Raw genomic sequence first — 72,089 nt, forward strand, 5'->3', positions numbered from 1 at the left:
CCTAGGGGGAGCTCATAGTTCCGGGTAGAAGTACTCTTTGCTCAGGTTATTTTTCGTAGCTTAACCAGGTAGAACCTTTTCGCCTAGGGGGATCTATTTTCATTTCAATAATACAGGGAACCAACCCCTGGTTATATTTTTTTTCGTAATACAGGGTGCCATCCCCTAGTTACATTTTCTTAATAGTATCAGGGTACACCAATCCCTAGTCGCTTTTCTAATATAGGGTCTTCACTCCCTAGTTTCTTTTATTTTAGACATAGGGTCTCTATTCCATAGTCTATGTTGTTTTTCGGGATACACCATTCCCAACCTTTTATTGCTTTCAATAAAGAACTAGTTTAGAACTTTGTCACAATAACTCACAAAATTTTCCTAGTGCAAACTGGGGCAGAAATATTTTGCTCGTTTGTTTGTTTTGGTGTCTGAGTAGGTTTTACCTCGAGGCACATGGTTCGAGATGGCCAAAAGAAGAAGTCTCAATTCAGAATAAAAGAAAATAAAAAAATAGGTTAATCCAAAATGCAAAAGCAGTTGAAAAGATGTGGAATGCTCAAGACATGACTGAAGCCACGAGCATTGGAGTCCTGTTTTGATTAGAAGAAGTTATAGAACAATGAACTAGCACCTACAGTTAGCAAGCATCAAGGTTTAGCTCAGAGTCTGCATGAAGAACCAGTCAAGACTCAAGATCAAGTTTCAGAAGACTCATAGATATGAATCTTGTAACTCATAGCTGATAGGCTTGTTTAGTTTCTTTTTTATTATAGCAGGACCGCGGACCGGAGCCTCGACAGAACCTCATCGACTCCTTAACTCATCATTCCACCATTCTCCTTGAACTAAACGTGACCTGACTCTCCTATAACCCGAGATATGTAGGCTGCCCAAAACAAGGACTCGGTTACACCCTATCTTTTATTTTTTTTCATTTTGAATAACAGTTTGGTCAAAAATTAGTTACATGGCTCACCTAGTCTTTGTCTGAAAACTATTCATGTTTCCAAGCAAAGAGGAGTAGTTGTGAGCACCTAATTTTTGACTATATTTGAATTTTTACCACCTTCTACTATGTAAATATTTTTAAAAATTTAATATATATTTTTTTAGCTTTGTTACATTTTGTTAATATATGGTAAGAATTAAAAATAATTTAAAAGGTCAAATTATTACTATTAGTATTACTTTTATTTTTTATCTTTATTTTAAAATAAAATAAATTAAAAAGAAAACAGAAAAATTAAAAAATAAATTTGATTTTTGAATGGGAATAAAATAATAGGAAAATTAAAAGAATGGAATAAAAAATTAAAAGTAAAAGTAGGTGGAAATTGATTTTTAAAAAAAGTAAAAGAAAGTGCAAAATTAAAAAAATAAAAGTAAAAGAATGTGAAAATTTTAAAAAATGAAAAGTAAAAGAAAGATGAAATTAAAAAATAAAAGTAAAGGTAGCTGAAATTGTTTTTAAAAAAAGTAAAAGAAAGTGGAAATTTAAAATAGAAAAGTAAAATAAGTGGAAATTAAAAAAAGAAAAGTAAAATAAGTGGAAAATAAAAAAAGTAAAGTACAAAAAGTGGAAAATTAAAAAAAATAAAAGTAAAAGAAAGTGGGGAATTATTAATTTTTTTTTAAAAAAGAAAAATGGAAAGTGAGAATTCTTTTTAATTAAAAAATAATAAAATAAAAAATAAAAAATTACAAAATCTGAAAATAAATCCGATTTTTTTTATAAATAGAAGATAAATGTGAGGGAGAAGGAGAAAAAAAGAAGGGATGGGGGAATTGAGAGAAATTATTTTTTCTTCTTCTACACTAAGGGAGTTTCTACTCGTGTCATTCTTTCTTCGTCTTTCTTTCAAACAATCCAGCAAGTCATCACCCAAAACCCAACAAAAATACTTCATATCATCTCTTTTTACACGCCAAAAAGTGGAATCAATAGTCGAGGTCGAGAATTCCGTTGGAGCTCCGTTCACTAGGTTTGATGTTATTCGTCGCTTATGCTTGTTCGACGTTCGTTTGAGTTATTGTACATGTTCTTGGAGACTCATTTAGTTGGAAATTTTGCATTAAAAGTTTATTCTTCCCTATGTTCTTTTTATCTTATTTCATGTGATTTTATTTATTTACCTTTAAACTTTATAAATAATAATATAAGTTAGTCCTTAAATGCTATATGCTTAATCATATTTTTGAAAATGTGGTATTCAAACTTGCTTTAAAGTTGAGAAGATTTGGACCCTAATGAGTTTGGGCTTCAATTGTTGGGTTGTAGGGTATTTGTATATGATGGTTTATTTATTCAAATATCTAAAATCATACACTTCTTCCACAAGTAATTCCATAATTCATGGCCTTCACAATAATCTCAAACTTAGGAAAGAAACAAATCATGAATACGCTAGAATGCTTTAGGCGTACTCATAATTAATTGAATCATCGTGATTATGTATACGTTCGCGTGGCATAATTACGATTCCCAAAACTAAAATCAAGGTATGCGTGCACGTACACGTGACATGATTTTAGCACAATAAACAAGACGGATTCACACACGTGATTTATTTCAAAGATAACTCCATATTTTAATATAAAAGCGGACAGATAAAATATGAAAATCAATAAATCACAGTTTATCTAAAATTAATTCAAGCCAAGTTGTAGTCAATAAAGCGACCGTGCTAGAACTACGGGACTCGGGGAATGCCTTACACCTTCTCCCCGGTCAATAAAATTCCTTACCCGAATTTTATTTTCGCAGATCAATAATAATAGAGTCAAACCTTCCTTTGACTAGGGATTCAAATAAAAGGTGACTTGGAACATCCAAAAAATCAATTCCAAGTGCCGACTCTGTAAATAAAATAATCCTTATTCAAATTTGTCACTTTAATTGAAAAAATTTTTTAACCCACAATAATCCATAGCACATATATCTTTTATGGGATAAAAAAGGGTGTAACACTTGTGGAGCGGGCCGAACGCCTTGGCAGTATAGATGCATCTATGGATCGTGCCGCACGTCCCTCGGCAGTGTACACGACAACCTCGACAGAAATCGTGCCTAATAATAATAATTACACGATACCTTGACATTCTATTGCAGCTTGTGAAACTAATTGATAAATTGGAAATTATTGAATTTGAAAGAATTATTTATTCCCGCTTGTTAAGAAAATTATTGTTATTCACATAAATCATGTTTATTTAAATATTTTTATTTTAATAATATTGACCCTTAGTGAGTGTCAAAGTCGACCTCTCGTCACTATTTCTTCGAGATTAGACTTGATACTTATTGGGTACACGTTACGTACTAATTGCTACACTTGCTGTACTTTTTGTGCAGGATCCGAGATAGGAGTTTTAGGTGGTCCTACCGGAGCGCATCCACGTTACCCCGAGGCCTAGTGGTGAGCTGCCTTTCTGAGTCGTTCTGCAGCAACTAGTGCCTCTTCTTGAATTTGTATTCTGCCTCTTCTTGGTTTTATTTAATCAGAATCGTTGGTATTTTTCTTAAATCTTGCAAGTAAAAAGAGTTTAATTACTCGAAAATTTATTAAAAGATGAAATATATGTTTAATTTACTAGTTTGCTTGTCTGACCGTGAGGTTGGGTGCCATCACGACCTATAGGTGAAATTGGGTTGTGACACTTTTAGCCATGGCCGACTAGTATGCTTGTGTCCCAAGGTAACGTATATATTTTTATAATGAATTATCAACCCAAAATTGGTGTAACAAAGTGGAAAATTTATAATTGATGTGGGCAGCTTATTTTTAAGTCATTTTACGACGTTTTATGCAACTTAATTCTAAAACTATATATTTTAAATAAAAACATGAAAGAAAGGGAAAATGAAAGTAAATAAAATAGCCTTGAAAGAGACTAAAGTTCAGTTTGATTGTTTTGCACCGATCCAAATAATATTCCTTATTCTAAAACTTTTTTTAATTATGTATTTATCACTTTCATGCAACTGAGCCTACTAAAATATTGTGCTAAGCTGGTTTGATTGCTACACATATATCTAAACTACGTGTTTTTTTTATATAAAAAAAAAGGAAAAATCGATTTTGTAAATGTTATTTAAAAATTTATTTTAAAAAGGGAGGAAAGGTAATCCAAAATAACAAATAAACCAAATACATAGTCAAATTTATGGATGCGTAAAACTGTAAGACTGTAACAAATAAAACCAAACTTTGCTTATTTAATTTTCTTGCTTTTTCGATTTAAGAAAAAATATATATATGTGAAATGATAGTTTAGAGGAAATTCAAGAAAAGATATTTCTTTCGAAATGAAGGAAAACAAATTAAAAAGAAGACAAAATGGTTTTCGTTTTCCTTTTCCCCCTTTTCCCACCTTTTCCATTGACGTAATAGCTTACATGAACATTACCAGTTTCACAACTAGATTACAGCTTCTGATATTGACAACTCGTTCTAATTATACATAAAACCAAAAGAAAATTAGAAGCAAAAGATTTGAATTCAATTGTCTAAAGTGAGAAACAGCTGTGTCATTGTTAAGTCTATGATCTTGACTGAGAGGCGAATGCAGTGTTACGGTATCGGGTTTTAATTTAATATTTTAGACAAAAAAATAAATTTATTGATAAAAATTCATTAAAATTGTAATAGATATATAATCGATATGAACTCATAATTCTAAGATACTTGAGATAATTGTTAGGAATTACTATAAAAGGTTAAATCCATAGAGCTTAAATCTTGAATCCGTATTTATATATCTTGAATTATTATTCGAGTTAGCGAAGCATTGTAATAGCATATTTGGAGATTAAGATATCAAATTATGTCTTTCTAAAGTCCAATCTTTCTTCATCAAGACCAACTTGGAGTACGGTCGAACGCTTCATGATAATCAAATACTTCAAGAAGAAGATCCAAATAATGCTCGACTTTCATGGAGATCAAATATATTCCAGGGAGGTCTGCATCATACTACTTTCAAGAAATACGTTGATCCAGACCTCGAATCACGGAGAAAAATTTAAAGAAAAAAATCAAGGAATAAATAGAATTGTACGCATAAAGATTGGGCAATAATATTATTATTATTTGTTTTTTTCAAAATGCTACTATGCGTTTTCTAACCTAATCTAAGACAACATCGATGTTATACATCCATCACTGCCTAAAGGAATTCTTTGAATTTGCTGTTTTTAGCTTCTTTCTATTAAGAAATAGTAAGCTATAGAACCTTTGATGTATGAGCAACAAAAAATAAATATTGTGCCAAAGAGAGCCAGACAAAACCATTTTTTTTAAAATCATAAGAGTATCTAGTATATAACAATTAGAAAGTTTTGCCAAATACATGCATAATATACATATTAATCATTTTACCTAATTACCAAATAGTAATTAGGTAATTAGGTAACTAGCCCAAAGAATCTTAATAAACTTAATAATGGTAGCCTTAAATAATACTAGGTAATTAGGTAACTAGCCCAAAGAGTATCAATCATAATGTTGCAATTATCTCTTGTCTCAATTAGATGAATCTCAATTATTGTTCAGTCTGAAGTATATAAAAGATTTTTCCTACTTGTCTTGTTTTGCACTCAATCCTAGTTTTTGTGTAAGAGCAGCGTGATAAATTAAATTAGTGGGTTAAAGCCAATTTTTAATAAGAAGATGAATTTATACAATAAAATATTAGTATATAATTTTATCTCAATTTATTTATGATGATGTCGTTGAAGCCATCTTGCACCCATCCTCACAAAGACTAAACCCTAAATTTCTAAATCCTGGGGTCGTTTGGTATGAGGGATAAGGTGAGATTAAATTTATATCGTGTTTGGTTGGCGGTATAAATTTATGCTGGGATAAATTTATACCTCCAACCAAACAAGGTATAAATTTAATTCCAGACTTAATCCAGGATATCTCATCTTATCCCACCTTATCCCATCAAATGTGAGATTATTTTATCCCATCTCTCATGTGGTATAAATTAGTCCCGGGATAATTTAGTCTGCATACCAAACGACCCCCCTTTTGGCAGGAGGTATAAGAATAATGCTAAATATGGTGTATTAGCAATGCTGGATTAGTTATGCTGAGATTATTTCTTATCCACTGTTTGGTTTGGTGTATTAAAGCATTGTATAATTTCTTAAATAAAAATTAGTTGTTTACAAAAATACCCTCTACATTCTTTAACTTTGTACACTTTGAAGGATTTACGGGGTAGTTGTGTCTTTGACTATGCTTATGCAAGTATTAAAAATCATTGCATTAGTAATACCATGGTTTGCTATGTATTAGTAATATATAGGATAATACCAAATATGATTTATAAGTAATACAAGTATTAGTTACACATAGGTTGAAAAAATATACCAAACAAAAGATTAGTAATGCACAAGGTTAATGCTTGCATTGTTTTTTTCTAATACCTCCTACCAAATGACTCCTAATATTCAAAGAAATATTCAAGGTTAACACAATATTTTTTAATTTATTATTGCCTAGTAATTTCAAATCTTTACCGCTGAGTAGAATATCAAAAATTGTTCCATACATTTTGAATAGTTTAAATCCATATTTTGAAGGAAAAAAGATTGACTTGGGGCGTGTTTTTAAAATTTTCATTGTCTAGTTATTTCAAATTTTTAACACTATATAGAATTTCAGAATTTTCATATAAATAGTTCAAACTATAATAGGGGAAAGGCTGCCAAAGAGAAAATTAATTAACATGAACAATATTATTAGGTGCCTGCCCTAAAAATTATATCTAACGTGCGAGCTACAGTTGTCACAACATTTAAATATCTATCGAACTACTATAATAGCTGAAAAAGGAATTATCAATTAAAACATTTTGAAGGAAATCAGTTAGATCAACTGAGACCCTTCAAATCAGAGGCGAATCCAAGATTTAAATTCTATGAGTTCAATATTTAAGATTTTTAGCATTGAATCTATTATATTTTTAAAGTCATGGATTCATATCTATTATTTCTTATAATTTTAATGAATTTTTACACATAAATTTATGTTTTACCTCGAAAATTATAGATTCAATTGAACCCGTAATTATAACACTATATCAGCCACTGCTTCAAATAACCAAGGCCAGCTCAAACCCAAGCTTTTTGGTTCAGAAAAATTGTAAAAGAGGATGAAATTAATAAAGAGTTTGACCAAAAATGTTAGTATGGTTTTTATTATTCTTCTCATTTATTATGTGTAGTTGAGTAAGTGTTACTTATACTATCAAGGTCGGTGGCATGAGAAAGTTGATCAATGATTAAAGAATATCGTTTCTATGCTAATGATTATTTATAATTGAGATTTATTTATAATTACCTTATAATACGATCGTGTTAAATATTTTCTACACTGTCAATATGACTAACTTACTCTTTCTAGAATATCCTAAGTATGGTTTTATTATGGTTAATTAATATGTAAAGTTATAGGATTTGTGCATATACCAAGTTCGAATTAATATACTTTGTTAGCTGACTACGGACTACTGATTTATAATTTTGTATTTGTATATTCTATTATTTCTTTCTAGCTCGCTGACTCGTTGTTCACTAATTAAAGGATACTATCATAGGTTAAAGCTTAGTGATAGGGCCAGGACTTTCAGGAATGAGATCAAAATATAAAAAAATATTCCTACGAAAATCTATGAGTGAATCAATATATATATATATATATATATATCTTAATCTTAATCATTCAGATCTCAGATATTAAGTGGGTTTATTTTTAAAGTCTGAATCTTAATTATTCAGATCTTACTAATTAAGAGCCCGTTTGGCTTAGCTGATTTAGGCCTCATTTATTTTTTTTAAGATTAAGACGTCTGAATCTGAATACACGTCTGAATATCAAAATGTGTATTAAGATTAAGACATCCGAATCTGAATACACATCTCAATGTCAAGATGTGTATTAAGATCTGAATACTAAATGATTAACACTGTTTGATTTTTAACATCTGAATGTATAAAATTTACGTTTATTTGAAAATTAATAAACATAAAATTCAAATAAAATACTAATTAATCTAATATTACATCACTAAAATATATAGCTTTTTAAAATATGATAGTTGCTGGTGGTGATGGCTAACGGTAGTGCTTGTGAATGCCGACTAAAAGCGGTGGTTGGTAGTAGTTTAGGGTAGTGGTAGCTATTATAATTGAGGATGGTGGTGGTGGGTGGTGATAGTTAATAATGGCGGGTGGTGGTGGTGGTAGTTGTGATTGAGGAAGATGGTGGTGGGTGGTGGTAGTTTATAATAATGGGCAGTGCCAGCTGTGGTTGTTGATGGTGATGGGGTGGTTAGTTGTGGTAGTTGAGATGGATGAGTGTTGGTTGTCATTAATGATGGTGGTAGGATTGGTGGGGATGGCGGGTGGTGGTAGTCGACAATGGTGGTGGCTATGATTGAGGATGATGGTGGTGGTGGGTGGCATAGTGATAGTTGCTAATGGTAGGCGGTGGCGGCAGTTAATAATGAATATGGATGATAACATCTTAATGAAATTAAGTCTCTGTTATAGATCTTAATAATACAGACATATTCAGACTCATTAAGTGGTTGTGAAGTAAAAAAAAATAAATACACTTAACGATTAAAATCTGAATAATTAAGATTCAGACTTTGAAAACAAACGCACTTAATGTCTATGATCTGAATGATTAAGATTCAGACCTCCATTAAGTGCAAACAAATGAGACCTTAGACATTATTTTCAATCATTAATACTCATAAATTTTATCAGAACACTATCTCTTTTTTTTTAATATATATTACTTTTAAAAATATTTTTTACTCAATAAGCAAAAATAAAAAACTAAAAAATATTTGACTTTCATTATGACCACAAATTTCCTTCAAGGTTTAGACCTCTTAAAGGGTGACCACAGACAGAAAGTCAGAAATGGCAACAGAAATAGAGAAGGCAAATACAATGGGCACAACTGCACAAGTCAAACACATCATTCCTTAATTGCAAACTCGTGTTAAAATACAGAATTAAATGCCGTACTAATAAGTGCAAATTGTGCAATATGGAATTCTATAGTTTCTGTTGTCTTGTCCAACAATGATTGTTCTGGCAATTTTGTTCTTCAGCTAGTTAATCAGGGCGAGTCGTCTTTGTGTGATCTATATGTTACGGGTTTGAGCCGTGGAAGCAATCACTAATACTTACATTAGGGTAGGTTGTCTATATCACACCCCTTAGGGTACGGTCTTTCCCGAACCCTATGTGAATGCGAGACGCTTTGTGCACCGAACTGCCCTATAACTATGGGCGAGTTAGAGTACTGGTCATAGTAAATTCTCCCTTTATTTTTTGGATTACCTTATTAGGCTTTATATAAAAGCAACCTATTTAAGTCAATTTTTATCTAATAATATAAACTATTTAACATTATCGTTGGACAAAACTTGTGTATCTAGTCGAATACCATGACAAGTACACTACCTTCCTAGCCACTTTCTAGTTTCCATCAGTATTCAAAAGTCAACTATCCAAATCAATCTTGAATATAACTATTCTTTTCCAAAGAAAATCTTCTCTATTTACCTCCACATTTAGTGCTCTATATTTGGTCCCACTACCCATACATGCATATCCTTCGAACCCACTCCATTTTTTTAATAATAATGATGTCTCGGTCAGTTTGTACGCACCTCTATTTTTTTGGGTATTTACTATTTCCACTGGTCTAGATAACATATAATTAAGGGGAAGCCTTGGAGCAACGGTTAAATTGTCTCTGTGTAACATATATGTCACGAGTTCAAGTTGTGGAATCAGTCACTAATACTTGCATCAGGATATGCGGCCTACATAACGCCCCTTGGGGTGCGGTCCTTCCTTGAATAAACGATTAAGTTGTCTCAGTGTGACCTATATATCATGGGTTCGAGCCGTGGAATCAGCCACTAATGCTTGTATCAGGATATTCTGCTTACAGCACATCCCTTGGGATGCGACTTTTTTTTAAATCCTATATGAATGTGGGATGATTTGTATAACAGGCTACCCTTTAGGTACCGAATAACTTTGTCCATTAAAATTTTGACAAAAAAATAAATAAAAAATTTACCTAATATTTTCTTATACTTTTAAAGTTTATATCAACTTCATCGACTGTTTGGCCACACCATTTGGAGCATTCTTTTAACATCCATTTGCTACTCAATAAAACCTGTTTTTGTGATGTAAATCCCACTTACAATTTTTATTCATATTTATGTGACTAACATTTATGCACGTATGCTTAGTTTTGTATTACGTCCGACCTATTAGTCTACATCTGTTTCAATCCTATAAATTTTATTATTCAAATTCAAATTGTTAATCACCAATTTGACTTACTATTGTTTATTTTAATCCTTTTGCATTTTTGTCTCAATAAGGTCATTCACATATTTCTTAGCTGTGGGGTCTTGAAAATCATGTCCATGAAGTCATGATTAACTAACTATCTTAAATTCTATCAATAAGTCGGTCACGTTTCTTACAAGTTGCAAGTTTTAATCCGTGTTTAGCTTATTCTTAATCAGAACTTATCAAATCAATTCAAGGATTTGAATTTTTTAAAGGGATTTTTACCCTCTTATACGTTATTTGAAACCTTATTTTCCTCCCTACTCAAATTTTAATTTAATTATATGGTCATATACAATTTATCAATTATATACAAATAAGATTTAAATGAGTATCCCTTTATACTATGAATTGAATACGGAATATCAGTTATTTCCTTATCCCTTTATACTTGCCCACTCTCACTCTCTGTCTCTCTCTCACTATCTCTCTCTCTCTGTCTCTCTACCAAATTTTTCTTCATTTGATGTTCTTTTGTTTTTTATGCTTTCTAGTTGTATAGAGTTTTAATGAAATTCATCAGTGGATTTCAATCGTTTTAACTTAGCAATTTCTTTTCATGTTGCACAATTGGTGTTCAAATTGAAATTGCCAATCAATAAATTTTGAAGGTGTTTCACTCTCCACCATTGACAACCATTAAAAAGTTTTAAAGCTTTGAAATCGAATTTGGGTTTTCAAAAACCATTATTTGTTTGGATTGAGTGTTATTGCAAACAATTAGAAATATTGTTTGGAGTTTATATCTCAATTTTGAGGGTGTTTGGTGAAGATTAGACTTGATTTTGGCTGAATTTCAGATTAAAACTCGAAGAAGAAGAACACATGACATACAATATACTTACAAAATTGTAGTAAAGTTGTATTATAATTCTATGTAAATTATATTCTGTTGTAGTTATATATATATATTTTTATTTGAATGTTGTATGAAAGTTGAAAAATAGTTGTATAATATATGAATTGTTGTATGAAAGTTGAAAAATAGTTGTATAATGTATGAATCGTTGTATAAAATTTATATTTAAGTTATCATTACTATCTTTTTACATAAAGATGTTGATATGTATCAAAATAGTATTAAGAGAGTAAGTTTTGATTGGAAATTTTAGAGAGGAAGAAGCACACACCGCATACAAAATATATACAAATCAGATACAAAATATACAAAAGACATATTGTATAAAAATTATATTTAAGTTGTATGATATTGTAGTTATATTTAACTAGGTAGAAATAATGTATGAAAGTTGTAGATAAGTTGTAAATAAGTTGTATAATATATAATTAGTTGTATGAAATTTGTTTTTACTATATATGTTGTTGTAGATATTCAAATTTGCATTAAATTTGTACGAAATTTATTTTTAATTTGTATGTTGATGTACCATATCGACACATGTACATTGATTCATATTTGTTTCAACGAAAAAACTTGAATATTGATAGGAACTGAATGATTTGGGTGGAATGAAGCAAGAAGAAAGGGAGTTAGTTCATAGGTTTCCGGTGGATGTCGATACATGAGTATATTTTGACACATGAGTTTTATTTACAAATAACTTGCCTTGAATTTGTAGCTATTTGCAAGATTCCATATATAATTCTCGTTAGATAGAAAGTGTGAAAGTATAAGGAAAAATATTTGGGAATCAGGAAGATGTAGTGAAACAGATAAATAATGCCTTGAATCTCATTATCAAATGGTTAGTGCTCAATGTGGATGTTCTTTCGTAAAGGAATAACTACAAATACTAGTAGAAAAACAGTTAACACTCTTGTACTTGCAAAAGAAGAAGCGGTCGGTGGTATAATCAAGGAAAATAATGGGTCACTCCTGATTGCCGTTGCTTTTGGACATCTATGTGTTCTTCAATTTCAAGGTATTAATGTTTACATCAAACATAAAATTGACTAGTCACTCCTATTTTCTTACTACATGGTAAAATATATATATAGCGTGGCTTCACTACCCACATAATTTGACACTCAATTTAGGGAGTTTTGAGTGCAGAGAGGCAGGAGAGAGGAGAGAAAAAAAAGGAAAAGAGAGTAACTGAATCCCCTAATTTAAGGCACTAATAATGGATTATATATAAATTGTAAGCAAATCTTAGTTAGGGCGGGTAATATACAAAATTAGGACAATTTTGGTAAATAAGTTTTAAATATTGTATAGGAAGGTAGAAATGACACCCGATAGCCATTCTAGAAGACCGCATTTTACGAATTAGCCAATGGGTGTTGAATTTCAATTTTTCAGTTCAAATTTTCAAGACTAAGTACTGACTTATCCCTAAATAGTAGCTCTAAAAATGATTGTTTATGTACTTTCCTTAGAAAGAAGGTCGCGTGGGGTAGCATTCAATGGCTGAGCTATGAATTTATATAAGGGTATTCAAGAAAATACTAGAATGTCATTGTTCAGATTCAACTTATGATCTAAAGCATAGTTTAAAACCTTTTACCAGTATACTAGAATTTTTCCTTATGTCAAGAAGATTAAGCAGTATATATAATTTTTTACTTTTACCCTATTTGCACAACAACTGAACCCCTTCTCTAGCTCTGCCTCTGGGTGCGTACAGGGGTGGATCCACATAGTGTCAACCGGATTCAGTTGAACCTGCTTCGTTGAAAAATTATACCGTGCATATAAATAAATTATATTTAAAACAAAGAAATTGTTTATAGAAATTATAAGTTGAACCTGCTTGTTGCAATTGCGCTCTCTTGGTCCAATATATATTTTAGCCTGTAGCGGAAAGAGTTACGTACCGTAAGGCAAAGACAAATTTTCTCTTCTGAATTTAAACTCTCATGTCCTCTCCAATTTTAATTCTTTATAGTTTAATTTGCTTTAAAAAATTAAACCTATTTACACAGTGAATTTTTATTCTTTCTTAAAATTTTATTAAAATGCAAGTATATTTTTTCAAATTATTTATTTGTTAGTTTAAATAATTTTAGTCTATGTTGAAATGTCTATTTGTTTTATACTAATTTTTTGGATTTGGTATATAACTCTTTTTCACTAATTATTGGAACTAATTTAGTATTTATAAATTTTGTTATTCTCTTTTGTTTAGAAATAACAATTTCTAACATAATAACAAGAAAAATTCTAGATTTTATATGAATATCTTAAAGCTAGTAATATTTTTTAAATTGAATTTCTTGAAGTAAAATTTGAAATTAAATAGATAACTTGCTAAAATAGAAAAATATAATTTTTTGTATCTTTTTAAAAGTATTTTTCACTTTGTTAAAACTATAGAGCGCGAACTTTAAAATGACTTTGTTTTTAGATTGTTTTAAGAAGAAAAAAAGTGATCAAACCTTATATGTTTTTCATACCCAACACTCCTTATACTAATATCTATCATTATTTTTTTTTCTGAACTCGCTTTTGTAAAATTCTAGGTGGGTGGGTCCATGAAATATAAGACCTGTTAGTCAATGAAGTAAGTGAAAATCATGAAAAATTGGATTCTAGTCTTAGCAGAGACAAAAACACCTAACAAATATTTTCGTATATGCCTAAACCTTAGTGATGAAAGAGTTATAATGTATGGTGGTGGAAGATAATACGTACCTAGTGAAAAAGTCGAGGTGCATGAAACTTCTCGACACAATTGCCATAAATTATATAAAAAAAGAAAAAAAAAGAAGAGGAGACTGTGGAGGTGGGGAAGAAGGGTTGGCACTTGCCAGCTAACCAAGATTTGTTCACCTAACAGTGAATGTTGGCCTTAATTAATCAAGTGAATAATTACTTTTACTAGATCCTAATCTTTCTGAATATTCCATTAATATGTGATTCTTGGACTTTGTCACCTGTTGTCTTTTTAGTTTTTAAATTAAATTAAATCATGCTATAACCAGCTTTTGCATGTGGATTTTTAAAATAAATTATTAGTACAAAAGTACAAATCTTTCCTAACTATTGGTGTCAACAGCTTATGTTAGCCCACTAGGCATATATCCATCAGTTGAATTTAGTACTAAAAAGTTGTTAAACATAGAAAATGACTTGTCCTATTTTTATATGCTTTTTCTTTGTGTGTACATGGAACTTCAGCAATATCACATCTTTTGTTTTTTCATACAAGGACCAAACTTTGGGACCCTTAAAAAAAAATTCCTTCCTTTTTTTTTTCTTTTTACATATGCAAGTTGAGAAAATGGATGTCTGTTAAGCTTGGCCATAACTTTTTTCTGTCTTTTCCATTTGGTTTTTTTTAAGAATCTTCTTTGTAGTTAGCAACTTGTTTGCTTAAGGGGGTTTTATAAGACCCTTAAATACATATCAAACTCCAAGAAAACTGGCAAAAAGTCTTAAACCTTTGTGACATTTACTAGCATTTATTGTTTCTTGAGCTTCATTAATTTCTAAAGTTTACAACTTTTTTTGTTCTGTAAAAAATGAAAACCAGAAGAGGAAAAAGATCAGAGGTATGTTTTATTATATACTATAGTCATTAATTTGTTATTTAAGGAGATTGAAGAGGGATTTGTTTTGGTTGTAGGCATTTTGGCCTTCAATTGTGATGAAGAAATGGTTAAATATTCAGCCTAAGCTTTATGATTTTAGTGAAGATGAAGTTGATACTGAAACAGAGAGTGAAGATGATGGTATGGGATTTTTGTCTATAATCCTAAAATTTTGTTTCTTGGTTTTTATTTCAAGTGTTTGATTAGTTTCTATTTTTGGATATTTTCCAGCATGTTCACTTAAAGATGAAAGGGTGCATGAAGATCATTTTTGTAGAACACAAGGGAAGCTTAATGAATGCCAGCCTCAAACTTCAGGTACTTCTTGAAATACTGTTTCAGTGTTTTGGGCAGCTTTTGCACACCTCGACTATTCTACCTAGACAGTGGCGGAGTCAAAAATTTTATTAAAGAGTATCAAAATATATAAAATTAAACATACCAGAAAATTAAGGGGAGTCAATACATAGTATACATATATATAAATTTATTTTTTTACCTATGTACACAGTGTATTTTTTTCGCGAAGGGGTGTCATTTGACACCCCTTTATATAAGGTGGCAGAGCCACTGTACCTAGGTACCTGCTACCTTATACTAGTCAAGTATTGGGTAACTTTTCGCACCAAGACTTAGGCAGATACGAAGAAATCACCATGCGTTTACACATATGGAGTCTGTACAATCAAGTTTTTGATTTTTCTGAATTTCAAGATCGTGCCTAATTTTGCATAGGATAAGAAGTTAAAAAATTATTTCGGCTAAAAACAACGCTAGGTCATTTCTTTCTATCTGCCTAAGCTTTGGTCGACATTTTTACTTGGCACCTTTGCTAATGGAAGGTACTGGTGGAACAGTTTACATGTCTGCCCGGACATCACTCTAATAAAAAGAGAAGAGTTTTCTGCTTTGAAAAATAACCACTATTGTGGATGCCTCTTCAAATTTCAATTATGTGTAAAGTATCAGGATCTATATTGCACGGACTCTTCAAAAGTGCTACTGCACCCGTGTCGGATCTTCCAAAGTTGTACTAGTTTGGGTGATTCGACACGCGTCTGGCGATATTTTTGGAGAGTCCAAACAACATAGACAAGGAGACCATATTCTTTTCATATTGATGAGGCTATTTTCATATGGTGCTACCTTATGCATGGACATACACTTAATATAGTTCTATTTGTCCCTTTATTATTTCAACTATTCTATTTTCAAGATATGCAAATTAAGAAAAGGTTGAATCATAATAGGTCACAGCCCACATATGTCAATTTCAACTAAGCTTGAATTTAAACTATGTTGACTATTTGATTTGAATACTCAGGGAAAACTTCAACCAAGTATTCATCAAGACATAGGAGAGGGAAATCAGAAACTCTGAGAGTTCAATACATTAATACAAAAGAAGTGAGGTTTGGCTTTAAATTCAGTTCAATTTGATTTGCTTTTGTGATACTAGGATCCATTTATAAGAATTTCCTTCCATTGGAGATTTACATATGCTCCGATTTTCCTCAGAGTTACTATAGGAACTTGGAATGTTGCTGGTAGACTTCCAGATGAGGATCTTGAGATTGATGAGTGGCTTTGTATGAATGAACCAGCTGATATATATATTCTTGGGTAAATGTTCTATAAATTTGGCAATTTTCGATCAATTTGTATATCACTCTTCCTCTTTGCCTTTACCGATATGAAATACATCCAGGGCCGGAACTATATGTTCCAAGGGGTTTCAACTGAATCCCCTTAATCGAAAAATACTACAATTTATTTTGCATATATAAATTTTTTTGACTCCCCTTGACATAAAGGAAGCTTCTAGTGTAGGGACAAAGGTGGCTCAAAAATTTCTTTAGATCGCATGTTTAAATCATAGGTGTGGTATTTTTGCATTTTTCTGAATCCCCTCCCCTTGTTAGAATTCCTGGTTCCACCACTAAATCTGTCATATAGGGAAGTCATGGATTCGCAACATCGATCTTATAATCTCGTGCAATTTTCTTATGTTTCTCCGTGATGATTTTTCCCGTCCCCTTTTTGCCTGTGCGCTTACCTTTTTGTCTAGCCGAGGGATCTTTTGGTGCTAAATCAGCTAAACAAACAGCGAAAAAATATATTGCTCTTGAGAACTTTTAACTTAGTTAAAGTCCATTTCGTGTTTGCTCGAAAACCAAACAAAGTTAAAGCTTAGTCTCAAAGCTGCATATGTATCTAGCAAAAGAAACAAATGTTCATTTCTGTTTTCGCTTGTTAATTTATCTGGTTGTCTTGCATAGAGTAGCTTTCCGATAGCCTAAACATTTAGTCGCTAAGAGTTATGTTATACGATTGAGTTTTATAGCGCGATTTGTATCTTCCCTTTACAGCTTCCAAGAGGTAGTTCCTTTAAATGCTGGAAATGTACTGGGAGCAGAAAATAGAAGGCCAATTCCAAAATGGGAGGCGATCATTCGCAGAACATTAAACCAAACAACAATGGAACCTGAAGCTAAGCTCAAGAGTTACAGTGCTCCACCCTCTCCAGTGTTAAGAACATCACCTGCGGCTGATATAGTTGCTGATGTTGTAACTACTACTACTGCTCTAGACATAATTGAAGAGGCGTCGATGGACACCACTCGCTTTGCTGAAAATAATATGATCAATCTGAGGAAGAACCTGCAATTAAAGAGAATATATGGGATTGATTGTGATAGTAGATTGGATTGGCCTGAACGTTCACTCGATGCAACGCCTCAAGTTCTGTCTTCAACTTTTAACTTGAGGCGAGTATCGAGCAGCTGTGCTCTTGCTTTTAGCAATCAGGATATTGGATTAGATGGTAGCAGGTTAAAAAGAGGGCACCAAAGTTCCGGAAACTTAGGATTGCTTTTTATGAATCAACAAGAGGAGCCTGAAGTACTTGATGCACTTTCTGATGGCTCTGATCAATTTTCTGAAGAGGAAAATGATTTCTTCGAAGGATTCACAGAGTTCGAAGATGAAAGTTCGCTTCTAAAACATGAGGTGAATTCACGTCCAAGGTATATTCGTATTGTTAGTAAGCAAATGGTTGGGATATATGTATCCGTTTGGGTCCGCAGAAGGTTGAGAAGGCACATAAACAACTTGCAAGTCTCCTCCGTTGGAGTCGGTCTAATGGGATACATGGGCAACAAGGTATTGCTTTTTCCTTCATGCTTAAGATTTTCATTGAATCAAATATCAGCATTCACTAGTTGTAGAAAGTGAAATATTGAAGTTAAAAAAACATTTGAAACAGAATTATTCGATACATGTGCTAATGGAATTAGCACGTATCGAATGGAATAGTTAGGGTACTGAACACCACTGTTATAGAAAAAAGACATTTGAACTTTAGAGGGATTTATTCCCCCTTTATTCTTGTCTCTACATTCTTTTTATAATAATGGTTGTGCAAGCCAGTTTGAGCGTACCTCGACTATTCCACCGAGTAACTGCTACATTCCACCCACACATGTACGGGGCAATTCTGCCGACCAAGATTTAGGCATATGGGAAGAAATCACCTAACATTTTTTTTGTCTTTGTTTGGATTACTTTTTGTCTGCACATTCTTCTTTTTGGATATATAGACCTTTGACCTATGCAGCTCCATAAGCAAATTGAACCTATTGTCTGTACATGAAACCTAAATCTAACTAATCGATGGCGCTATACAGGGATCTGTTTCTGTGAGTATGTCACTATTCCAGTCAAGGCTATGCTTTGTTTGTTCACATTTAACTTCTGGTCGAAAGGATGGCGCTGATCAAAGGCGTAATTCTGATGTCTATGAGATTATGAGGCGCACGCATTTCTCATCTGTATTCGACACAGATGCAGATCAACCACAAACAATTCCATCTCATGAGTAAGTATTAGATCGGATACTTTGACGTATATGTTTGAGCTGTATGTTCTAATTTTAAATAAGTTATGCAGCATATATATAATACATACACTTTCCTATACTGTAATCAGTCAGATATTCTGGTTAGGAGATTTGAATTATCGAATCAATATGTTGGATGCTGAGGTACGAAAGCTTGTCGCCAGAAAGCAATGGGATGAACTTCTCAACTACGACGAGGTGAGACTCATCACTAAGATTTGGTTCGACTCTTTGTTTGTTTATACAAGATCTTCCAATTGGAACTTCATCAAATAAGGAAATTTTTACACTATCAGGTTAAGTTGACTACTTAACATGATATGGTAACTTAGAAAATGGAGTAGTAACAAGCAAAAACAGGTTAAGTTAATTGGACTAATACTGCGTCAATGTATATAACTTAAGCTCTAATATCATATATTTATCTCATTTGCAGCTAGCCAAAGAACTCCGAGGTGGCCGTGTTTTTGCCGGTTGGAAGGAAGGAGTGATTAACTTTGCACCAACATATAAATATGAAATCAACACTGATAGATATGTAGGAGAGACTCCAAGAGAAGGGGAGAAGAAGAGATCACCGGCTTGGTAAGTGAAATTCTCTTTAAATGGACAAAGCATGATCTTTCTGCATATTTTGATAATGCACATTGAAATGATTAAAAGGGCTGCACCCCAACAGCCAACCCTGATGCAAGCATTAGTGGTTGATTCCACGGTTCGAACCCATGACCTATAGGTCACACGGAGATAACTTTACCGTTGCTCCAAGGCTCCCCTTCTGCATATTGAAATGATTATTTTCTTAATATCGTGCAGGTGTGACCGTATACTGTGGTTAGGGAAAGGTATAAAACAACTCTTTTACAAGAGAGCGGAAATAAGACTATCTGATCATCGGCCTGTAAGTTCAATGTTTTCAGTAGAAGTTGAAATATTTGATCACCGAAAACTCCAGAGAGTCCTCAATGTTAACAGCGCCGCTGTACATCCTGAAATTCTACTAGATAGTGAGGAGTAAGACTTAAAGCTTCTTCAAATAAGTAGTCATCAAACATGACAGTAATTCAGTAGTAATAACACAAATTGTTTTTGGTGTTTTCAGTTAGGAATCAGAAATGAAGCGTCGCGTTCATATGTACTTCAAGGCAGAGGCGAATCCAAGATCTAGTGTCGGGGGACTCAGAATATCTTGTAGGACGACCTGCAAATCATTCCAGAATCCTGTTAAGTTAAAGGTTATAAGACAGGAGACCAATGTCATACATACATATACTTGAGCAATGAAGATTTGGCACCAGTACAGTGTGTTTAATGTTTTGTAATTAGAATTTTTTTGACATAATTTTGAGTGAATTTTCCCTTGTATTGGGTCTTTGACATCCTAACTGTATTTTTATAACCTGGTTTTCCTTACTGTGAATTTAGTTTCTTTTTTCTTCTTTTGTTTCCTAAATTTCCCTGCCAGAAAGATGGTATTTTTGTATGGTTTTGTAAATTATGAAATATTATTTCTTGATACACATTTCAAAGTTTTGTAATATAAATGCTAACTGAATACAAGTTCATAGTATTCCATTCACTGACTCATGAGTTGGTGTTTTCATAGTGAAAAGCTTTTATTCTAGTGTACAATTCAAAGCTTTATTAAGTTTTCAGTTCCAAGAAAAAAAAAAAGAATAAAGAGGACAAATTCTCTTAAGATACAACTTACAAGTAATGAAGCATGCATTTTTGTTAGATAGGATGGTTATTGTGGCAAATTAGAAGTTAAAACCTAAGTATTACATTCGATGTTTAACTGGAATTCACTTCATAAAATGTCCTTAAAAAGTTTTAATATGCCTAACTTAGGCAAAATTTATAACTTCAGACGTGAATTGTACAACTTTGATCATTCATGTTGAAAATTGTATATTGAATAGCTAAACTTACAAAATTTATAAACTTCTGTTATGCCTTGACGGGGGTTCCAAAATTGGCTATATATGCACTTGCCCCCATATTGCACACTCGACTAACATGAAATTACATTCAATAGTCTTGAAAATGGATGACCTTAATTTTTTGACCCCTGCTTACTCCGTGTGCAGACCTTTAAGATCAAAATTCAAAAATGTTACCATGGGACAAGCGAAAGATAACACTTATTAAATTTAAAATTCTATCCATGAGTAGAGCGGGATAAAAAAATCTAAGAGTTGTACCTGAAGTGTCCTATTTGTGCAACCCTCGTCAAAATGATTGTCAATTTGTCATTTCTCAATAATCAGCATTCCCAAATATCAGTTTTCTAGCCCATTAACTGCAAAAGCTCTTGTAACTCGCTCTCCCCTCGTTGTAGAAATGGCGTGGGATATCCGCTAAAAACATGATATTTAGTCTTTATCCGGTACTTTTAATATTGAACAAAAATAGTCACTACTCTACTAAAATTAATACGAAAAGATATTTTTATCCTTTTTTCATGAGTGTTGTGTAAATATTAAGGACACGATGTCCTTAACATTTACATTGCACACATGAAGTTAAGGACGCCATGTCCTTGATATTTACACTGCGCATATGAAGTTAATGATATGATGTCTTAAAGTTTAGTAACGGAAAGTATAAATACAGGACAATTTGTCATTAATATTTACACAATATTGATTAAGTTAAGGACATCATGTCCTCACACAACACTCATAAAGTTAAGGACATTATGTCCTTAACATTTACACTGCATACATAAAGTTAATGACACCATGTTCTTAACATTTACATTGCACATACGAAGCTAAGTACATGAGGTCCTAAAGTTAAACAACAGATGGTATAAATACAAGTTAAAGACATTATGTCATTAACATTTACACTGTACACATGAAGTTAAGGACGCCATGTTCTTAATATTTATATTGCACATATAAAGTTAAGGATATGATATCCTAAAATTTAACAACGGAAGATACAAATACATAATATTTTATTGCATTCATGAAATTAGAAACACCATATCCTTAATATTTACACAATATGCCGCAGAGAGATATTTTAGTCCCTTAGCATATACATTAGACAGTGACAGAGTAAAAAAATTTAATATTAGTGACTAACGGTGCATTTCCGCCCTCTCGTTTCCTCCCGTTTTTCGTGATTCACCACACATAAAAGCTACAATTCTCAGCTATTCTCCATGATTGAAAAAAACGTTGTTTTCTTATATTACTGTTACTTCTCCAATGGCGACATGCTAGATTTTCCTACAGGAATACACGCTTTGAAATTCGAGGCGTCAAATCGTCTTGTTCCGGCGAAGAACGTCGGTGAAATGTTGTGTATTTTCCGATTATAGCCGCCGGAAACAAGGTAGTCGGAATCAAATAATGACCGTTAAATTCCCCGAGCAAATTGATGTTAATAATATGCTCAATGCACCTGTAACATGTGTAAGCTGTTTTATTATCAACTTCTACAATCGTCTTCTCATTTGTTTGGTTTCCCCCCCCTTTATTGAGAGTCAATTTGATTACTGTTGAGCCAAGCGGAACTGGATAAATTTCATATTTTCAAAATTAAAGTAGTATAAGTTGCATTTCTCCTTATAAATTTGGCACGAAGCATCATTTTGTTAAATTTCACCTAGTTTGAATCCAGGAAAGCAAAAAAAAATTGCGACAAAGGAATATATTTGATGCTTAACGTTCATATATTATCTAATTGAGAATCAATTTGATTAACTTTCAAGTCAAGACGGACAAGATAAATTTCGTATTTTCAAAATTAAAATAGTAGTAACAAGTTGCATTTCTCCATATTAATTTTGTGTGGAAACTATATTTTATGAAATTTTGTAAATTTTGCCTAGTTTGAATCTAGGAAAGAAAAAAATAATAATAATAAAAAGCCAAATATTTTAGGGAAAAGGAATATTTGATGCTTAGTTTTCATATATTGTCATACATTACATGAAGCCTTTTTGAGTTTCGTACCTGTTCAGGTTGTATATCAGTGTATGCATGCAGGGGCGGATCCAGTGAGTAAAATGCTTAGACCCTGTATATGTGTTAAAAATCCGCTATATAAGTACAAATAATAGATAACGAACCCAATGCATTAGATGGAATGTCGTAGAATTCCAAGTCCAAACGCATAAAGTTCATATCTGTATGTGTGTGCTGCTCTGCATCAGATTATGCTATTGATATATCCAGTGAAATTCAGCATGTTTATAGAAGTGTAAATTTTTGGCGCATGAAGAGCGCGATAATAGAATGTGAAAGAACTTGATTAAAATTACTTAATATATTGGGAGAGATATGAACTTTATTATATGTTAGGTTAATTGGCATGAAATGAGAATGGGTATGAGAAAATAGATTTTGCTCTGTACAACTTATGCAACACTTTTAAGAAAAATAGTGAAATGTGAGAATAATTTAGATTTTAGACTATCCTGCCATTGACAGCTATCTGAATCACATGCAATTTCTTATGTTTAACTCTTGATCTAAAAAGAAAGGAGGAGAAATAAATTTGAATTAAACAAAAAGGTCTGCCACTATGAATGTTTTGATATTGCTTTGAGTTAATCTTTTGGGGCTATTGATATTAGAAACACCATTGTTTCAGTTCCACCTAGTGATGTGTGGAAAAGCATGAGTACATCAACTGCACTTGCTAGTAATCATTTACATATTCATTAACTCTCAAGTTGGATATTCTTTGTTACTGTAGAATGGAAAAAGGAGAGCAGGCTGATACAAAAGTCAATTATTTACACGATGATGGAAGGTGGATAACTTTGGGGCATTTGTCTATCATTGATGGAAGTGCCTTGGATAACTGCATTTCATGGTGCCTCCTAGTGTATATGTCCTCTTTGGTTATCCATGAGAACAGAAAAAGAGGAACAACTAATATGGAGTTTTCAGATGATCCCGAGGAGGCCGTTTCTTGAGCTCTCAAGCTTTTATTGGTTCGTGATACTTCTCCTTTTTAATCTTGTGCCTGATGTTTGTAACCTGAACTATTTTTGTTACACTTCAATACCCTTGGATAATCTATATCACATTTTTAATCTTGTGTCTGACCTGCGTTATTTTTTATACACTTCAATACACATGGATAATCTTTTTGTTTCCTGCATTTTGTAGATTAAAAGCTATGTCACTCTTATCCAAAGTGGAGCACAACCAACTGGCGTAGAAAATCTGCACCATACACAAGTTTGTAAGGTTCAAAGTTGATTTATGCTGTAACCGTTTATTTAAATTGAAATCAGGTTGAGTAATCTGCATTTGTCATTTTTTCCTAAACACAGTTGCTTTTTAGCTCTAACTTATTCCTTCTGTGATGAAATATAGAAATTCCTTAAGAGTAGAAAGTTTTCGATTATAGAGTCTTGTTCTTAGAATTGTTATATCATTTTGGTTGGTGCATCAAAGAGTGTTTTCTACAATGTGGAAACAGTTGTCCATGGTTCAAGTCTAATTTGGCTTCCTTCTCAGCTGTGAGAATATTTTCTTATTAAGTTTTAGAGACCTGGGGAATCATGAACCCTAAATGCTTCATTGGACAAATCAGTGGCAAGATACTTCACATTCTCTACTTTCCGAAATTGCTTGTAATTCTGCTGCTGTATTATCTTTCTAACTTTCCTGTGGGCGAAAGGTTGTAGTTGAATATCTTCATGTTGCATTATCGTTCAGATTTCACCATTTCTAGTCATCATCATCCCAGTTCCTTATCAATTTTCTTGGTTTACCAGACCTCGAAAAGAATACATCAACATCATAGATAAAGCAAAACAATATAAAAGCCTTTTTGGTTTAGTTTCTAATCTTGTGTTTCTTTTCCTCAGAACATGCATTCTGTTTGATGACATGAATCCTCTTGGGATAGTCATATTTTGCAACTAGTAAATAATTTCATGTTCTTTGTGGAACTTATTTTGTGATGAAAATGCTTCTGCTGAAAAAAAGAGCTCTTGAGATTTCTATATGTACAGCCATCTAACCTTATGCTCCAGCCATTTAGAAAATCAAATAGAATTTCTTTATGCACTTTGTTGGCAATAGGATTTACAGATATAGTATTTGTGTCCATCTTACCCAAACATACCATGCAATTTTTTTTTATTAAGGTGGATACTGGCTTTTCTAGCTCTGAATTGCATGTTAAATAAAGAGATCTTTTCAGACACAAATCTTTTAGGGTACATCAATATTGTTCAACAGTTTCTTGGTTACAGGAAAAGCCAATTCATTTACAATCCAATATGCTTGTCAATTGTAAAACTAATATGACAGAGCGAACAAATGCAGCAACAAGGAGAAAGGATGACATAGACATTAAGAGGAGTTCAGCTCCCTGAAGAATTCTGCAGAGCTGAGTATTTTGAGTTGACTGAGTTTGGAGCGTTGAGAGGAAGAAAATCCAAATACCAAGCAGAAAATCTAGACAAAATGTTGCAGTGACAGCATATCTTCCTCTTATTTATATGTCTCTGGCAAACATCCCTAAAGTAAGATCCATATCAGGTATGTTAGACTTCACACTTGTCATCTTCCTCGTGTTCCTGAATCTTTTCGCTATGCTTAATATTCTTGTACCACTTAGCACATGCAATATAGGCAACCAAATCTATTAATGTCAAACCAGCTAATAGAAAATAGAATCTGTCTAAATGACCTTTGTTAAGGTTTCCTGGTATCCATCCCGGCATGTTGTCAGTTGCTGATATTTTCATCACTACGCTCACAAGTAAGCTACTCACATAGTTCCCTAATGATATCGATGTCATGCATAGTGCACTTCCAAAGCTTTTAAGTCCATCGGGTGCTTGTGCATTGAAGAATTCCAATTGGCCTACATACATGAATACTTCTGAAGCTCCTATAAAAGCATATTGAGGGACTTGCCAGAAGATATTAAGAGAGCTTGAGCCTTCACAGTTTTTGCAGTCATTACTAGCATACTTTAGCCTGTAGCACTCCACAATTCCTGCAGAAAGCATAGCCATCACTGCTATGACTAGTCCAATACCCATCCTTTGAAGTTCAGTTAGCCCAGTATGATCACCCTTGCACTTTTTAAACCTACTGACTAGTGGATTAAGAACTCTGCGGTTGAGAAATATGACGCCTGCTACACTAAGGATGTCAAAGGTAGACATGCTTGCAGCTGGAATCCTGAAGTTTGCTATCGTAGTTTTCATGGCATCGCCTTGCTCGACAAAGAGCGAGGCCATTTGTGTGAAAACTACAGAGTAGATAATGGTACATAGCCAAATTGGCAGCAGTCTCAAAATGCATTTAACCTCCTCAACTTGTGAAATAGGACAGAGGCGCCACGGGTTGTGATCGCTCTGCTTCTGGTCGTCAAGTTCCCTTGATGTCACCACAGCTGCTCTGTCCAAGAATCTGCAACATGAAAAATCTAGTTTAGTGCATTATAGAATGGCAAATAGACTAGTCATCAATGATAAACGAATGACAGAGTCAGGTCATAAATTTGAGATATTTGTAGACATAGTGGATTGAACTCCTAAGTGTATTTCTGCTTACTTGAAACCGTGGGTGTGTAGCATTTTTCTACCACCAGTTGTGTTGTCGTCGTCTTCCCCTTGGTAGAAGTCATCTTCATTTTCTGGTGTTTCCACTCTACTCTTCTTTGTTGCTGCAACTAAAACTTGAGCAAACCTTGTTAGAGGATTGCCACTAGACTTGAAGTGTCTGTACCTTGCAGTGCCTCCAAGAAAGAGCATTAATGCTGCAAAAGCCGAGGCTGCAGATGCCCAAAAACCAAGAGCCCACATTCCTTCATCCTCAAAGTAGTCCAAAATGGTGTTGGAGAAGAGCGACCCGAGATTCATGAACAAGTAGAAGTAGCTGAAGAAGGCAACTTTAGATTGAGACTCCCTCGGATGCTGCTCGTCAAACTGATCGGCCCCGAAGGTAGCAATATTTGGCTGATAACCTCCATATCCTAGTGCAATCATGTACACAGAAATGTAGAATAGACCAATCCCCATGGTTGAATGTTCTCCACATAGAGTCATTCGATCTCCACAACCTTTAGGTTTGAGCAAGTAGAGTTGTGATGCTAGTGCTAGTAATGCCAATCCCTGTCAATGATGTTCCAAACTTAGTAAGAGCAAGACCGAGGACTATTACAATCTGAGACGAATTCAAGATTTAAACTTGATAGGTTCCGCCTTTAAGGTTCTTAGCATTGGACCCTTTGTACTTTTGAAATCATGGGGTTCAGAATTTAATTTTTGTTGAAATTTTAGTATTTCTCAATATATGTATAGATATACACACATAGTTCCGGAAATACCGAGTTTAGTTTAACCAAGTAAACATAGGCTCCATCAGCCTTTGATTACAATCAACACTAACAATTAGCAGGAATCGCGCTAGTGCAGGATGATGGTAGTAGTCAATGTTAAATCTTCTTGATTGGTTTTTCAATATGTACAGAAGTATGATAGGAGGTAATGGATACTTACAGTTACATAGATGACTTGAAAAATGGCACATGTTTTGAATCTTCCCCAGTAAGAGTCACTAAGAAAAGCACCAACAAGGGAGCATATATAGACTGTGCCAGTCCATTTGCTAACACTATTAGCAGCATCAGCATTGTTTTCTTTCAGCACTCTTGTCAAGAACAACACCAAATTCACTCCAACTCCAAAAAATGCTAGAGTTGCTAAAGCTTGATTCACTACATAATCAATATGGAAACCAAAACTATATATCAATTAAACAAAAGAATTAAGTTGTAGTGAAATTGATAGTTGAATTTTCTGGCTTGAAATAGTGATTAACATATGTGATAAGTGTGCACTTAAGGAAATGATGGTCATTAGTAGAAGCCTAACCCAATTCGAAAAATTGATTGTCAATTTATCCTTTTTCAAAAGTATGTATTTACGTAGTTCAACTTTATTGATTGCATCAGATATCAATTTATGGAGACACCCTTTGTTATTTTCGCAACGAGTTCTGCTTTTATTTTCTTCTTTTTCTTTATCGTTAAGTCCATTTCTGGAATTGAGTGGGAATAGAAGTTCTTAATTAAGACATAATGAAACTGACCACACCTAAATAGTAACCACTATATCATATCAATCACCCCATGATAGGACTTGCTTTCTTGGTTATTATCATGTGCTAGACTAGAAGGTTGGCTTGTCAAGTGAACTTTTAGCAAGCAATCAATATCTAAAGTTGGACTGATAGGTTACCTGTTAGATTTGACACTTCATTATTTCTTGAATGAACCCAAGAATTCCTAGTTAAATGCAAAATGACAATTTCTCGATGTTGAGGCCATCTCCAACGCTGCTGCATTTTGTCATAATGCAGTCAGTTTTTGGAGAAATTTGGCTTAGCCAAAATGGGGGTGAATAGTATTTGGAGTGACACTATTCATCCTCCATTACTATTCCCTATTACTTTATTATTATTTTTATTATTTAATTCTTTTAATTTATCTCTTTATATATACCTAATTATATTTATATAATATCTTTATAATATTAATTTTATATCTTAACTTTGGCGTATAATTTTGATAAATTAATTTTCGTGCATTTATTATTTTTATGTAAAATTGTAAGTTAATTTATTATAAGTTATAATTGTACAAAAATATATAATCATCTCAAAAAATGAATGGTGCAAATATAAAATATTAATAGCTTGTTTGGCCAAGCTGAAGAAATCAGCTTATTTTGAGAAGTGTTTTTGAAAAAAGTACTTTCTGAGAGAAGCAATATGTGTTTGGCTAATCACTCTGAAAAATACTTTTGAGCAATAATTTGTGTTTGGCCAAATTTTTCAGAAAGTGCTTTTAAGTATTAAGTTACGAATAAGGACATGAATATATTTACTTAATAGTTAATATTATAAGTAAATAAATAATCTTAAAAATTTATTATTACAGGCAATAATTAAATCTTTTTATTTTATTTAAGTAAAATATGAAAATAAAATTTAAAAGTATTTAATTCTTTTAATATAAGTTAAATATATAAAAAATCATTCAATAAATATAAAAGCATTCACCCCTAAAGTCACTATATATTAGAAAGCTATCCTAAAAATAATAAAAAATATTTATACATTAATATCCTAAGTATTAGGTTTAACGGTTATTTTAGTATATACTATATTTTGTTAAGGGTATTTTTGGTAAGAAGAAAAGTCAAAACTGTTTCTACTTCTGCTTTTGGGAAGAAATTACTTTTTTCTGCTTCTCAGGAACTGTTTATGCTTCTTCCCAAAAATATGTTTTCCCCCAAAAAAGCTTGGCCAAACACCTCAAGTTAGGAAAAAAAAGTGTTTTTGAGAAAAAAAGCACTTTTGGCCTCTTGAGAAGCTTGGCCAAACAAGTTATAAATGTTGCTAAAATTGAAAGGTGCGAATATAAAATATTAGATGTTGCTAAAATTGAAAAGTGAAAATTGAAAATACATTAAAATTGTACTTCGTAATGCATTAATAGATCAATTATGGGAGCATATAGAGAGAGGTGGAAGTTGAATATTTATGTAGTAGTTAATCTGAATTTTATTATAATGTAAGAAAGGAATATAAATTATATGTGATGAATATGGAAAAAAAAAAAAAGATAGAATTTCTTTAATAGAATAAGAAAATAAAATTTAAACAAAAAGATAATAAAATAATGTTGAAGAGAGAGAAGAATATAAAATAGAATATTCTTTTTTGGAGCAAAGAATAGAGTAATGGTTGGAGTAACTTTACTCCATTTTGGAGGAGAAAATGGAGGCAAGGGTTGGAGATGACGTGAAACAAATTCTCTATACTATCTTCGAAACTCTTGCAATTTTGTTTTGCAAGTAAATACACCATCTCTACCAGACTACCACACACCCATCAGCACCCTTATCTGGTGGGTGAATATAAATCCTCATCTGTCCCCTTTTTCTATTAAGTTTTATTTAGAGTCAGAGCTAGAATTTTGAGTTTATGGGTTTTGGAGTTTAAAAAGGGCGGTTTACTAAGTAGTTAATAAATTATTTGTACATATTAAGTGGATTCTTTAACACAAATATAAAATGCTAAGCTAAAAGGTTATGCTGAACCGTAAGCAATAAACTAACTTTGCCCTTGTTTCTATCAATTAATATTTTCTTTGATTACGATTTTTAAAATATTTTTTTTAACTATAAATATTATGATTTATAATACTTATTATTACAAGAATATTAAGAAATCAACGTCTAAATTCACAAAAAAAAATATATGACTTGACGATCGGACTCCATGTCCGTCATTCTTTTTGTAAAAGCCTAAGTATTGAGCTTCCTTTATTAGAGAAACAAAAAGCACCAAAGAGTAGGTCGTGGAATCGCAATGAAAATTAATTTTAATTCTAGTAAGTAGAGTTGCTTGATGTTTTATGCAATACTTTTTAGTAAATCTCCACTATTTGAGTATGGAGCATCATAACCTATCCTATTCACCTGTCCGAATTATTGATATTGTAAAAATCGTTTTCTTACTTTTTATCATCTTATGATCTAAAGGAGTCGTATATACATCCTAGTACATTGTATAAATAGTCTGTTTGATCAAACTTTTAAAATTAGCTTATTTTGAGAAGGGCTTTTCTCAGACTCAAAAGTATTTTTTTTTTGGTGAGAAGCAGTTTGTGTTTGACTAGTTAATTTGAAAAACACTTTTGAGTAGCTTCAATCTTTGACCAAAAAAACACTTTAGCTCAAAAAAAAGCTTGGCCAAACGGGCTATAAATAAATAGTCCTTCCGGTTCAAAATAAGTGATTTTTTGGCTTTTTTTTTTGTGGTCTAAAATAAGTGATTTTTTAAGATTTCAAGAATGAATTAATTATTTTTTTCCTATATTGCCCTTGGAGTAAAATAATGTAGGAGTATGTGTTAGAAGTGTTTATATGAAGAGATAGTAAATGTTAATATAATCAACTTCATTGATAATTAATGTTAAAAGGTGAATTTTTTAATATATGTGAAAAAAAACAAAAACATTTATTGACGGGGGAGAGTATATGAGAAGGCAAAAAGTTAGGGATAATTGATTGTCCAGATCACATAATTGCCCCACCCACCCACCAAGTAGCAGAGTTTTGTCAAGGATGACGTAGTAGCCCCACCACTTCATTTCCTAGGTATGTGCCAATTGCCAAAGATGTCTTTCCCAATAGTGCATGCTTTTCTCGTCACTTCTTTATCCCTCCTCGTCTTCCACAAAAAATTTGCTATTATAGACAAAAACCCTACCCATTAGGAGGAGCCAAATGTACCTATTTATATTTTTTGGAAAATTTTCGTACAATCATTTGATATTTGTTACCTATAAATTTAGCTAATTCATACCGTGTGTTAAAGGAAAAAATTGCTTTTTATTTAAAAAAAAATCATTTTCAGTATTTAAACTTGTAACCCTTAATTATAAATGAAAGAATCTCATACATTCCACTAGGTTCTTTATATGATAAAGACCTTGTACCTGTATATATGTGAAAGCTATCAAATAGGCCAAATCAATAGCTCTCGAATTTTTTGACACACGGCTTTGTTATTCTGAAAAGTGTTAGGCTTTGGCCTTTTAACACTCTTGTCAGTTTCTAGCTTCCCAACAAATGATATGTGGCTTCGTTTATTACCTCACCTTATTCCACCATTATCAACCTTTCTTTTATTTGTTTTTCCATTACAAAGAATTAAATGAGAATTAATTAGGATAATCTGAAACGATGTAGTTTATACCATAAGATTCTGACATTTATTCTCATGACTGAATATCTTGAACCTAGAATAATATAACCCGAATATCTCTATATTGGATAGTCGAATATCTACGTGGTGAAGGTAGAAATATCTCCAGGTAGTTACTCTAAAGGGCTGATATTTAGGAATTAGTCAATGTGTTCTGAATTTTAATTTTTCAGTTTAAATTTTTATAATATAAATGTTCTGAATTATTCCAAAATTAAGATTTTTATTTCAAATTTTCAGAATAAAATAAGTATTGACTAATTCCTAAATAACAAACCAAAGATTGTTCGTGTACTTCACTCGTGGTGAAGTTATTCAAACTATATAGGCAGATTATGACCCATTCACTTAATTGATGTAGATTCTAACAGTATATACCATGTATAAAAACTGTGACTTATCATAAATAATAATAATACTCTTAATCTGGATATAACTCAAAAGAGAGATAAGCAGATGCAGATATCATAATTTTATGTCGTTTCTTTTTCGGGAGATAAATTTACGACTTTTACAATATGATTAATTTTAGGAAGAAAAAAAGGAAAAAAAGCTTACGGAGAATCATAATTCCAGCCACCCATTTTCCACTTGCTTCTCTGATTGCTGGTTTTCCATCAAGATCAACAGTTCCATCCTTGGTGCATTCTATTTCTTCCCCTTTCATCATTTTCACCTAAAAGACAAAAGAAAAAAATATATAGTAAATTTAGTGAACTCTAATGAAGTGTTAGATCATTTATTTATATTAATTAAGTTTAACTTTTACATATTGACAATTTTTGTACCGTAAAGTCCCTTAAAAAATAACACGAATAACTTTCTATAAAAGTGACATTAGCTAGTAACCTGAAAAATAAAGTAAGTTACGTACTATAATATATTAAAATGTAATAAAGTAAATATTATTTATACGGACAGTGTATATAAGTTAAATTTATATTTATATACAGTTCTTTGCATGAGAAAACATTTGCATAGAAGAAATGGATATGCACTTCATTTACCCTTCTGTCTTCAAGAAAAGAACCAAAGATTGGTAAGTGGTAGGCACTAAGAAGTAGAAAGAACAAATGATCTTTTTTTGGGCTCTATTTGTGAGATAGGTGTGTTTAGCCATTTAAAGAACAAACAATATCGGAAAATAGAAATTCTCGCGAATAAGATATAAGACTCAAACTTATAGTATACAACTAACAATCTTTCTAAAAATATATCAAGAAAAAAAAAAGATGGTGAGTACTAACTTCTTTGGAGAGTTTCAAGCATGCCATTATTAGTGACTCAAAGGTAATTGCTTGAATTAAAGATTTGAAGAAAACGAAGGGAAAGGGGAGAAATGAGTATTCTCAAAACTATTTAAGTTAAGAGGTTGCTAGTACATGTAAGTGAGTGAAAGTATATATAGAATTTTGAGAGAGTTAAGTGGATGGTAGAGACTAAAAGGATAACAAAATTAGAAGGAAAAAAGAAAGAATAGGCATAGAACCGAATTTTTAACATGATGTTTTGGACGTAAGCATAGGACTACTTTTTGTTTGTGTATTGTGATTTAAATGATTTAACACATCAAATTACCTAATATTGAGGGTCCCATATAATATTTCAATATCCTTCATTTCAATGCCTTTCTTGTCTGTCAAATTGGTTCAGTTGATTTGACACATCAAATGGTGATTATTGTGAAGCTATGCTAAATGATGATTTGGAGACCTTGGACAAACTTTGACACTTTATTAACGTTACTTGCTTTAGTTGATACGAGATCGAGCCGTGAAAGCAGCAATTAGTATTTGCATTAGCATAACCTATCTGCATCATATCTCTTGGGTTGCGGTCTTTTTTCGGACCCAGCGTATTAGCATTATCTCTTATGAACGCGGGATGTCTTGTGCATCGGTCGCCTTTTACTTGCTTTAATTGATCATGAGAAATTATAAGACTTATAAGATTCCAAAAAATGTGTTGAATTTTTAGATGATATGATCACACAATTCAATATTGTATTAGAGTAACCAAAGGTTTCAGAGTTGAGTCTTAAAAAAGAATTTTCACATGCTTCGCTCATGAAAATAATTAAATTAAATCCGCACAAGGAGCGAGTGTGTTGAAGATATAATTAAGTAAATATAAGTGTGCTTTCTCTGATCGCTTTAACTTTTAGATGAGATAATCACACATTTAACAGCAAAATGATCGAATTTCATTAGATGACATTGGGATAACTTTGTTCTGCAACATGAAACTCTATCTTCTAATTAAGAAGTATCATATTTTTAGCAAAATGTATTTATTTTGCCAAAGTTATTGATGCCACAGCTTGAGATGAAAATCCCTACATTCTAATATGCTAAACCAATTTTATTCTTCCTTATTCGTAAATTTAGCTTAATGTACCTATTTTAGGCAAACACTACTATTCCATGTTATTACTCAAGCCAATACAAAGAATATTTTTTCTCTTTTCCCCCTTTTTTCTATTTTTATTACTGTTCTTCTCCTGCTTTAGAAAAAATATTACACCCAAGCAAAGGAATATATACTGATGCCTTCTGCCAACCATCAGTTGCATGCTAAATCTTCCTTTTCCAGAATATTATTAATCCGCTTCTTGCTTAATTTCTTCTTATAATTATCTCTGGCGTTTGGATTTGGAAAATAATTAATTGAAAACAGTATAGTTTTTTTCATGTAGATGAAAATAAAAAAAGAAGTTGTATGCTTATATTACCTTTTGATAAAATACTCGTGAAAGTTTTTAAGAAAATTTACCTTTGGATTGTTTATGATTTTCAGTGTTGTGAAGAGCGTGAAGCGAGGAAAAACGTCAACCCTCATTTCGCTTAAAGCGAGAAGCGAAGCGCTCGCTTTTTTGAAGTGAAATGGAATTTTAAAAAAAATTAAAATAAATACTACATAGACAACACATGTAATTGTAAGCAAATGTTCAATACTTCAATGTAAAGGATATAAAAATTAGAGGAAGGGCAGTTTTTCTCTGTTAAAAACTGGGCAGAGAAAGAAGAACCCAAGGATTGGCATCAATTCTGAGAAAGAACCGAAGGTAAAAAAAAATTTCGCCAACATTTCGCTGCTATTTGGACGTTGAAATAGTGAAAGAAAAAGAGAAAATCAGAACATACTTGTTGCTGTTGAAAACTTGAAGTTGAAGTTGAAGTTGAAGAAGAAAAACCCTAGTCTAATGCTCTCAGATGCTCTGCTTTAAAACCCTAGTTGTTATTGTTCGTTTAATAAAAGACAGAACAACTTCGTTTTTAATTAAATAGCCTGGGTCTCTTTAAAAACAAAGAAGTGGTCGCTCCCTTCGCATCGCATCGCTTGGTTGCTTCTCGCTTTTTAGTGGGAAGCGGTCGCTTTTTTATACCTGAGTCGCTTCGCATCGCTTCTCGCTTAAAGCGAGGAAGCGAGCGCTTTTTTAATCACGGATGATTTCTAAGTAACCATTCATTTTTCTGGTTTAACCATTCAGTATTTGAGTCTTGGTTGATAGAGTTACTCAATACTTGTGCTGGTGGGAAGGTAGCAAGTATCTGGTAATATAGTCGAGGCGCAAGCTGTCCCGACATCAACGTCTATATATATATATTTATATACACGGGGCTAGACTTTCAGCTCCTAGAAAAAATTCGAAAACTTTTCTAATCAAAAGAGGATAAGATGCACACACTTATTAACAACAGAAATTGGATATATAGAATGATAGAATCTTGAGCAACCAACAATAAAATGGAACCGATGGTTCCACATAAAAGAAAATATATACGCGAGTTTGCAAAACAATTTATTTGCTTTTTATTGTTTGTTGATTCCCTGTTGGAATAATGTAATGTTGCAACTTGCTAAACTTTATAGAATGAGGCTACGATTTTTTTAGATTTATAAATCCTATACACAATTACCAGCTTGGGTAATTTTCAAGGCAAGAAATCGTATGTGTGTAAAACAAAAATGAAATTGGACAGCAGTAGACACAAGTTATATTACAAAAGTAGATAGTGAGCCAAATATACATGAAAGAAATAGGAAACAAAGGATTATTGGGTTGGAGATTATTGGGTTGGACCAATTAGTACCAGTTAATGAATGATTACTGGGTTTGAACCGAGTTTCTTGGAATCAAATCACGGCCATTAAATTAAATTCCCCGAGCTAATTGATGCTAATTATAGTGTAGCATAAATTGGTAAAAGTTTCATAATAATAAAAATAATATGCTCAACAGACCTGTAACATCAGTAAGTTGCTTTATTATCAACTACTATCGTCTTCTCACTTATTTGGCTTTTTTTTCATTTATTAAGAGTCAATTTGATTAACTTTCAGGCCAAGTCAGCGTAAGTAAATACATTTTATTGAGGTTAAAAGTAGTATAAGTTAGGATAATTTTACTAGTTCAGTTAGTTGTCTAACTTAATTTTCACCTTGTTCGTGAGAGTTCGATTTCCTACCTTGTAAAAAAAAAAAAAGTAGTATAAGTTGCATTCCTCCTTATCAATTTGGTGCGGAAACTACATTTTATAATTTTTGGTTAAATTTTACCTACTTTGAATCTAGGAAAGGCAAAAATAAAAAGGCCAAAACTTTTGGGACAAAGGAATATATTTCATGCTTATCGTTCATATATTATCCTACTACACAAGTGAGGTCTTTCTAAGTTTCGTGCAAGAGGCAGATCAAGAATTTAAAGTTGTAGGTTATGCTTTACAATTCTACTACATCCTGTTTAATTTTTACTAGTTTTTAAATCTATTATTTGTATATACAAAGTCTAAGCCAAAGCTATTGGATTCGGATGAACCAGTACCTCCTTCATTGGCGCCTTCTCTGTATCATTCCTGTCCAAGTTGTATATCGGTGTTTGCATGCTCTGCTCTGCATTAGAGAATGCTATTGATATATCCAGTGAGGTTCAGCGCATTTGTAGAAGTTTGAGTTTTTGGCACACGAAGAGCGTGATAATAGATCGGGAAAGGTGTGAACTTTATTATATGTTAGTTTAAATTGGCATGAAATGAGTAATAGAGAAAAGTGAATAAATATATTTGTATTTGCATAATATTGGCACGAGAAGAATTCAAATTGAGTAACTTGATGAGTGAGGATTCTTATAGCCGACCCCAACTTATGCACAATAGTACTTGTAATTCTGATGGTGTACTATCATCTCAGTTTTGTCTGGATTTTCTTGGTTTACTAGACCTCAGAAATGAATACATCATTATCACAGATAAGGCAAAACAATATAAAGGTTTTTTGGTGTAGTTTATAGTGTTGTGTTTCTTTTTCCAAGAACATGCCTTTCTTTTTATAACCTGAATCCTCTTCGGATAGTTATATTTTGCTACTAGTAAATGATTTCATGTTCTTTGTGGAACTTATTTTTCGAGGAAAATGCTTCCACTGAAGAGAAACTCTTGAGGTTTCTAATAACTCTTGCTCCATGCTTTCGGAAACTCAAACTTACAGATTTTTTATTTGTGTCCATCTTACTCAAAACATAGAAGGGGAGCAACGGTAAAGTTGTCTCGAGCCGCCGAAGCAGCCACTAATGCTTGCATTAGGATAGGTTGTCTACACCACACCCCTTGGGGTGCGGCTCTTCCACGGAACCTGTGTGAACAGGGGATGCCTTGTGCACAGACTGCCCTTTTTTTACTCAAACATATCAATGCAAGTTGTTTATTAAGATGGAGACTGTCTCTTCTAGCTCTAAATTGCATATGAAATTAATGAGATCTTTTTGGACATGGGAATTTTCTAAGGGTACATGAGTAGTGTTCAACAGTTTCTTGGATACAGGAAAAGCCAATCCATTTACATATCAATCCAAAATGTTCGTTAAATCAAGAACTACTATGACGGAACCAACAAATGCAGCAGCAACAATGAGAAAAGAAGGACCGAGAAATTAAGAGCAGCCCAACTCTCTGGACAATTCTGCAGAGCTGGGGATTTTGAGCCGATTGGGTTGGAACACTGGAGATGGAGGAAATCCAAATACCAAAAGCAGAGACTCTGTCCAAAATGTTGTGGAGATTGCACATCTTCCTCTTATTCATATGGCTCTGGCAAAACATGCCTAAGGTATGATCATTATCAGGTACATTAGACTTCACACTTGTCAACTTCCTCGTGTTCCTGAATCTTTTCGCTATGCTTAATATTCTTGTACCACTTAGCACATGCAATATAAGCTACCAAATCTATTAATGTCAAACCAGCTAATAGAAAATAGAATCTGTCTAAATGACCCTTGTTAAGGTTTCCTGGTATCCATCCCGGCATGTTGTCTGTTGCTGATATTTTCATCACTATGCTCACAAGGAAGCTACTCACGTAGTTCCCTAATGATATCGATGTCATGCATAGTGCACTTCCAAAGCTTTTAAGTCCATCGGGTGCTTGTGCATTGAAGAATTCCAATTGGCCTACATACATGAATACTTCCGAAGCTCCTATAAAAGCATATTGAGGGACTTGCCAGAAGATATTAAGAGAGCTTGAGCCTTCACAATGTTTGCAGTCATTGCTCGCGTACTTTAGCCTGAAGCACTCCACAATTCCTGCTGAAAGCATAGCCATTACTGCTATGACTAGTCCAATACCCATCCTTTGAAGTTCAGTTAGCCCGGTGTTATCACCCTTGCACTTCTTAAACCTACTGACTAGTGGATTAAGAACTCTGCGGTTTAGAAATATGACGCCTGCTACACTAAGGATGTCAAAGGTAGACATGCTTGCTGCTGGAATCCTGAAGTTTGCTATTGTAGTTTTCATGGCATCGCCTTGCTCGACAAACAGCGAGGCCATTTGCGTGAAAACTACAGAGTAGATAATGGTACATAGCCAAATTGGCAGCAGTCTCAAAATGCATTTAACCTCCTCAACTTGTGAAATAGGACAGAGGTGCCATGGGTTGTGATCGCCCTGCTTCTGGTTGTCAAGTTCCCTTGATGTCACCACAGCTGCTCTGTCCAAGAATCTGCAACATGAAAAATCTAGTTTAGTGCATTATAGAATGGCAAATAGACTAGTCATCAATGATAAACGAATGGCAGAGTCAGGTCATAAATTTGAGATATTTGTAGACATAGTGGATTGAACACGTAAGTGTATTTCTGCTTACTTGAAACCGTGGGTGTGTAGCATTTTTCTACCACCAGTTGTGTTGTCGTCGTCGTCTTCCCCTTGGTAGAAGTCATCTTCATTTTCTGGTGTCTCTAATCTACTCTTCTTTGTTGCTGCAACTAAAACTTGAGCAAACCGGGCAAGAGGGTTGCCACTAGATTTGAAGTGTCTGTACCTAGCAGTGCCTCCAAGAAAGAGCATTAATGCTGCAAAAGCAGATGCTGCAGATGCCCAAAAACCAAGAGCCCACATTCCTTCATCTTCAAAGTAGTCCAAAATGGTGTTGGAGAAGAGCGATCCGAGATTCATGAACAAGTAGAAATAGCTGAAGAAGGCAACTTTAGATTGAGACTCCCTCGGATGCTGCTCGTCAAACTGATCAGCCCCAAAGGTAGCAATATTGGGCTGATAACCTCCATATCCTAGTGCAATCATGTAGACAGAGATGTAGAATAGACCAACTCCCATGGTTGAATGTTCTCCACATAGAGTCGTTCGATCTCCACAACCTTTAGGTTTGAGCAAGTAGAGTTGTGATGCTAGTGCTAGTAATGCCAATCCCTATCAATGAAGTTCCAAACTTAGTAAGGGCAAGATCAAGGACTATTACAATCAAAGGCGAATTCTAAATTTAAACTTGATAGCTTCAACCTTTAAGGTTCCTAACAGTGACGCCTATGTACGGTTGAAATTATGGGTTCATTATATGTGTGTCGAAAATACTATGTTCAAATGAACCAGTTAAACATCAGAATTATAATGGGAGTTAAAGGGATACTTACAGTTACATAGATGACTTGAAAAATGGCACATGTTTTGAATCTTCCCCAGTAAGAGTCACTAAGAAAAGCACCAACAAGGGAGCATATATAGACTGTGCCAGTCCATTTGCTAACACTATTAGCAGCATCAGCATTGTTTTCTTTCAGCACTCTTGTCAAGAACAACACCAAATTCACTCCAACTCCAAAAAATGCTAGAGTTGCTAAAGCTTGATTCACTACATTATCAATATGGAAACAAAATGTCAATTAAAGAAGAAAACAAAGAAGTGAAAGTATTAAACTGCTTTTAAGAGACAAAGTAAATGAAATTGGAGTGGTGTTCAAATTTCAATAGAAATAATAAATTATATTTATTTTGTTATTTTTATAAAATTAATGAGTTAAGTTATTCAACATACATGCACTCATCGTTCTTGCTAAGGTTTGCCTCTTCGCATGGGATTTGTCTAGACTCGGCACTGAGGTTTGACCTCCCTAATCGGAACTGTCTAAACTCAGTTGAACTCTGAGCCACCATCAACAAGGCTGACACAAGAGTGACTCTGATACCATCTGTAACAGCTAGCACGCTAGTGATATTGTTCGTTCTGAATCTATGTGCTCACGGGTTTAAAACGCGTTACTGGGGTCTAGGACTTGTTATACCCAGCATCTCTTATATTTTGTCGATGTAGGACCATGTCTATAATTTGAGGTGTTTTATATATATATATATATATATATATATATATATATATATATATAATAGTCAAATTAATTAATAACCTAACTTACACAATTTTTTTTTTTTTTTTGGGTCACATCACAAGGCAAAAAGTTGGGGATAAGTGAAAGTCCATATCACCATAATTAGCCCCTCCCCAACTATTCAAGAATCAAAATTTTGTCAAGGATGACGTGGCAGTCCCACAACATCGTATCATGGGTTTATGTTAGGTATGTCTTTTCCCAGAACTGCATGGTTTTCTTGTCACTTCCTTATCCTTCCTCTGTCTTCCACAGGATTTTGGCTATTACAGACAACACCCTATCCGAGGAGGTCTCTCTAAGAGGGAGCCTCGAAACTAACAGGAAACTTATTTTCGTGTGATCTATAAATCACAAATTCGAATTGTAAAAGCATCTACTTGCATTATATTAGATTGTCTATATCATATTATTTGGATGCGATTTTTTCTCGAACCTTGCATGACTTACGAAATACTTTTTACATCAGGCTACTCGCCGTTGAACTTTTATTTTAGTTACTGTGTTCTATATTAAATATTAAACATATTTAATAAAAAATTTAGTGCAAAAATAAAATTTTAACAGTTTTTGAATTCGTTTACGTAACTATAGTTCCTCCCTGATCCTTCACCCCACACCCGAGGTTGACCTAGTCTATTAGGTGTGGTTAAACCGAACTCAGTCATTTTTGTTTAAATATTATATTTGTAATAGAAAAATTATTAAATAGTTATAAATATTTAATTATAAATCCAATAACTAAGACGAACTATAAATTACGTGATTAATTTAGAACTCATAAACTATAAATCCAATCTCGTTTCTGCCTCACACCGTAGCTTAGATATGCCAAAACCTAGGTATCTATGTATTTGAAAGCTGTCAAATAGTGCCTAGCAATAAGACCTGGTCTTTTGACACACGTTTTGGTTAGTTTTACTGTAAAGTATTAGGCTTTGGCTTTTTCAACCTCTTGTCATTTTAGTTTTACTGTAAAGTATTAGGCTTTGGCTTTTTCAACCTCTTGTCATTTTCCCTTTCCAACATATATGATAGCTGTCTTTATTTATTACCTCACCTTATCAACCTTTCTTTTTCTTTGTTTTTCTCCCACCAACAGAAAAAGCTCTACGTCGGTTAAAATCAGTGAAGTAAATATTACTTGTTATTTATGTAATAGTAAATTTTCCTTGTTTAATCTGTCTAAAAAGGAATAATAATTTTTTATATTTAAAAGAAAATTAATTTAAAAATTTTCATTTTAGTTTATTTATAGCCAATAAAAATATTTATAACTTTATTTTTAGATCACAAAATTTAAAATTCTTTATTTTTAAACTTCATACTCAATCAAATAATAACACATAAAAATGAACCGGAAAGACTACATGTTAGAAATGTTAAGAGAGTTGGGTCTAACTCAATCGGAAAAGTTACTTCAAGTGATAAGAATTGATTTGAATTATATAAATAGATCTAGTTTATATACTTAATTGATACTATAAGATTCGAATTACACATTTACACTCTATACTCTCATGACTGTACATGCTGAACGTATAGAATAATATAACTTGAGTAGCTCTAGTATATACCATGATTGAACTAATAAAAGAAATTAAGCAGATGCAGATATTACTAATAGTACTTTATGTCGTTTTCTTTTTTCAAAGATAAATATTAAGAATTTTCTAATATGATTAATTTCAGGAATAAAAGCTTACGTAGAATCATAATTCCAGCCACCCATTTCCCACTTGTTTCTCTGATTGCTGGCTTTCCATTAAGATCAATAGTTCCATCCTTAGTGCAATCCATTTCTTCCCCTTTCAACTTCACCTGATGATCATATATAATAAAGTTCCAAAAAGAAAAATAAATTAAAATAAAGATATATAGTTAGCTTAACAAGCTTTGATATAATTAAAAAAAACTATATACTATCGGGTCACCTAAAATTAATATTGATAACTTAGAAAAAAAGAAGCTATTACGTGCGCCTATATCATGGTAAATGGTACGCACTAGGAATAAGAGCAAATCTTTTTTTTTTTTTTTGGGTGATATATATAACTAACAATCTTTATGAATATATTAAGAGAATGAGCGAGAGCCTTGGAGCAACATCAAAGTTGTCTCCTTGATAGGTCACGGGTTTGAGCTGTGGAATCAGTCGCTAATGCTTGCATTAGGGTAGGTCGTTTATATTACACTCCTTAAAGTGCAACCCGTCCCGGACCAAACATGAATGTGTGATACTTTATGTATCGAGCTGCTGAGAAAGAAAATAGAGATAAGATGCCTAGATTGTGAGTACTAACCTCTTTTGAGAGTTCCAAGCATGCCATTGATACTGACTCTAAGATTTGCTTAAAATATTTGGTATTAATGAGTGTTATCAATGGTGGAGATGAAGAGAAGAACCCAAGAAAGAAAAGAGAGTTGAGAATAAATGCAAGTGAGTGAAAGTATATATAGAAGTTTGAGAGATGATAAGTGGAAGGTGGAGATTAAAGGATTTTTTTAGGAAGAAAAAAAAAAGGAATAGGCACAAGACCAAATTTTGTTAACATGATGTTTTGGACGCAAGTATAGGTTACTTTTTGTTTGTGATTTAACACATCAAATTACCTAATATTGAGGGTCCATTTCAATATTTTTTCTTGCCTCTCAATTGGTTGAAAGTTGATTTGACACATGAAACACTTAGTGTAATGCTCTGTTGAATGATTTGGAGACCTATGTTTTTAAAGGGTGGGCAAACTTTGATTTTGATCACTTTATTAACCTTATTTTGCTTTAACTAAGCATGAGAAATTATTAGTCTTTTCCTCTTATGTTTCACAAATTTATGTGTTTTTTTAGCTAGTTTTTTCACGCTTATGGTCTTGACAATTTACGAAAATGATCTCCCTACCTTCACAAGGTAGGGGTAAGATCTACGTACGACCTTTCTCAGACTCTACTTATGAGAATTCACAGGATATATTATTATTATTGTATGGTATTGACAATTTATAACTATACGATCCTGAATAGCACGAGCATGTTGTGGAAGATCCCGAGATGTTTAATGAACTGTTAACTTGTTCCAAATCAAGCGTGTTCGCAAATTGCATATTAGGGAGCTGGATGATCTTCAAGAATTGATTAGAAGGTGTTTGGAAAATCATTTTGTTGATTCAAACAAAGAATTTAGAATATTATGTTTGGTTGCCTGGGGACATTTTAGAACAAGACTTTTGCAACCAAACGTAAGTATAAAATAATATATGTCGAGTTTTGCAGCATCTTGAACTTGGGGTTCAACTATGTTAAGTAGGGGTATACATGGACCGGGTCGGTTGGGTTTTTATCAAAATCAAATCAAACCAACTATATCGGTTAAGATTGGTTCGGTTTTATCGGGTTTTCGGGGTTTTTTTGTTACATGAATATTATTTCAGTCTTAATTTGTTAAATTTTTGATAAGTAAATATATGTTTAGTAAAAATTAAAAAAATTGACAAACATATGATCTATTAAAATATTCTTATGGGAGAATTTTCTTTGTAATATATGATAGTTTTTTAGTCATCTGACAATAATTTTTCGTTGATGTACACTTTCAAGGTTAACCGAATCTAATAATTAAACATAAAAATCAACATGATACCTAAATAATGATATGTTCTATTTAATTTTAAATTATCGAAGACCACTTCAAATTCGAAAAAGATATAAGAATTTAATAGATATTGACATATGAATATAAAAGAATAAAGAGATTAATGTATTTCATTAACACTTGATAAGGAAATAAACATACAACCCATTATTTAAAATTAATAAAAGTGGAGCACTTCATATTTATCCCATAAGAGAATCGCAAATATTTCTATCGATTTTTTAAAAAAAGAAAATTCTATAAAAAGCCTTAAAAGTATATTATAAAATTATATATTTATATGTCGGTTTGGTTCGGATTTTTTTTACTGGATACCAAATCAAATCAAATCAAACCAATCCTAATCGGATTTTTTTAATCGATTTGGTTTGATTTTTCGGTTTGGTACGATTTTCCGGTTCGGTTTGTATACCCCTATATGTTAGAGAAGGATAAGATTCCATATTATGTGCTAATTTCACTTGATGACATTAGAATAACGTTGTTCTGTCCAAATGGAAATATGAATCTCTAAAAACGGTAGCTTGGTGCACTAAGCTCCCGCTATGCGTAGGGTTCGGGGAAGGGCCGGACCACAAGAGACATGAATCTCTGATTCTTATTAAGGATTGTCGATTTTTTTTTTTAGCAAAATTAATTTTGCCAAGGTTATTATGCCCCAACTTATTGATATAAAAATCTCTCACGCATTCTAATATGTTGAATCATTTTTTCAATAATCGTGGTGTTCGTGTTAACTTGTGCATATTTTGATTTCTCCCACCAACATATGTACCGAATACCCATCAAACTTGAACAGAAAAGAAAACAAAATCACTTTTATTCTTCCTTCTTTGCAAGTATATCCCAATTTTAAGCAAATTGTAGTAAAACTTTAGCTGAGGGTCTATTGGAATTTAAAAATAATTTTTTTACTTTTACAAGATAGAGATAAAGTTTGTATATATACTATTCTTTCGATATCCCACTTGTAATACTTCGCTAGGTTTATTGTTGTTGCAATATGGTCATTATTTTGTCAAATGGAGTCTATCTCACATAAGCATAAGCATCTTTGCAAAGTGTAGACTTTGTTGGCAATATTCTTTGGGACCCAAAAATATTGCATTGTGTGTTGGACATCATTTGCACAAGTTGTATCTCTTCTTTTATACCTAAGAGGTCAAGACTTTTTTGCCTATAAAAGGGAAGGCCATTAGTTCTTTTTAGACACACCAACAAGACTTGAGTCTTCATTTCTTGTTTCTTCCTTTCTTCCTTTATTAAGAGTGTTTTGTATGAGAGTTAAGTGTTGGGAAGCACTTGTGTGAACCCTTTCTTTGGAGTGATCTTGTGAGGTTATTCTCTTAGGGTATTTGGGATTAATTAGAGTGTTTACTCTAATTTTGTACTCTCTTTTGTACTCTTATTCTTATAGTAAATTGCTCCTCTCCGCTTGTGGACGTAGGTCACTTTGACCGAACCACGTTAAATTTGTGTCTTCTTTATCTACTTTAATTGTCGTTGTTATCAACTTCCATTGTCTTTGTTATTGTCATTATACCGTTGTTTGGCTAAATTTCGCACTACTCAGGTTCCCGATCCTAACAAATTGGTATCAGAGCCGGATCTAACCGGGTTAGTTTCAATAGCCAAAATGACTCTAACAAAGACCTATGTTGAGAAATTTGATCGAAGTGCAAACTTCGGAATGTGGCAATTAAAGATGGAAGCTATCCTAATTCAGGATGGCTTAGACTTGGCATTGCAAGGAAAGGAGAAGAAGCCGGATAAAATGACGGACGAGGAGTTTGCCATCATAGACAAAAAGGCAAAAGCAGGTATCATTTTAAATCTCTCAAATGAGGTTTTACGTGAAGTTTCTGTAGAAACCACAGCTAAAGGCATGTGGGAAAAATTGAAAACCTTATATATGAAGAGGACGGTAGAAAATAGACTTTACCTGAAGCAGAAGCTTTATACAATTCGTATGGGTGAAGGTACCTCCATTCTCTCTCATCTTGACACCTTTGATTCCATTCTTATGGATTTGAGTAATATAGATGCTGAAATTAAAGATGAGGATCAAGCCGTGTTACTGCTTTGTTCTCTACCCCCATCTTTTAAGCATATAAGAGATACTATGCTTTATGCAAAGGATAATATCTCTTATAAGGATATTAAATCTATCTTAAAATCAAAAGAACAGATAGATAGTGATATTACTAGGGAAGCTAGTGGAACTCAAGCGGAAGTTGGCTTGTTTGTTAGGGGCAAATCCGACTCCAATTCCAAATACAATAATTTAGAGTGTCGCTATTGTCATAAGAAAGGTCACAATATCTCTGAATGGTATAAACTGAAAAATAAAGAAAAGCACAAAGAAAGAAAAAATAAGAACAACAATACTTACACCGCCGAAGCTAGTGTAGCAACTGATGAGATTGAGGGAACTATATTTTTAGCAACTGAAACTAATTTCAGATTAGACAATGAGTGGATTTTAGATTCCGGTTATTCATATCATATGTGTCCTAGCAGGGACTTGTTTTCTACATATGATTCAGTTGCAGGTGGAGTTGTCCAATTGGGTAACAATGTTACTTGTAACGTTATTGGCAAAGGTACAATTCGGGTCAGAATGCACGATGATGTGGTGAGAACTCTCACCGACGTTAGATATGTTCCTGAGTTGAAGAAAAATCTCATCTCTCTAGGCACTTTAGAATCCCTTGGGTGCAAATTCACTGGTGAAGGTGGAGTTCTGAAAATTTTTCAAGGTGCTCGTTTGATCATGAAAGCACACAGATCTGGTTCGTTGTATACTTTATTGGGATCCACTGTTATAGGCCCTACTACAGTTTCGGTATCAGACAATTTGTCTGATTTTGATGGCATTAAATTTTGACATATGCCCATTGGGGCTTTTGCGGAGAAGGTGGAGCAAATTTACTATATCATCCAAAATTAGGCCAAGGTGGAAATTTGTAATATGGCCATTATTTTGTCAAATTGAATCCATCTCACATAAGCATAAGCATCTTTGCAAAGTGTAGACTTTGTTGGCAATATTCTTTGGGACCCAAAAATATTGCATTGTGTGTTGGACATTATTTGCACAAGTTGTATCTCTTCTTTTACACCTAAGAGGTCAAGACTTTTTTGCCTATAAAAGGGAAGGCCATTAGTTCATTTTAGACACACCAACAAGACTTGAGTCTTCATTTCTTGTTTCTTCCTTTCTTCCTTTATTAAGAGTGTTTTATATGAAAGTTAAGTGTTGGGAAGCACTTGTGTGAACTCTTTCTTTGGAGTGATCTTGTGAGGTTATTCTCTTAGGGTATTTGGGATTAATTAGAGTGTTTACTCTAATTTTGTATTCTCTTTTGTACTCTTATTCTTATAGTAAATTGCTCCTCTCCGCTTGTGGACGTAGGTTACTTTGACCGAACCACGTTAAATTTGTGTCTTCTTTATCTACTTTAATTGTCGTTGTTATCAACTTCAATTGTCTTTATTATTGTCATTATACCGTTGTTTGGCTATATTCCGCACTACCCGGGTTCCCGATCCTAATAGTTGTTGTTATTGTTTTGTTGGGGTAAAATTTTCCCCTAGGTTTGTAACCTCAAGGTGTCAAAAAAATCTTCCCACAAATTCCAATATGCCAAAAACAGTTCCCCACGTCTCAGTTCAGATAATGTGAGTTAGTAGTCTGGTTTTAGCCACACAAAGTCTTGAATCACTATCTTTAGACGGATCAATTTTGCAAACACCACATCTTAATTTTTCCTTTTTCTTCTTAAATAATTACAACAATATTCGGGCTATATCGTGTGCATTACGATTGTTTCACTAATTACATGTTATCTCTTATCAGTATAGATAACAAGTAACTCTACTCACTAGGTTAAGACATGCATTTAAGTAACAATGAAAGTGTGTGTGCATGGGATATATATATATATATATATATATATATATATATATATATATATATAAGAGGTGGTTCACCCTTTCCAATATATATATATATGGATTTTGGTAAAATTTTGTGGCAAATTAGTTTCATTTAGTGTTTCTTCGATAGGCACAAGGAAAGAGAAAAAGAACAAGATATCGTGTCCTGAGAATAAAGTCGTTTGTCAGGATAAGTCTTACCTTTTAATACGGGAAATGAAGTCGCCTTTGTCAGGGTATGTTTTACCGTTCAATATGGGATTTCTTGTAAGAATCCAAATTTTGTTAGGCTGCAATACGAGTACTAGACACCAAAAAATCAAAAAGAAAAGAAAACAAGATATTGTTTAAGAGTTAGGTATCTTATTAGTTCACAAAAAGAAAAGTTTAATTAGGAATTTGTTTTTAGTGTGATAACTTTTTGACTTTTAACAGCTGGAGCCTGGATTCAGTGTCAAAATTCTGTAATTGGCTTTTCCCATCTCGAGTGGTTAACAAGAAAGAATGTTTAAGCAGATCTAGTTGTGGAAAAGCTGTCAAAACTTTGTTCACAATTAGTGATAAGTTAAATTATAACTTAGATATCATCATATATAGTTTGGTAAAAGGTTAACGCGATATAAGAAGCACATCTTCTAAGGGAATTTTATAAATTTAAGTTATATACAATAAAACGACCAATATATATTTTTTCGTATTTCCTTAGAAAATCATGTACGAGATTAAGTTTTGTTTACTGATAATTTATGAATTGTTTTATTATAGCACTAGCATGTACGTAGCCCTTCATAGCTAACTTGAAATAGAATACAATAACCTGTTACTACTTACTAGTTAATTCATTATGTAAAATGATTTGAATCAACTACACACATACTTGTTAACGACAGAATATAAATTAGATACATAAAGATAGAATCTTGAGCACCTAAATAAATGGTACTAATAGTAATTCCACATAAATAAAAGAGAATATATAAAAGGGAATGTATCTGAGAAAAAAAATGAAATATGGGACAGCAGACATGTAATTGACACAAATTAAGTCACAAATAGTAGATAGCCAAATATAAATGATAAAAAGGGAATGGCGTAGCCCTATTAGTATCAGTTAGCAATACCAATTTAGTAAGTAATCATGAGAGAAACAAAGAGATAATTATACCAAGTTGATATAGAAGAATCCGAGCAAGAATGTCACTGATGCGAGATATTTTGTGCACCGAGTTGTCTTATATATTACGCGTTCGAGACATAGAAGCAGCCACTAATACTTGCATTAGGGTAGACTGTCTACATCATACCCTTTAGAATGAGACCATTTTCTGAATCCTGCGTGAACACAAGATGCTTTGTGCAATAAACTTTTTTTTTTTACATCAAAGAATATGAGCTAGAACTTTTAGTACAGATTCGATCCGAGCTCTCTTATTGAAAATTCTCATTGTGTTCACGTGCGGTTAGAGAAGTAAAATGGTTAACGTCCAACTCGAGACAAAGTGATGTATAACAAGATTCTTGATATATACTTCATCCGTTTCAATTTATCAATCTTACTCTTAATTTATTTATGTGATGACCCAAAATATCATCTTTAAATTTAATAATTAATTCTCTATTTTAAGACCTCGAAAAAGCACTATTTATCATTACTCGACTTGCGTGCGCAGTCCGTAAAATTTTTTTGAAAGTTTTTATGTGAAAATGGATTAAAATATAAATTAGAGCTTTAAAACTCAACTGAGTTGACTTTGGTCAATATTTTGAGCAAATAGACTCGGATCAGTATTTTGACAGTTCTGGTAGGTCCGTATCGTGAATTGAGACTTGGGCGTATGCCCGAAATCAAATTCTGAGGTCCCTAGCCCGAGATATGGAATTTTGATAAAAAATTAAAAGTTTAAGTTCAAATAGTGACCGGATATCGAATTATATACAAACGACCCCGGAATAGAATTTTGATGATTCCAACAGCTCCGTATGGTGATTTTGGACTTAGGAGCGTGATCGAAATTTTATTTGGAAGTCCGTAGTGGAATTAGGCTTGAAATGCCGAAAGTTGAATTTTTGGGAAATTTGACTGAGGGGTTGACTTTTTGATATCGGGGTCGAAATTCGATTCTGAAAATTTGAGTACCTCTGTTATATCATTTATGACTTGTGCGCAAAATTCGAGGTAAATCGGATGTGATTTGATAGGTTCCATAGTCATTTGTAGAAATTAAAAATTTCAAAGTTCATTAGGCTTGAATCTATGTGTGATTCATGTTTTAGCATTGTTGGATGTGATTTGAGGATTCGACTAAGTTCGAATGGTATTTTAGGACTTGTTGGTATGTTTGGTTGAGGTCCCGGACGCCTCGGATGTGTTTCGGATGCTCAACGGGTCATTTTTGGACTTAGAGAAGTAGTAGGTTTTTCTGGTTTTTGTTGCAGAAGTTTGTTCTTCGCGTTCGCGAAGGTGTGGTCAGTGGAAGCATCGCGAACGCGAGGAGTAGGACGCATTCGCGAAGAGTGTTTTCTCAATGTGAGGTTTTGTTCTTCGCGTTCGCGAAGGGGAGGACGCGAACACGAAGGTATGGTCTGTGTGTGTATCGCGAACGCGTGAGTGGCGTCGCGTTCGCGAAGGAGAGCGAGGCAGCTGGGAACCCCAGTCTTTTGTTCTACGCGTTCGCAAGATAAGGGACGCGTTCGCGAAGGTCTGAGTTAGCAAAGCTTCGCGTTCGCGAAGCGTTGGTCTCGTTCGCGAAGAGGAAAGTTGGGCAGCACATTTTTGTGCTTCGCGAACGCGAGACAAGGGTAGAAGAAACCACTGGACAAAATATTTTAAGTTCAGAGTCCATTTTTAACGATTTGGAGCTCGTATTGTGGCGATTTTTGAGAGATTTTCAGAGAAAACGTTGGGGTAAGTGTTCTTAACTCAATCTTTGTTAGATTACCCGAATCTATCACTATTTTTAATAATTAATTGATGATTTAAGTTGGAAAAATTCGAAAACCCTCTTAGATAGATTTGAGGATTTGAGGGTCGAACTGTTATTGGAATTTAGTAATTTTGGTATGGTCAGGCTCGTGGTTGATTGGGCGTTCATATTTCGTAACTTTCGTCGGATTCTGAGACGTGGGCCCCACGGGCCATTTTTGAGTTAATTTCGGATTTTTATTGAAAAATGTAGTATTTTCTTATAGAATTAATTCTATAATTTTTGTTGACTGTATCGAATTATTTATGACTAGATACGAGTCGACCGGAATCAGAAAATCGAGGAAAAAACATATTACTTGGTTAAATTGGAGCAAGTCGAGGTAAGTGACTTGTCTAACCTTGTGTGGGGAAAATTTTCCTAGGATTGGTATTAATTGTAATGTGATGAAAGTCGTGTACACGAGGTGACGAGTGTGTACACGGACTAAATGTGAAGGATTATGTGTTCAAATTATGAAGATCACTGTTGCATATTAATTAAATTATTAAATCTTGTTATATTCTCCATTATTGATTTGATTTGTATATCTTATTTGCTTGACCTTTTCCTGCTAATTGTTTTATCTGTTTAATTAAAACTTAGTTTCTTTTATACTGTGCATTATTTAAAGGTTGATTTTTTTAAATTAAATATTATTATTATGAAGTATTTGACATTTCTAAATTTGATATTGAAGCAACGTATTAAAGATTTTGAAATATTATTTTCCTGAATTATTTATTCCTGAATATTTCGTAAGATATTTGGTACTCATTGTGATGGAGCCGTGAGCTCTTTATTGTGGAAAAATATTATTGTTGGATTATTTTGGCATGAGCCGTGAGCTCTTTATTATTGAAAAATATTGTTGTTGATTTATTTTTGGAAAATTGAAATATTGGGCACTTGAGGTGCAAATTGTGATATATTGTGATATTGATACGCATGCGGTGGTATAAGGTCTGGGTATTGAAACGCATGCGGTGAGATAAGGGTGGCTTGATACGCGTGGCTAGTAGGGGTGACTATTAGAAGTCTTGCGGTGTGATAAGGGTGATTAAAACGCGGGATGCTATTTCGGAAAAAATATTTTCTTTAAATAAATTGTGAAGGCTCCCGCGGTGATATAAGAAAGTGAGATATTGTGAATTTATTTATGATTTGGGACTACGAGGCGGTACCTCGGTAGTTCCCTTGTTGATATTGATTTATGGCCATAGTTGTCTTCGATTAATTGTTGTGATTTTTATAAAGTTGAAAGGAATTCTGTTTTGATTCCACGAGATATTATTTGCAATTATTTGTTGTCATTAAATGTGACATACTATTTGATTCATTTTCATAATCATTTTATCTTATTAAATTATTTTAAACATTTTTTCATGTCATTATCTATTCTCCAGTAGGGCCTGACCTGACCTCGTCACTACTCTACTGAGGTTAGGCTTGGCACTTACTAGGTACCGCTGTGTTGTACTCATACTATGCTTCTGCACATCTTTTTGTGCAGATCCAGGTACATCTTATCAGTTTAGACATCAGTGAGTTACATGCGCACGGAGACTTCAAGGTATATCTGCCAGCGTCCGCAGACTCCGGAGTCCCCTTCTATCATTTTATGTTGCTTCCTTATTTTTCTTTAGACCTTGATACATAGAAACATTGAGATAATTTTTAGAAGCTTGTGGCTTATTTCTACTGGATTTTGGGAGTTGTAATTATTTGAATTATAGTTTATTTATTTCAGATATTTATGATTATTCCGCATTGATAGGCTTACCTAGTCTTAGAGACTAGGTACCATCACGACCTCCTACGGAGGGAATTTGGGGTCGTGATAGTTTCATTATGAAAGCCGCTTTTTATATTTAGTATATGTTTACCCTTAAAAATGGATAACAATTGAATTTATATGTGGTTTTAAAGATATGTGGATTAATTCAATACAAGTAATCAATGACGTTAGATAAGCGGATTAAAGATAAAATAAATAATCAAACAAGTTGTGATGTTAAGTCGGGGCTTGGATCTGAGCTCATTGATTGTTCTGCCCTCGACTCAGAGCCAAAAATGTATGAAGAGTGGTGAGCAAAAATAAGAACTTTGAATAACTTGGAAATAGAGAAAACAAATCTATATTGCTTTTATGTGCGTGTTACAATGTGTCCATTCAATAAAAACTACTCCTTTTATATAGCAGGAGAGTGTCACTCCTAGTACAATTCTAAAAAAGGTAAAAAATCTTTTTTTTTATTAATCATTGATCCGCTATCAATACGGGCCGAGATCTACGCCATGATATCCGATGGGGGTGTAGATATCATGGCCTTCTGTTGGTCGTGGGTAACCGTTATCGTGTCTTTCGAGGTCTCGGATCATGTTTCGGGATGGGAGAAGTAATGTTTTATCAATCCCGGTGGCGACCACTCCATTTGGGCCTTAATACGAGGTGTTCCGTCTTTGATTCCGATCCCATATAATTGTGCCTTTTCTTCTTTTGACCCCGTATATGTTACCCTCGATTTTACTCGTATACAGATAGTCCCCTCATTTCTCAGAGAGTAGGTTTGCCGATAGATGTTCCCCGGTTCCTTCCTTCGTACGTTACAATCGAAACGACAAAGAAGCCGAAATGTCCCATCAGTCATGTCGTTCTGACTTCGGACACATGTCAATCATCGGCTGGTTGCTCTCGAATGCGAAACGTCGCGTACTACCCCTATAAAAGCTTCTACCCTTCGCTCTTTTTCCACTTTCCGTTCCAAGCTTCCACCTTCGAATTTTCTAGTTGTTACCAACTCTTTCAAACCTTCATATCTTCATCTTTGATCTTCAAATCTTCATATTTGTTCTTAGGTTCTTACCCAGATCTTTATCCTACCTTCAAATCTTCATACTTTTCTCTTTAGCCTTCAAACTCGTTCCTTCTAACCTTTATACTTTTTCTTTAAGTTTTCAAACTTTCTCAGATAGTAATGGCTAAAACATCCAAATCAGTTCCTCAACAAGCTGCCTCTTCGTCTTCTCACCCGGCCATAGGTACTGAGGTGACATCTTTTGAAGTAGTTGTTCTCGAGATGGCTGCTCCCGAAGAGGGTGCCTCCGAATCGGCCCTAGAGCCCCTCATGAAGATCTTTATTCTCGGGGGCTGCTCAACCCTAGATGACTTCAAAGTCGAGAAGGCCTCGTCCAAACAAGACCGAGGTGATGTGGCATCGAGGTATATATGATTTGTCACCGAAGACACCCTTCCCATTATCCGAGAGGACTGTAACTGGGGAGGTAAGGACGTGGTAGTCCCCGGGCCTGAGGACGACATCACCACTTACGTGAAGGGATATTTAAGTCTTTACACGTATCCCTTCATACTGGCCCCGGTAGACCCAGTTATTTTGGACTTTTGCAAAAGATACGAGGTGTGCCTTGGGAAAATCCACCCGTCTCTTTGGAGGATCCTGATACTTTGCAAATAACACCGAGTCTTGCTGGTTCATTCTTGACAATCTGCTATACCTATACAGTCCCGAATTTTTTGAGGGGGGCCAATCAAGCTCACTCGCCGGGCTAGCAAGGCTCCCTTTTCGAGTATCGACGAGGACCAAGACCGAGGCTGGCAGGGGCGCTTCATTCGAGTGAAGACTGAAGATTTAATACCTCACGAGTTTCTGCCATTCCCCAGGAAGTGGAATGCATCTCGTAAGTGTACCTTTTCCTTAAGTGTCGAGTTTTCTCTGTTCCCCTTCTAACCGTCAGTGTTTGTGACCGTGTAGCTGTTGCTCGGGTTCCCAATGCGGTCCCCCGGCTCAAGGAGTGGATCGAAGGCATCTGCAAGCAGATGTTGTCTTTAAAGCGCTCGTGGTGCAAACTTTCAAAGGGTCGATGGGAGGCCCATTCATATGGTAAGGCTCTTCTTAAAATAGTTAATATTATGCCCCGAACATACATAACACTGATCCTTTCTCTTTCCTTTATAGGTTTGCCTAAGACCACAGAACTTAGGCCGCTCCTGTCCGTTGATCCTTCCGTTATGGGACAACTCGAGGCTACTACTGAGGAAAAAAAGAAGAGGAAAAGAAAATCATCGGGCTCGGAGGGGTTCGAGGTGAAGATAAAAAAGAGGTCGGCCACTCAGTCCCGCAAGCCCAAGAAGTATACCGGGTCCCAAGTACCGGACTTTGATTTGCTTTACTGGCTCATGGATGAGCCCGAAAAAGATGATATCTTTGTTGCCCACGGATCGACCTTTGCCGGGGAGCAGGCAGCAACCGAGGGGAAGGGTCATGAGGCTGACCTTCCGCCGATCTGAGAGGCTGAGATAGAGACGGGGGCTAAGACCACCCGAGAAGCCGCTTCTGTACCGAAAGAGGTGACCGATATGATAGACATCATAGAGGCGCCCTCCTACACTGAATTCATGTTCAAAGAGGCCCAAGCGGGCAAAGAAAAATCAAGTGAAGGGGCACAAGGGGCAGAAGACCCTCTCCATTCTTTCTTCGAAGGAATGGATACGTCTACATTGGAAGAGTTTTCCGGGCTGGGCCACCTGGAGATACCGAAGAAGGACGTGCCTTCGAAAGATGACGGGATGAGCATAAGCCCAAGATTGGCGAAGCAGTTCCCTGCATCGAGCGCGGACCCCGAGCACAAGAGGATGGTCGTTATCACAATCTCGAAAGATGTCCGGGTCATATCCGCTCCGATAGGCGTTGCTAGCTACCTCCTATGCCTGGTAACCGAGGAGGACCAGTCAAAGATGAACGAGGTGGGCACGTCGATCCTCTTCAATGAGGCACGGCAGGCATTGAACCGGGTAAGGTTCTATAACCTGCAAACTCCTCTTATGAACCACTTAAAGTTTCCCTTTGACGTTTCTTAATCATTTCCCTTTCTTTACAAGCTTTAGTGAGCTTCCTTCGGTATCGCTTGGAAGTCAGCCAGCTCGAGTTCAACTTCAAGGAGCAGACCCTAAAAAGGATTTGTTCAAGCTCCTTAGTGAGCAACAGGACGGGGCCATCAAGGGTCTTCAGGTCGAGCTGGACAAGGCTCAGAAGGAGGCTTCGATCCTGAGGCAGGAACATGCCGACCTAGTTGAAAATGTAAAGGTCTTTGACTAACAACACAACCTCACAAGTCCAACAGAAGGTCTACCAGATTGACCAACTCCGAGCCGAGATGAACGAGGTCCAAGCCATGGCTGATGGGTGGAAAAGCAAAATGGACCTTCTGGCTTCGGAGAAGGAAACCGCCAAGGCGAAACTGGCATCGGTAGAGGTCCAACTCCGGGTGGTGAAGGAGAAAGCTGACAAGTGAGCATAGTTAATCTTGGTTGTCATAGAGAGGGACACCCTCGGTGGAGAATACGAGGCAGTGAAGTCCAAGTCGGCTACGACCTCTGCCGATTCCGACAAAATTGTGGCCGAATACAAGCCTGATGTAGAGGCAACCAAAGTTTGCCTAAAGTCAAAGGCCGAATATATAAAGTGGTTATCCCGTAGAGAGACCCCTCGAGGAGATCCACGCTTGAGGCTTTGACCTGACGGCTGAGATCGAAGAAGCCAAAAACTCTGAAGCCGAGGCAAAGAAGCTTTATGAGCCCGAAAATGCCAAAGGCTCTAGGGATTTCGAGGGTTCTGAGGGATCCAAAGGCTCCTACGGTTCTGACGAAGAGTCGGACCCTGGTAAAGATCAGACGTAGATGCCTTAGTACTTTTTGTTTGTATATTTTTGTTTATTTTGAGGCCGTTTTTGTTGTTCCTTTGTAAGTATATTCTGGAATATCTAAAAAAATTCCCTTTCTAGCAATTCCGAGTCTTTTCTTTTTTAGCATCTTTTAATAATTTCTATTCTTGCAATGTTCCTAATAACTTAGAACCTCAATCCATGACGAGTAGGATAAAATTTAAAATTGATTTTAAATATTATTACTTGTTGATATTTTAAAATAATAGAATCCAAGGTAGTTATAGGGCATCCATTTTTTCAAAAGTTCGAACGGAGCATGACTTCGATGCAACCTTGTTTGCTCGAGGCTTTAAAACCTTGGTGCGATCGGAAGTTTTTTCAAGATGCTTAAGTGATTTTAGATGGTGCTTTTGTTTAGGGTAACCTTTTAGCATGTTTTAAATTTTTTTAAAGGCCTTTCTTTTGATTACGAGCTTCAGACGTCTCCGAGCCATTTTTTAGGTGGCTGTAGCCGTTTGTTTTTGGGCACCGTCTAATAAGTTTGGTTCCCCTCCCCCACCCCCCCACCCCTCAGATCTAGTAGCATGGTTCATTCGAACTTCTTTCGGATGACAGTCCCCGAGTAGGGGGTAGCTCTTGGGTTCGAAAGTCCCCGAGTAGGGGTAGTCCTTGGGCTCTTATGATCTGGGGGATTAAGGAGGCAAGATAATGTATAATATCAAGGCGGAACATTCTTTCATTTCAATGTGTAAAGTACATGATAAAAATTTGTACCGTGGCTAAGGTGGGCTACGTCGGCACGGTTCTTACGATTGTTTGGCCCTTACAATGTATCCTAACCGCCGAGCCTTAGCTACTCAAGTACGAAGTATCCTCCCTTCCTTGCTAAGAACCTTAACCCGAGGATGATGGCCCCCAATATTCGAGGTCGAGCCTGAGAGGGCTCAGATACTGTTGATGCGCAATGAAGACCAATTGACTCCGGTTTGAGACCGGCCTTCGAATCTAAGTTAGCATGTTTTACTGTTGCCTCGCTAAAAATCTTGCCGAAAAACCCATTTTGGGACAAAACTTGTTCAAGGGAAAAAGAGTGCAACGCGTGTTTTCAGACCTAATAGTCACATTCTCCCTTGGTCGTTCCCTGCAAGTATTAGTCCGATTCATAATATTATAAAGAGGTAAATGAGATCTTACCTTAGCAATAGTACCGCTTTAAGTGCGTTACGTTCTAGTTGTTTGGTAGTCGTACACTGTTTCCTGCTTCGAGTTTGTATGAGCCTTTGTCAGTAATTCCGACAACTCGATATGGTCCTTCCCAATCGTCCAAGCTTCCCCTCGTTCGGGTTTCGGGTGTGCAGTGTTACTTTTCTTAACACCAAGTCCCCGATCTTGAAGTATCAGAGGTTGGCTCTTAAGTTATAATAATTTTCTATCCGTTTTTTTGGGAGGCCAATCAGACCATGGCGGCCTTACGCCTTTAATCCAATAGTTCCAGGCTCGTGTTCATGGCATCTCCGTTCGACTCTTCGGTCGCATATTGGAACCTGAGGCTCGGTGCTCCTACTTTGATAGCTATTAAGGCATCGGCACCGTAGACTAATGAAAATGGGGTGGCCCCGGTACTAGACTTCGAAGTTGTATGGTATGCCCACAAGACTTCGGGCAGAATTTCTTTCCACTTTCCTTTGGAATCGGTCAAACTCTTTTTCAGTTTTGGAGTATGGTCTAGTTTGTAGATTCTGCTTGTTCATTCCCACTAGGGTGATAGGGTGTCAATAGTTTCTTTTTAATCTTATTGTCTTCGAAAAACTTATTTTCCTTGTTGTCGATGAATTGCTTCCCATTATCACACACGATTTCGGCCGGTATCCCGAATCAACATATTATGTGGTCCCAAATGAAGTCAATGACTTCTTTTTCCCGGACTTTCTCGAACGCTTGAGCTTTGACCAATTTAGAAAAATAATAGGTCATAAATAGTATGAATTGAGACTTATCAGGTTCCCACGACAAGGGACCGACGATATCCATTCCCCATTTCATGAACGGCCATGGGGACAAAACTGAATGTAGTAGCTCTCTAGGTTGATGGATCATCGGTGCGTGTCTTTGACAGTCGTCGCATCTTCGTACACATTCCTTCACATCTTTCTCCATGTCGATTCAGTAATAGCCAGCTATGATTAGTTTCCGAACAAAAGATTCCTCCCCTAAATGGTTTCCGCAAGTGACTTCGTGAACTTCTCTCAAGATATATAGGGTATCTTTCGGCCCCAAGCGTATAGCGAGCTTGCCGTCGAATGTTCTTTTGAACATAGTCCATTTGGACAAGCTAAACCCGGCCGCCTTCGTGTGCAAAGCTCTTGATTCTTTAGGATCCGAGGGAAATTTTCGAGTCTTTAAATAATCTATGTATTTGTTCCTCCAATCGTAAGTTAAACTTGTTGAGTTTACTTCGGAATGACCTTCTTCCACCACCAACTTCATGAGTTGTACGACTGTTCCCGAACTGAATTCATCGTCATCAATCGATGATCCTAAGTTAGTTAGGGCATCGGCCTCGCTATTTTGATCTCGGGGCACGTGTTGCAAGGTTCATTCCTTGAATTGATGCAACGTTACCTACAACTTATCTAAATACCTTCACATCCGTTCCTCTTTTACTTCGAACGTCCCATTGACTTGATTTACCACAAGGAGGGAATCGCACTTAGCTTCGACCACCTCGGCCCCAAGGATTTTATCCAATTCAAGATCTACAATCATGGCCTCATACTCGGCCTTGTTGTTAGTAAATTTTACAGTTCTAATAGATTGCCTAACTATGTTACCCGCAGGTGATTTCAGCATGATGCCAAGCCCTGACCCCTTTGCGTTTGAAGCATTGTCCTTAAAGAGGGTCCAAACTTCCAATGTAATCCCCGAAGTTAACAATAGTTCCCTTTCGACTTCGGGTATTAAGGTTGGCGTAAAGTCAGCTACGATGTCTGCCAAAATTTATGATTTGATGGCGGTTCGGGGCCGATACTCTATATCATACCCGCTAATTTCGTGCCCACTTGGCTAACCGGCCCGAGAGCTCGGGTTTGTGCATTATGTTCCTCCGTGGGTAAGAGGTTACGACACATATGGGGTGTAATTGAAAGTATGGTTTTAACTTTTAACTTTCTGGAGGCGCTTAACAAAGCGAGCGCCAATTTTTTCAGGTGAGGATACCTTGTTTCGGCATCGCCTAAAGTTCTAAAGGTTTCCTGCAAATATTTTAAATGGTCCTCTGCTCGTAGGGACTTGACTAACATGTCATCAATATAAACCTCCATTGATTTTCTTATTTGTTCTTAGAACACCTGATTTACTAGGCGTTGATAATTGGCTCCAGCATTTTTTAACCCGAATGGCCTTATGTTATAACAATATGTACCAACTTTAGTGATAAAAGAAGTATTTTCTTGATCTCCCAGGTCCATCCGGATTTGGTTGTACCCGAAATAGGCATCGAGAAAGCTGAGTATCTCGTGCCCGGCCGTCGCATCGATCATGTGATCCATGTTAGGCAAATGAAAAGAGTCCTTAGGGCATGCCTTGTTCAAGTCTTTGAAATTAATGCACATTCTTAATTTATTTCCTTTTTAGGCACTACCACTACGTTAGCTAACCAGTCAGGGTATTTAACTTCCCGAATGGAACCTATTTTGAGGAATTTAGATACCTCGTCTTTGATGAATGCATGTTTGACTTCGGACTAAGGCCTCCTCTTCTATTTAACCGGGTGAAACTTCGGATCCAAACTCAACTTATGAGTGGTTATCTCCGGCGGGATCCCTGTCATATCAAGATGAGACCAAGCAAAACAATCTATGTTAGCTATAAGGAATTCAATGAGTTTTTTTCTCAACTCGGGATTTAACCTCGTGCCCGAATATACCTTCCGATTGGGTACGTGTTCGATCAATATGACTTGCTCCTCGACCATTGATTTGGTGGAATTAGAATCATCAGGGGCGATGAACGACCTAGGGATTCTATAATCATCATCCTCGCCTGCTCCCTGCTCATCTGGTTCGGTCGAGGCTGATATCGGTGATTGCTATTTAGTTTCTTCCTTCCTAATCGGCTTCGTGTTCTTTGATGTCGAGAGTATGGGTACCGGGATCACCTTGTCGACTGTGAACATTTCTTTTACGGTCGGCTATTCTCTGTAAACCGTCTTGATTCCTCTCGGTATGGGAAACTTCAGTGCCTAGTGTAATATCGAGGGTACTACCCTCACGTTGTGAACCCAAGGCCTTCCGAATAAGGTGTTATACCTCATGTCCCCTTCTATCACGTAGAATTTGGTATCCTAAATCGTCCCGGCGGTATTTACTGGCAAAGTTATTTTTCCTTTGGTAGTTTCGCATGACATGTTAAATTTGTTCAACACCGGACCGCCGACACTATTTGATCTTGTAGCCCCAACTGTTCTACGACCCTCGATCTGATGATTTTGGCCGAGATGCCCGGATCAATCAACACACGCTTGACTCGGGATTTGTTTATAAGTACGGATATTACCAGTGCATCATTATGAGGCTGCATGATGCCCTCAACATCTTCGTCGCTGAACGAGATGGCTCCCTCCGGGATATAATCTCAGGTGCGCTTATCTCTCGTGATGGATACTTTTGTGCGCTTTATCATGGTCCCTTGAGGGGCATCGAACCCTCCAATGATCATATTGATGACATGTTGAGGTTCTTCTTGGTCGGCCTGTTTGTTGGAGTCCCTGTTTCTGAAGTGGTTTTTGGCTCGATCACTGAGGAATTCTCGGAGATGCCCGTTATTAAACAATCGTGCAATTTCTTCCCTTAGTTGTCGGCAGTCCTCAGTCTTGTGGCCATGAGAGCCATGATACTTACACATCAGGTTAGGGTCTCTCCGGGTAAGGTCTTATTGCAATGGTCGAGGACACTTGGTCTTCTTGATGCGTCCAATGGCCGATACGATGCTTGCTATGTCAACGTTGAAGTTATACTCTGACAATCTTGGAGCTTCCCTCCCCCCGAGCAGCCTATCGAAACCACTTTTGCTCATCATACCTCGGTTGTTGGTCCCTCGATCGTTTTTCTTTTTGTTTCTTGTAGAGTTGCGCCCAAACCCGTTCCCCCTTCGATCTGCACTGTATGGTTGATATCGATCTTGGACTGGCCTTGATTCATGATCGATGATTCTCTTAGGCCTGTCAGCGGTTCTGATGGGATAAACGTACCCGTAAGGGGCTCCGAATTGGTCATCCTCGACTCTGATTTTTTGACTGGTACATGTTGTGAACGTCGACCCAAGTTACCGCCGGGTATTCGACCAAGTTTTGTTTCAGCTGCTGTGAAGCCAATGAGCTTCGGGGGTTGAGTCCCTGAGTAAATGCCTGAACGGACCAATCGTCCGCAACCGGAGGCAGGTCAATCCGTTCCATTTGAAACCTCGACATGAACTCCTTGAGCATCTCGTTGCCCCTTTGCTTAACCTTGAAAAGGTCCAATTTTCTGGTCTCGACCTTGATGGCCCCGACATGGCCCTTCACAAAAGCATCTGTGAGAAAGCGAACGAATTAATGGAATTTTGGGGCAAGTTGTGGTACCATATCATCGCTCTTTTTGACAGAGTTTCCCCAAACTTCTTTAATAACACTAACTCGATTCCGTCGTCCTACAAGTCGTTGCCTTTGATGGAGTATGTGTAAGAGGTCACATGCTCATTTGGATTCGTGGTTCTATTATATTTTGGAATATAAGGCATACAAAACCTCTTCGGGATTGGTTTCGGTGCCGCGCTCGGAGGAAAAGGCTTTTGGACAAATTTCTTGGAGTCCGGGCCCTCAATATTGGAGGCGCTCCTATGATTTGATCAACCCGGGAATCATATGTCTTTACCATCTTGTTGTTTGCCTCGATTTTCTTTTCACCAGATTCCACACACTTCGTTAATGCCTATAACATTTTCATTACTTCGGGGCTGACACCGGACTCAGCTTCATCCGGCCTTTCGGTGATCTGCACATTTGGGTGATTAAGGCTCAACTCTATTGGGGCGCAACTTTGGTTTTGCAGCTGCGCTATCGCTGCCTGCTGAGCCTGTAGCATTTCGAAGATCAATCGTAGACTGACCCCGTCGCCTTCGCCTTCGGGTACTTCTTGAGTCGTTGGTCGGGCTCCTCTGCGAACGCTGTTTTTGGGGTCGGTAGGAAGGTAGGCGTCAATGGCCATATGTGATTTAGCATCGACTGGATCTACGACTGGGACCCCATTGGGATCAGTAGGGAGCACCTCATTGCTAGGCACCAGATTGTTGTTTTCGCCATGATGGCCAGACCCATTCTCAACGTTCAAGTGAGCAGACTAAGAATTTGACATTTTTAAGCTGACCTGAAATTGAGACCTTAAAGAACAATTGTAAAATAGAGTGTGTTATAGAGATTTGTATCGAACCACCACTATTATCCTTAGCCCCACGGTGGGCGTCAAAATTTTTACCCTTAAAAAAGATAACAATTGAATTTATACGTGGTTTTAAAGATATGTGAATTAATTCAATACAATTGATCAATGACCTTAGATAAGCGAATTAAAGATAAAATAAATAATCAAATCAGTTGTGATGTTAAGTCCGGGCTCGAATCTGAGCTCAGCGATTGTTCTGCCCTCGACTCGAAGCCAAAAACGTATGAAGAGCAGTGAGCAAAAATAAGAACTTTGAATAACTTGGAAGTAGAGAAAACAAATTTATATTGCCTTGATGTGCGTGTTACAATGTGTCCATTCAATAAAAACTATCCCCTTATATAGTAGGAGAGTTTCACCTTTAGTACAATTCTAAGAAAGGTAAAAATCTTCTTTTTCGTTAATCACCAATCCGCTACCGATACAGACCGAGATCTACACCGTGATATCCGATGGGGTGCAGAAATCGCGGCCCTCTGTTGGTCGTGGGTAACCGTTATTGTGTCTTCCGAGGTCTCGGAGCTCGTTTCGGGATCAGAGATGTAATGTTTTATCAAGCCCGGTGGCGACCACTCCGTTCGGACCTTAATACGAGGCGTTCCGGCTTTGATTCCGACCCTATATAATCGTCCAGTTGCTTCTTTTGACCACGTATAGGTTACTCCGATTTTACCCGTATACAGTATATTTTTTCAATATTCTCAATTTACACTTAACAACCCTCCCTTATAAACAATAAAAATATCATGTCCTCTTCAGTTGAAAAATAGCTGTGATCCATTATTCTATTGGAAATTGTCATTGTCTCTCCAGAAGAATTGTTTAAGAATATTGAATGGTGAAAATAGATGTTTTGGTGCATATGGCTAAGTGAACTTTCTTCCTCCATTCTTAATCTTTCTCTTTAGTCTCTTTCTCCTTAATGCAGACCAGTTAACCTGTTGTTGATGCTATTTGTTTTATTTACTTTTTAAACAAAAGCAACTATTCGAGATGGACCACCATATACAAATTACTAGCTATGAAAAAAGAAAAGAAAACAAAATAAAGCTGGAAAATATAAGAAGCGACAAAAACACCATTGACATACATGCACCATTTTTGGGCATTATAGAAAAACAAATCAAATATAAAAACCAATCAAACATATATCGGTTCGGTCGAAAAAATTTATCTGCTCTTGATGTTTATCCCAAACTACAATAGTTTACCATGGTTAAGTGAAAATTGATGTTAATAACAACTATGTAAAAAACAAACGTGAAAATTGATGTTAATAATAACTATGTCAAAAAAAAGTATGTATAGACAGATGTCTGTGCCTGTCATTTTTAATAGGGGTGTACAAAGAAAATCGATAAACCGTACCAAATCGATAATTCGAGTCAAATCAGAAAAAAATCCGATGTGGTTTGGTTTGATTTGGTTTGGTATTGAAAAATAAAACCGGTCACAATTGGTTTGGTTTGGTTTTAACTAAAAAAAATCAAACCGAAACCAAACCAATCCTATAGTACATTTATATAATTTTTAAAAATATTTTATACATATAAATATTTCTTAAACTTTTTTACAATTTTATCTTTTAACGTATTATTTCAAATTTAGACGTAACATTCTTGAATGGTAAAATTTTTTTATAGCCCATAAATGTAGTAATTCAAACAAAGTTCAAATCAATACTAATGCTAACAAAAAAAATTCAATTCAATACTAGGAATGACGAAAGTGTTGGATAATTATTTTAGTTTTATATTGGTTTATAATGAAAATGCAGAACTTAGTTTATCTTTTTTTTTTATTGCTTAGTTATGTAACTAATATTAGTACTTATTAGCTATACTTATTTTAGCACGACCTGTATAGTATTTTTAGATTATGTTAATTTTCATTATGGCTTATTAATTAGCAATATTTATTTTATGTAATTTTATTATTTTATCTTTGTTATTGAATATTTTAGTATAATGCTATGACTTATCTCATATTATTATGTTAGTTTCTTGGAAAACACATTATATAGTTGTATTTTACTAGGACTTAAGAAATATTTGGAGCACAAGTTACATATTTTATGCTATGAATACTTTACCGAAAAAAAATCCGAAAACCCGAAAAAACCCGAGAAAAATCGAGATTGAAAAATTCGACTTTGTTGGTTTGGTTTGGTTTATAAATTTAAAAATTCGATCTTTATTGGTTTGGTTTGATAATTGAAAAATTGAACCAACCCGACCTATGTACACCCCTAATTTTTAACCAACTTTTGGTTGCGTGTTTTGTAATACCTACCTATGGAAACTATATAGGGACATGAATGAACACCAAATTCTAGATTACTTTACATTTCGCCATTTAGCACCACAGCGAATGTGATCTTTAATCACGAAGTTATTAGTTACAATTAAAAATTCGTTATTAATAATTAACTTCAGTGACAAAAAATACATTTTGTACTTAAATGAAAGAGTCACATACTTTTAGTGATAAAACACAAATTTCGTAGCAAAATTTTTATCCCCTAAGGTTTTCCATCAAAAAAAATAAATTAGCGCCAATTATTGAGTATATTAACCATGAAATTAAAGTTATTGGCAACAAAATACTGTAGCACATTATAGTACCAATTCAATTGAATCGTTCCTTTTAATACGGAATATAAATATATGTGTAGAAAATCACTAAAAATATGAAAATATTAAATTTTTTATCTCATAGTTCAAAAGCGTGATCGATTAATAATCGCTAAGTTTTCTGTTGCTAATAGGATTTTTTGATCTGTCATTAATTCGTCGTCAAACTGATTTAGCGACGAAAATATATTGTTCAGCTGTAGAATTCGTCCGATGTTAATTCCTATTTTTTTAAAGCATCAACAACAAGCTAAGGAAATGATTTGATCAATTTTTGACCTTGTTTTTGTCCTAGTTGTTTTCCTCTCAAGAATTGATGAGGCAAGCAATTTAGGTATCTGATAATTGGACAACTCTAATTGGAATTAAGAATTAAGAATAATTTCTTGTTGCTCAAAAACCCTACTTTTACCAAACTGAATGACTCTGAAATGCAATTGCGCGTATGTTTCCCAACTTTGCACTAACTTATCTACAGTGAAATTTAGGCGTCATGTTGGGATCTTCTTACGTATAAATAGTTACTAGATACGTAATTTACCTATTCAAAAAAAAGTAAGCTTTCAATTTTTCTCTTTAAAGAAATAGACACATGGCTTGTGAAATGCACCATGTCTCCAACTAGTATTTCCTTTTTTTTTAATATATAAAAAAGATAATTAAGATTTTTGTTTTTTTTTTTGAATGAAATATTACGTCTTTGGTCCCCGAGTTATTGACAATAATATATCCAGTGTATTCTCACAAGTGTGTATGCAGACCTTATCCCTACCTTGTAAAGTTAGAGAGTTTGTTTCCGATAGACCCTTGGCTCAAGAAAAATATAGTTATAATATTTTTTTTTAAGGAAATACGAAATTGTAGAAGCCATGGAAAAAGGACACGAGATATACGTAGGTACTTAGAGTTAATTAGAGTATGCACTTTGATCTATTATTTGTGAATGTTGGCAAATTTAAGGGGTATCAACTCTTATATAAATCATGTAACTTGTCATGTGTTATGATAACTTGAAGTATTTTTGTGTATATGACAGCAAAGACGGAGTCAGGATATCAACTTTATATGTTCTGAACTTTAGAACTTCGACCTCAAATACTAATAATTATATTTTAAATTTAATATTTATAAATATTTAATAAACGTTTTAAAAAAAAAAAATTGTTTGTCACTTCCATCTTTATGTACCTTTCTACATATGGAAAGGGATAGCAGGAACAAGTTTTCCTAGACAAATCTCCTATTGTACTCGTACTTATTTAGCCAAACTAGGAGATTTAAATGCTTTTAAAAGCACTAGCTTTGTTTGTAATGACTCTTACTAGTTAATATTATATATCATCTCTTTCGACCCAAAAAAAAAAAAGAATTGAAGTATTATAGTATTCCATATTTTGGATTTGAATATGTCGGAAAAATTGTCACATTATGTTATAACGTATGTTCCAACCAAGAGGTTGTGAGTTCGAGTCACCCCAAGAGTAAAGTGGAGAGTTCTTGGAGAGAAGGATGCCGAGGGTCATTTGGAAACAGCCTCTCTACCACAGGATAGGGGTAAGATCTGCGTACATACTACCCTCCCCAGACCCCACTAGTGGAATTATACTGGGTTGTTGTTGTTGTTGTTGTTGTTGTATGTTATAACGTATGTACCAAAATATGAACAAAACGTACCAAATAATTAACCTTCCACTTAACAAACTCTTTAACTTCTAGACTTTTTTAAATAGTATAGGGACCAAAAGTACATATTTGTTTTAATTGGAAATTTTATATATTGGGAAAAACAAAAGTAAATATTTAAATTAATCGAGATTTAACTATGCCTAATCGTATATTTTTTTAAACCCTCTCAAGTAAACTCTAAATCGATAACCTCAGAATTAAAGGTGAAGAATGTTTACCACTTGAAGAATCCTTTCTTGTCGTATATCTCGAGGAACAAATTGGGAATAACCAACATAATGGACTACCAAAGCGCAATTATTCTTTTCTAAGACAATAATTAAATTCGATTTAGTGAAAGAGCACATTTATAAATAGAATGTTTGGATTCACCAGTCAGATTCCACTAAGTTTGCATTAAACATCAGCATCAGTTTGTTGCATTCATTTGAATATTCTCATAATTAAGGTGAACTAACTTGATAACGTCATTTAATTAACCTATTATGCTACTGGTATTTTAGCACACATTAGTAGACTCATTGGCTGCTTTTTCATTGTGCAACATTTTATTTTTATTTTTTTGCTAAATTAGCTCAAAGATACTACTTTTAATATAGTATAATATTATCCGTTTCGAAACAACCCAGCACAATTTTTTCCGAAAAATTATACATAATTTAGAGTATCTAACACCTTATAAGTAATTTTTTTTCTTTCCGTGTGATACTTTTTTCACACAACCAATAGTTTTTGGCCCTTCTACTTCTTGAAAAAGTTGTGTTTCCTGAAGATGCCTGTTTGGCCAAGTGTCTAGAAGACTGAAAAAAGTGTCTTTTTATTTTTTTTAAATTATTTATATGTTTTGAGAGTTAATTAAGATGCTTTGATCAAGTGTTTGGGGGGAAAAATGATTTCGAGTAGTAATAGAAGTTGTTTTTCTACTACTAAGTGATGTGGTGGATGAATAAAATTCCTTTATTCTTAATCAGAGATCTCAAGTTCGAGCCCTAGAAATGAAAATCTAGTACATAGGGCTTCTCCGTAATTATCTAAATTAGTCGGATAAATGTGTTTTGAGTACCACATGGTTAAATAAAAAAAAGTGCAAAAGTTGTTTTTCTACTATTTGAAAGAAGAAAAAATAAAACACTATAGTTTTTGCCTTCTTCTTCTTGGGAGAAGTTGTTCTCTTGAAGATGATGTAGATCAGTTAGGTCATTTCTCCTGAATCAACCATAAGGATATATACAGTATAATAGTTTTTACTTTAGTTTATTTGTGTTGTTTGATGTTGCTATCACAATGTATACAAATCCACTTACAGAGAAAATTACCCATTAATATTTCCCTTTCTTTGTTTGGACATACTTGAGCTTAAAAGTCGATGGCAAAAGGATTATTAACTATTCTCTCCTGTCCATATTAATTGTCGTGCTTACTAAGAGCCTGTTTGGACATAAGAAATTTTTTTTTGTTTTTCAAAAATAAATTCACTTTTTTTCAAAATCAGCGTTTGTTCATAAAATTTTTAATTTTCACTTGAAGATGCATTTTGTAAATTTTCGAAAATTTGAAAAACTCCAAAAAGCTGTTTTTCAAAATTTTCACTCAAATCACTCGCAAAACTTCAAAAACAACCCAAAATTATATTCGGGTCCAAACACAACTCTAACTTTCAAATACCATTTTCACTTGAATTTGTTTTTCCCCTATTTTGAAATTCTTATGTCCAAATACCCACTAAATATATCTAGTCCGAATAATTATCGTTTTAGAAAATCAAACTATAATTAATTACCTTTTTTCTATTTTATCCTTAGTATTAAATGCTCTTGATAGTAAAAACATGACTATATAGTATTGGAAACCTAAAACTGAAGAGTATTAAATAAGATTATAGTAGTCAAAAAGTTTATTTTAAAAAGTAATTTCTTAAAGAACGTACAAAAAAGAAATATGGCAACGAAAATAGACTGGAGGAAGTATTATCTTTTTCTTTTGTTACAGCCTGGTAGATCATGTCATACAAGCTAAAATTTATGAGTAGACAATGATTTATATTAAAGCATTTTACCTTTATTTATATGATATGAAGGTGACATGCAATCTTAAAAAGTATATATAATTGATGAGTTGCTTGTGAAGCAACGTTAACATAAATAGGGAGACTAATCCGTTCAAATTCATCTTATTTATGGAAATTTGGGACCACATGTTTTTTTCAAGAATATAATGGAACTAGGTCCTTATAATATGAGATGATTTAAACCTTTTTAATTCGAGATTCAAACAACGTAAACTTTAACCAACATTTTAAAATACATTTTTCATCATATTGACATGAGAAAAATTGTAACTTATAATACTTTTCGTATAGTTTTTGAATATCTAAATTTTAACTTTAAAATATTGAGTTAATCTAATCCAATTAGCTTCAAAGCCTAGTCAAGTTGACTCTCAAAAAAATGGAAAGGTTCATATAAACTGGAACGGAAGGAGTATATTCTTTCGTTGTGTATGATCATGTGGATCCAGAATTTAAACTCTGTGGGTTCAACTTTAAAGTTTTTTAGCATTGAATCCATTATAATTGTAAGTTTTGAGTTCATATCTCATACAGGGGAAAGTGCCATGGTGTATGTTATTTGCAAATGATATAGTTCTTATTGACGAAACGTGCGGCGGGGTTAATGTTAAGCTGGAGGTGTGGCGATAGACCCTGAAATCTAAAGGTTTCAAGTTGAGCACGACAAAAAGATAATATGTAGAGTGTAAGTTCAGTATAGGGACGTATGAACCAGAAGTGGACGTGAAGCTTGATACCCAAGTCATCCCCAAGAGAGATAGTTTTAAATATCTTGGGTCGATTATACAGAGTAACGGGGAGATCGACGAGGATGTCACACACCGTATAGGAGCGGGTGGTTGAAATGGAGGCATGCTTCTGGTGTTTTGTGTGACAGGAATATGCCATCTAGACTTAAGGGCAAGTTCTACAAAGCAGTAGTTAGACCGGCCATGTTGTATGGAGCCAAGTGTTAGCCAGTCAAGAAATCTCATGCCCAGAAGATAAAAGTAGCAGAAATGAGGATGTTGCGATGGATGCGTGGGCATACCAGAAAATATAAGATTATGAATGAATATATTAGGGACAAAGTGGTGTGGACCCTATGGAAGAGAAGTTGAGGGAATCGAGGCTGAGATGGTTTGGTCATGTGAAGAGGAGAGACGTTGATGCCCCGGTTAGGAGGTGCGAGAGGTTGCCAGTGGCGAGTCAGTAGAGGGGTAGAGGGAGGCCTAAGAAGAACTGGGGTGAGGTGATTAGGCAGGACATGGCTCTGCTCCAGCTTACCGAGGATATGACCCTCCATAGAAAGGTGTGGAGGTCAAAAATTAGGGTGGTGGGTTGATAGACAGTCTAGAGTTTGCCTTGTCTTGCTAATAGTAGTTGTACTAGTCGGGTACCTTCCTATTCCTAGTCCCTTGTTTATATACGGTATGTCAGTATTAGCAATGAGATTGGCACTATTCTTGTTGTTTCATTTCCTTAGATCTCGGTCATTATTCGTTGTATTATTTGCTTACACTGTCTTATTACATTGTTGTTGCTATTGTTTCTTTGTTGCTGCATTTGTTTTACTTTCTTGAGCCGAGGGTCTTTCGCTACCTTCATAGGTAATGGTAAGGTCTGCGTACACATTACACTCCACATACCCCACTTGTAGAATTTTATTGGGTTGTTGTTGTTGTTGTTGAGTTCATATCTATTATTTATTTTTCAACATAAATTTATATTTCACGTTAAAACTACGGGTTCAGATAAACCCGATATTATAATGTTGGATCAGCCCCTAATGATCAAACCTCTAGTAGTGGATTGTGTGCTATATTTGTATTGTGCATGCTTGGTTTGATCAGCAAATCCCCTTTTGGATACGGATTTTGTGTATTGGAGTCCATGTATTTATTAATATATATTAATAATATGTATGGTGTAGGTTAACTGATATCTTTAGTTTCTTATCTGATCAGCACTGTGGCATAATAATACATCTGCTTATGTAGCAAAACTTAGCATCTATCTGTCGAAGACCAGTGATTTCAGAATTAGGTCATGACGGTATAAAAAGGTTTCTCTTGTTTTTCTTTTTTTTTTATAGCTAATTTTGATAGTAGTATTAACTTTTCCAACCTCATAGAAAATTATTTTTCTTTGAAATAGGAATACTGATTCACACTTAATCCAAAAAGTTAACCTATGAGATGAGAATATAGCAATAACGCATTCTTCCAATCAACCAGTGCGAATACCTAAGGTTGAACATTTGCAGTGTGTCATAAGCCAAACTTCAAAATTCTAGTTCTACCTCTGAATTAAAAGAATTTAAAACTCATTTTAATATGTATTCAATATGATCCTGAAAAAGTACTTTTTCCTCTAGAGAGTACAAGTTTGTTGCGTGATAAACATGCAAGAGTTAAAATACTATTACTAGCTCCACTTTAAAATATTGTTCTAATGAGAAACAAAAATTAGGTCTAGTAGCATAGAGGCCATGAACTGGCTATTAGTTTAACATCAAAAAGTGACTATTGTTAATAGGACTCTCCCAAAAATAAGGTATATATGTAGTTGTAAACCGCCCTTAGTTAGGGGTATTTATGCAATAATAATAGCATACACAATATAATCTTGAGGTCATAAAAAAATAGTGTGTACGCATACCTTACTTTATAAAGGTAGATATATATGTTCTTTTCGATAAACTCTTGACTCACGAAAGCATAATCACAACAATTTTGAGAAATAAATACGGTGGTCAAGAGG

At 34.6% G+C, this 72,089-nt stretch overlaps 3 protein-coding genes and 2 long non-coding RNA genes across 8 annotated transcripts; 3 read left to right on the forward strand and 2 right to left on the reverse strand.

The window, feature by feature from the left end:
- The first annotated feature begins 14,486 nt into the window (after positions 1 to 14,486).
- LOC107822151 (type I inositol polyphosphate 5-phosphatase 2-like) lies at positions 14,487 to 20,373 on the forward strand. 2 transcript variants are annotated; one of them, XM_016648654.2, is made up of 11 exons: positions 14,487 to 14,857; positions 14,932 to 15,037; positions 15,128 to 15,214; positions 16,221 to 16,308; positions 16,415 to 16,519; positions 17,266 to 18,058; positions 18,583 to 18,773; positions 18,884 to 18,992; positions 19,231 to 19,379; positions 19,611 to 19,808; positions 19,897 to 20,373. In XM_016648654.2, the coding sequence occupies exons 1-11, from the start codon at positions 14,828 to 14,830 to the stop codon at positions 19,898 to 19,900; spliced, it is 1,860 nt and encodes a 619-aa protein (XP_016504140.1). In that variant the 5' UTR covers positions 14,487 to 14,827; the 3' UTR covers positions 19,901 to 20,373. The 2 variants fall into 2 exon arrangements, with proteins under 2 accessions (XP_016504140.1, XP_016504141.1); XM_016648655.2 differs by lacking the exon at positions 16,415 to 16,519 and having other exon boundaries at positions 14,583 to 14,857.
- Positions 20,374 to 21,884: 1,511 nt separating this feature from the next.
- On the forward strand, positions 21,885 to 26,373 carry LOC142169406 (uncharacterized). Of its 3 annotated transcripts, none has more exons than XR_012699130.1 (4): positions 21,885 to 22,222; positions 23,511 to 23,751; positions 23,930 to 24,010; positions 25,100 to 26,373. It is a non-coding gene; the product is annotated as an uncharacterized LOC142169406 (long non-coding RNA). The 3 variants fall into 3 exon arrangements; XR_012699132.1 differs by having other exon boundaries at positions 23,930 to 24,005; XR_012699131.1 differs by having other exon boundaries at positions 21,927 to 22,142.
- On the reverse strand, positions 24,953 to 33,026 carry LOC107822150 (protein NRT1/ PTR FAMILY 7.3). Its single transcript, XM_075230507.1, has 5 exons — positions 32,815 to 33,026; positions 32,126 to 32,243; positions 27,289 to 27,506; positions 26,342 to 26,901; positions 24,953 to 26,197 (listed from the first exon to the last, which is right to left on the reverse strand). The coding sequence occupies exons 1-5, from the start codon at positions 32,839 to 32,841 to the stop codon at positions 25,321 to 25,323; spliced, it is 1,800 nt and encodes a 599-aa protein (XP_075086608.1). The 5' UTR covers positions 32,842 to 33,026; the 3' UTR covers positions 24,953 to 25,320.
- A 4,263-nt stretch (positions 33,027 to 37,289) lies between these two features.
- LOC107768467 (protein NRT1/ PTR FAMILY 7.3-like) lies at positions 37,290 to 42,706 on the reverse strand. Its single transcript, XM_075230506.1, has 5 exons — positions 42,552 to 42,706; positions 41,955 to 42,069; positions 39,499 to 39,716; positions 38,715 to 39,277; positions 37,290 to 38,570 (listed from the first exon to the last, which is right to left on the reverse strand). Exons 1-5 carry the CDS (start codon positions 42,576 to 42,578, stop codon positions 37,694 to 37,696), a joined length of 1,800 nt encoding a protein of 599 aa, XP_075086607.1. The 5' UTR covers positions 42,579 to 42,706; the 3' UTR covers positions 37,290 to 37,693.
- LOC107763702 (uncharacterized) lies at positions 40,304 to 40,683 on the forward strand. Its single transcript, XR_001643093.2, has 2 exons — positions 40,304 to 40,437; positions 40,504 to 40,683. It is a non-coding gene; the product is annotated as an uncharacterized LOC107763702 (long non-coding RNA).
- Positions 42,707 to 72,089: the final 29,383 nt, after the last annotated feature.

The sequence above is a fragment of the Nicotiana tabacum genome, chromosome 15 (genome assembly GCF_000715075.1).
Source record: "Nicotiana tabacum cultivar K326 chromosome 15, ASM71507v2, whole genome shotgun sequence".
Taxonomy (NCBI): domain Eukaryota; kingdom Viridiplantae; phylum Streptophyta; class Magnoliopsida; order Solanales; family Solanaceae; genus Nicotiana; species Nicotiana tabacum.

Coding starts and splice junctions, on each gene's coding strand:
- LOC107822150 (XM_075230507.1), bottom strand. CDS start 32,841: ATGGCATGCTTGAAACTCTCCAAAGAA. Junction 32,244..32,814: donor GCTTGAAACTCTCCAAAGAA/GTTAGTACTCAC, acceptor TTTGTCTTTTAG/GTGAAAATGATGAAAGGGGA. Junction 26,198..26,341: donor CTACACACCCACGGTTTCAA/GTAAGCAGAAAT, acceptor TTCATGTTGCAG/ATTCTTGGACAGAGCAGCTG.
- LOC107822151 (XM_016648654.2), top strand. CDS start 14,828: ATGAAAACCAGAAGAGGAAAAAGATCAGAG. Junction 15,215..16,220: donor ATGCCAGCCTCAAACTTCAG/GTACTTCTTGAA, acceptor TTGAATACTCAG/GGAAAACTTCAACCAAGTAT. Junction 16,520..17,265: donor GCTGATATATATATTCTTGG/GTAAATGTTCTA, acceptor TTCCCTTTACAG/CTTCCAAGAGGTAGTTCCTT.
- LOC107768467 (XM_075230506.1), bottom strand. CDS start 42,578: ATGGCATGCTTGGAACTCTCAAAAGAG. Junction 42,070..42,551: donor GCTTGGAACTCTCAAAAGAG/GTTAGTACTCAC, acceptor TATGATCATCAG/GTGAAGTTGAAAGGGGAAGA. Junction 39,717..41,954: donor GGCTGGAATTATGATTCTAC/GTAAGCTTTTAT, acceptor TTGATAATGTAG/TGAATCAAGCTTTAGCAACT.